The sequence below is a fragment of the Anser brachyrhynchus genome, assembly GCF_964034855.1.
Source record: "Anser brachyrhynchus genome assembly, chromosome: 3".
Taxonomy (NCBI): Eukaryota; Metazoa; Chordata; class Aves; order Anseriformes; family Anatidae; genus Anser; species Anser brachyrhynchus.
In genome coordinates, this window is record NC_137696.1 from 71,330,229 (window position 1) to 71,402,317 (window position 72,089).

At 39.0% G+C, this 72,089-nt stretch overlaps 1 protein-coding gene across 1 annotated transcript; it reads left to right on the top strand.

The window, feature by feature from the left end:
* Positions 1-2,079: 2,079 nt before the first annotated feature.
* Positions 2,080-56,293, top strand: LOC308193663 (uncharacterized protein; the record flags this gene model as incomplete). Its single annotated transcript, XM_080588596.1, has 6 exons — positions 2,080-2,177; positions 7,360-9,685; positions 10,677-10,836; positions 30,660-30,793; positions 33,446-33,522; positions 53,984-56,293. 2 exons carry the CDS (start codon positions 2,080-2,082, stop codon positions 8,312-8,314), a joined length of 1,053 nt encoding a protein of 350 aa, XP_080444722.1. The 3' UTR covers positions 8,315-9,685; positions 10,677-10,836; positions 30,660-30,793; positions 33,446-33,522; positions 53,984-56,293.
* Between the last annotated feature and the right edge of the window lie 15,796 nt (positions 56,294-72,089).

A 72,089-nucleotide genomic window follows, 5' to 3' on the forward strand; every position in this document is an offset into this window, starting at 1 on the left:
GAGATTGAGGAAATAGATCAGGAAACAATAATACAGGCCCCTTCAGCTGCAGTGATCAACTAGGCTGATTCAGTTTCTTGTGAGATCATAGCTTAAGTTGTAATTTTTGAGGACCCAGGCTGTGCACCCAGGCATTTTGTGTTGATATTTGGTATTTTGTGATAATTGGAGCCCTAAACCTACAGCGCCAAAAAGCAGGGCTGCATCAAGCAGAATAAAAATATAGCAGAAAGGTTTGGATGAGGTTTTGTGTGGCATCAATCATTGTTCCTTCATGTATAAGCCTTGTGAAAAGGGCATTCTTTAGGGCGCTTATTGTCTTATTTGTTCCTCAACAAGCAGATAACATTTACTCCAGGAATTAAAATATGGACCTTCTGAGTATAAGCATGTGAGAATCCACGATGATACTCCCAGATCTCTCCAGAGTCTATTCATTCTGACAGTCAGATGCCTTAAGCTCTCATTTGTAAGTGTGAGACCATTTATTTCTATTGATGAAGGGGGCACTCACTGGAGCATATTCTACATTCACATGTATTTCTTAATATTCAGACAACTTCTTGATTGCATTTTTATTTATATAATTTCCTGCTTAACGCAGTTCAAAGATTAGTATTATGATGATTAGCTCTGGTCAGTTGCAGAAAAATCCCAGCAGTCTTTGTTGTAAAGGTGCAGTTCTTAATAGTACTGAGTGCTCTGGACCCACTGGGGAGGAAAAAAAAATAATATATATATATATATATTAATTATTGGGCAAGTATTACTGTGTTTAACACATGTAAAATTGCTTCCTAAATAACTGACAGAAAAGCAGATGTGAGTCATACTTAGAAGCAATGTGTTGTCACCCTTGATGCAAAGTCTTTGTAATTTGTTTTCTTTTTCCTTTCCTGCTCCAGATCTGTGCTGGTGAATGCAGAAGGTTTTCTCTGTGTGTTGTATTTGGTATTTAACATTGAGAAATCTTAAGACACTAACCTCTCTATTACACTGTCACTGCTGTTGTTGCTGTCTTACATTCTTTGTTCTATCATGATTTTTCTTCATCCTTTACATGCATCTCCCTGGCATCAGCTGATCAACTTGCAGATTTTTATTCCTTTTTCCTTTATCCCAGACAATTTACTCAATCTTCATTTTAATTTCAACTGTTAGTTCACATTTAACTCAAACATCTATTGCTAGCTCCAATCAAAAGACAGAAAGGGCTAATTCTTTCTCAGGCCAGAACTCATAGACTTACAGGCCCCGTGACATTTTTGGTTTTCAGAGGTCAGGAGCAGCTAAAAAAAAATGCCTTAAAAACACATCAAACAATTTCCAGAACTAAAGGTAGCCATATGACAGGATTATCATCATAAGCTAACTGAATGTTCCAGTTACAGAACTACAGAGCTAGAAACAGGAGTCTTTATTCTGGGCTGTCTAAGACTTCCTCTTTTCCTTGCATTTTCCTTTAAAAACAAACAAACAAACAAACAAACATGGAATGCATGAAAGAAACAAAGAAAAAAACAAAAAACCACAATCCGTTTTCTTAAATTGCTGTCTCAGTGTGATAATTCATCCCACTACTACTTTATACTGACTTAATCAATAACCCACTGACTAGGAAAGATGAGGTACACACAACATTATTGAAAAGGAAGAAGGGGAGAAAAGGAAAAGAAAGAAAAGAAGAGAAAGTTACTAAATTACCTTCAGTAATACTTTCATAACACTGTATTTAGTCATAATACTCAACGATATTTGTTTCTCACCATCTTAGTTAATATTTTTCCCTGAAATATTCTGTCTAAAAGCTGATTAAAAACAGAAGAGGTTCATCTAGTATAGACACTTCTAAATGAAAGAAAAGAAAATGAAGGTTCTGCTTCACAACTACTCACCTTTACATCTGTGATAGAAAAGACATATTTCTTTTCAAAGTTTTCATCACTAATCTAAACTGACTATCTGTTCGTTTTACTGACAGTAGTTTATTAGGCATAAAATTTCCATAAACACAGTGGACTTAAATTCTACTAATTGCAGTAATATAAGCTGGGAAAATATTGTTTCCTTAAATGGACAATGTGTTCCTCTAGTAGAGAATCAGAGAAAGGATTCAGTCAAATCCCATCCTTCTTTCCTGAATGTGAGGGAAGCTCAAATCAGCCTCCAGATGTAAGGTTTGTAGTTTGTCCCTGTTTCCTTAATAGAACAAATGTGAATCTTGGCTCAAATTAGCCGTAACTCCACATTCTGATCCAACAATGTGTGGAAGCATATGCTTAATTTCAAACTTGTGAATAATCCCATAGATCCCATAGTTCAGGGGCTGAATGTGAAACACAGCTTTGTGGGTCAGGTGTATTCCCAAGCTGAATAACCAAAGTTCAAAGTCACTGTCAACTTTTCTTCTTAGATGTACTACATGAAATATATTGTCTAAGAGATTCTCACAGAGAAGCTGAAAGTCTGTCCCAAGATACCTAACAAAAATGTATTAACAGATAAAAATATATGTGTGGATGAAATGACTACAGGAGTTCACACAAAATGAAGAATTGTGTAATTTGCCCCACTTATGTGCCTGCTGTCAGAGGACTATACTTATATTTTTGTATTCAGCTTTCCTTAAGCAAGAAAGTGATCTGGCAAAATATACTTCCAAATAGATCTGTACTGGCAAGAGTCTGGAGTGAAGTCCTCTGAGAGAAGAGACAGTGCAGCCTGAGAATTTTGGTTCCCTTTCTGCTTTGGAGGCCTCCTTGCATTCCTTGTTTCCCACTCAGAACAAATTTTAAAGTTGCTGAGGCAGCTTCTCACAGTCCCTCTGCCTGAGAGGGAGAGAATGTGTTCTTGATTCCCAGCCCATTGGACTCAGAAGAAAATCACTTGCTGGCTTCAACAGTCCCATCAGATTTGACTTGTCCTCCTAAAATTAATAATTTATCTGCTAAAAAATCTGTTGCCTGAAAGTGAGAGAGATCCCTGATATTTAGTTTGAATTAGTTGTGGAAAAACACTGGGTCTAGTCCCCAATTACTCTGAACTCAGTAAAACAGTACTTCCAAAGCAAGCCCACGGTACCTAGGCTGCATTGGTGCATATCTGAATTTCCTGCTTTCAAGGAAAATTTGATTCTGTAAGCTAGGACATTTGAAAACTCAAAATGTGTCAATGAAAATAAATAAAATTTCAAAAGAGTTTAAATGTGGTTAATTGAACCCTTCCAATGGCTCGTTTTTTGGTGTTCAAAACTCTGCAATTCTGTATTTCATCTGCAACAAGAAATGGAGATTATTTGAAATGTAACAAGAAGAGGATGTTTATATGAGATTTCTAGAACGATACTGTGGATCCAGTAGATTACCATCCAAATCTTCAAGTGCGCATCTGAAACAACATGTCAGGATATAGGCCTACTAATTTTCAAGTACAAATTTCCCTTTTCCTTCTTTATCTATTTACGAAGTGTTGAGAACTGAACACCTGTTTTAAATTAATAACTTGACCATTGTTCTTAAGCCAGAGTATATAATGATTTTTCTTATTGGTTATTTTTTCCTATTCTCTGCATTTTGTCTTCCATTTTATAACTACAAGTTGTTCTGTGAACAGCAGAGTTAATGAAGTCCAGTTTCCTATGAAATGTGTTTTGTCCAATGGATACTCCTTGGTCAAAAACAGCACATGGAGTTATTCATATGTGGTCTAGTTGCTGGCAAATGTGTACAGTCTCTGGTCATGAAGCCGTAGCCAAATGGAATTAATTCTGCCTGCATTTCCTCAGTGGAGACGCTAATTTGGGTCTTTCTCCCTAACCCTGCTTTTAGTTTGTAGGAATTGTGAGACTTGCATGCCTTCTTTAAATCAATTGAAATTGGTCAAGAGGTTCCAAAAGCATTTGAAAACAGGGGTTGCAACTAGATATTAGCTAAATAATATGGTAACATTTCCGGAAAACAAATCTCTCTCTCCCAGGGAAAGGATAACTGATTTCAGTAGATTCCACAGGTATGAACCTCTCAGATTGGTACTGAGAACGGGCAAAGCAGTTTCAATGACAATCACAGGAAATCTCTTAGTTTCTTTCCAAGAGATAGGAAGGAAGTCATAAGGGGAAAAAATCTTCTTTATCTTTCTTCTTGTTGAAGTTAATTTATTTAAGCCTATACCAAATTTGTTGGTCTGCAAAATCAGCCTAAATTTGGGCTACTGATGTGTTTGCAGTTGAACTGAGCTGCTAGAGTAAGACTGGTATCAAGACAGAAAACATGGTAGATCATTCCTGTCAGAATATATATACTTACTTACCTCAGGTCTGTATTTCACATTGCACTCTACTGAAGATTTTAAATAAGAATATTTTGGAACTACACTTCAGTATGCTTCAGTATGTTGTGGCAACTAAAAAGTTTCTCCATCAAGTCCAGTTGTGGTGATTCCATCTCTGGAGTCAGATGACAATAAGGGGTTGATGTACATAAGGCTCAGGGCTTCCTGAAGAAAAACAACCTTTTCCCTCCCCTCCCCTCCCCTCCCCTCCCCTCCCCTCCCCTCCCCTCCCCTCCCCTCCCCTCCCCTCCCCTCCCCTCCCCTCCCCTCCCCTCCCCTCCCCTTCCCTTCCCTTCCCTTCCCTTCCCTTCCCTTCCCTTCCCTTCCCTTCCCTTCCCTTCCCTTCCCTTCCCTTCCCTTCCCTTCCCTTCCCTTCCCTTCCCTTCCCTTCCCTTCCCTTCCCTTCCCTTCCCTTCCCTTCCCTTCCCTTCCCTTCCCTTCCCTTCCCTTCCCTTCCCTTCCCTTCCCTTCCCTTCCCTTCCCTTCCCTTCCCTTCCCTTCATTTTTTATTCTTTTATTCTATTTTATGCTACTATGCATATTTAAGTCCATGAAGAACAAATACATTTCTTGTTTTCTGATTGAAGCCATCTTTGAATAACAGAAGAATTATTATGAATAAAGCTTGAAACTCAATTTAATTTCATATGTATTTCACTTTTAACCTTAATCTTTTTCAGTAGCTCCTTTTACTTCACCACGGTGAAGTTCTTCTCTAAGCTTCCTAATTAAACATACTCTAAGCTTAGCTGGTCTCACTGCAGCAGAGAGTACAGCGGCAGTATGTGTTGCTGAGATAAATGAGCAAGGCTGCCACTTCTCAAAAGAGACAGGACAACACTCTGATGGCTCTTTTGCTTTCAGTACCTGAACACTATCTATCTGTTGCACTGCTGACAATGGCTTAAATGTTAATAACATTTTGAAACTATGGGCTCTGGTTCTTTGATTTGTTCTGTTTTGTTTGTTTGTTTTTCTTCCCTAACAGACCTAAACCAGAAAAATTATTTCAGTGACTATAAGGAAGAAAATGGCCTTCAACAACAATGAAGGTATGCATCAGCTGAGAAATCTGGCTTCTGCAAATGAATTATTTTACTAGGTTAAGTCAGAGTTTCCATCAACGCAGCTGTATTTCTGACAGTCAATCACATATTTTCCCATTGATGATAGTCTGCAATTCGTTCAGAATTTGCTAAATAAATAATAGCAAGTCAAAAGAGAATGCCTCAGAATAACTTCATTTTAGTTTGTCCCCATGCCTCTAGTTTCCAATCTGCTTTTGGTTTCAGCATATTATTTGAGACCTAATTTGAGCATAACTTCTGACAAACAACAGCACGGGGCCATAGGCTTTCTGTGCCTCTGCACTAATACTTTTCGTTTTTTACCCATGTTGTAACATCTCTCTGAGCAGTGTAAACATACCCTAACTATCACGTTTCCACTTTTTTATTGTCATTAAGGAATAATTTTCAAGTGGAAATGAGCAATTCTGCCTGAGAAAGAAGGGAATCCAGCTCACATGCCCATACCATTGTCAGCTTTCGTGGCGTAACCCACACTGCAGCATGTCCTCTTGATCGCTTTATGCCCTAATACAGAGGCTGTGAGTCTACTAACATGGTGTGTCTTTTTTTAAATTAAAATAAGTCATATGAATATGACATTGAGGGGTTCTGACTAAAATTCTGTTATATCACTTAACATTTGTGCAAGAGGAATCAATGTTTTTAGAGGAATTGTCATTGCTTATACTACAGGGGTGCACGTGTGAAAACAAGGCAGAGAAAAGTCAATCTAAATAACGCAGCAGTTTATAAGATGGGAGCAGTGGGAAAAGAGAAATAAAATGGCAGCTTTTCATGAACCATAACTGAACACTCAGAGGACAAAATAGAAGGATTATTGTTTGCAGATGTGATTGTGGCAATAAAAGAAGGACATAATAAACTGAAAAACAAACCAACCACTCTTATTTAAAATTGCTACAGAATTCCTCAATAATCATCCCAAATACTTCAGTGTACAATTGTTGTATTGGTAGAGTAATTACTGTGACTCTTGTAGTAAAACCTTTTTGAGTAGCTATTCTTTGAGAGTATTATGGTAGAAAGTTTTAGACTGTTTTAATAGGGAATGAACCAAAGAAAAGTTGAATGGATTGACTGGGAAAGCAAATCGGTATAATAAAAAACAAATGCAAAAAATGTTGGAAGATAATCACGGATCGTTAAATAAGTCCACATTTTCTCTAGAGAAAAATATGAGTGTATGATAATGAAATAAAATGTGCTACACTAGAGCAAGTTAAACCAATACAATGGGTCAATTATAAAAATGAAGGTACGGTTGTACTATCTACTAACATACCTTGGTTAACCTTATCCAAGCTAGCTGATGCGATAATAGTAGTGGTAATGATAACTGTTCCGATAAAACAGAGTAAGCTGTAGCACATGCTTGTAACACAGCACATGCTTGTAGCACATGCTGAGTATGAGCTCCCTAGGAGCTCTAGGTCAGTGGCGTAGTTATCTTCACACACTCACCTCATGCTATGTCTTCTTCCCTGATATTCTTACCTGTGGGACCGAGATTAGGCTAGCTACGGCAGGCATGTGCTAGAGTCAACCTCCATTTTGCTGCACCAACATTGTTTCAGAGTGTAGTTCTTCTCACCCATGGTTAGCTGTCTGAAAACTAGGCATGTAAACAAGTTGTTTAGGTTCCCTCTTTAGTCAATGGAGAGGATGTGTCTTCCAGAGGGTGATTCATTTCATCCCAGAACAATTGTGCTTCTGGGGAAATGGTCCAGTTACCTAAATATAGGAGCTCAGTACCATTTGAGGTGCCCTACAGTATCCAAAACATAATTGTAGGGCTGGCAGGAATGACACAGGACTTATGAGAAACCCTGGGCTTCTGGGCAGTCAGTAGCTAGTGGCCAGGTTCCTATGGTGTGTAAAACAGCACTAGATGCCCATGTTTAGGCAAATAAAGTGAGCCTGGAACATGACTTTTCTTAAGCCAAAGACTAGTTAGCAGGAAGTTCTGTGCCAGTAGTACAGCACAATCTAGATACAATAGAGCTTTTTGTTTTCTAGGTGATGATGGAAGAGAGGTTTCTCTTTTCCTAGTTTTCTCTTTGTTAAAAGAAAAAGAAAAAGAAACAAGAGAAAAAGAAAAAGAAAAAAGAGAAAAAGAAAAAGAAAAGAAAAAGAAAAAGAAAAAGAAAAAGAAAAAGAAAAAGAAAAAGAAAAAGAAAAAGAAAAAGAAAAAGAAAAAGAAAAAGAAAAAGAAAAAGAAAAAGAAAAAGAAAAAGAAAAAGAAAAAGAAAAAGAAAAAGAAAAAGAAAAAGAAAAAGAAAAAGAAAAAGAAAAAGAAAAAGAAAAAGAAAGAAAAAGAAAAAGAAAAAAGAAAAAGAAAAAAAGAAAAAGAAAAAGAAAGAAAAAGAAAAAGAAAAAGAAAAAGAAAAAGAAAAAGAAAAAGAAAAAGAAAAAGAAAAAGAAAAAGAAAAAGAAAAAGAAAAAGAAAAAGAAAAAGAAAAAGAAAAAGAAAAAGAAAAAGAAAAAGAAAGAAAAAGAAAAAGAAAAAGAAAAAGAAAAAGAAAAAGAAAAAGAAAAAGAAAAAGAAAAAGAAAAAGAAAAAGAAAAAGAAAAAGAAAAAGAAAAAAAAGAAAAAGAAAAAGAAAAAAAAGAAAAAGAAAAAGAAAAAAAAGAAAAAGAAAAAGAAAAAGAAAAAGAAAAAGAAAGAAAAAGAAAAAGAAAAAGAAAAAGAAAAAGAAAAAGAAAAAGAAAAAGAAAAAGAAAAAGAAAAAGAAAAAGAAAAAGAAAAAGAAAAAGAAAAAGAAAAAGAAAAAGAAAAAGAAAAAGAAAAAGAGAAAGAAAAAGAAAAGAAAGAAAAAGAAAAATGTTTTGCCCACCTTCCTCAAGGGACAACCAAAAAAGAACTAACTGTTATTTTTACAAGTAATCTAGAATAAAAATGTCTGTGAGCATAAACACTTTACGAATTAATTGGAAACCTCCAAACAAGTGAGAATAAGAACTATATATATAAATATTTCTTTACTAGAACAAACTTCCTGTTTCATTGTCAAGATCATGTAGTTTTTAAAAAGGATAATATCAATCTGGAAATGAATAGCTTTCCCCAAGTGTGACAAACCCAGAACACAAAAGAGTTACTGACAAACCTTCCAGAACGGTGCAACTCCAGCTGCTTGGGAAAACTGGATGCACTACGACAGAGAAAGAGTTAAAAGCCAGTCTTCCCTGATGGAGAACAGTCAGTACTCCTCCAGCAAGGGGTAAGTGACAGCCCACAGCTTCAAGGGACTCAATAATACAGAATCACAGAATGGCTGACGTTGGAAGGGACCTCCAGAGATCATCTAGTCCACCCCCCCTGCTCAAGCAGGGTCACTTAGAGCATGTTACACAGGATCACATCCGGGCGGGTTTTGAATATCTCCAAAGAAGGGGACTCCACAACCTCTCTGGGCAGCCTGTTCCAGTGCTCTGTCACCCAAACCGTAAAGAAATTCTTCCTCATATGGTGATGGAACCTCCTGTGGTTCAATTTATACCCATTACCCCTTGTCCTATCACTGGCTACTACTGAGAAGAGTTTGGCCTCATCCTCTTTACATGGTATTTGTAATGACTGATGAGATCCCCTCTCAATCTCCTATTTTCTAGGCTAAATAGGCCCAGCTCACTTGGTAACCTAACAGAAGACAAATAAAAAGTAATTTTTAATTATAATATCTAATAGGATAATTAGCTTTGTAAATAGACAAAACTCAAAGTGATTAGGACAGATGTAACAGAAATATGAATGCTTATATCTAACTGTTCCAATACTTATTCTGCAAGCTTCCAGGCTTGTTTTTAATTCACTCTGTGACTTTCTGAGTCTCAGTAAACTCTTACCAGTCCCCTCTGGTCTGGTCTGGCCAGAGAACAGAACAAGGAACATCCAACCAGACCCTACAGCAGATGAAAAAAACAAAACCAACTCTGGGCACCAGAAGGGCCTGGGCAGAGTTTGCTGTGACTAAGAAAGTCACAGAGTGAACTAAAACCGTCTGTTCCCTGCTCTCACTGCAGTCCCACTGCCTCCCTCCATGAACAGCCGGCTCCTGCTCCCTGCTGAGATTCTTTCCCACTATTTCCTTTCCTCCAGCACATCCGCCTCTGGATGTTTTTCTTCTCCCCTGCTCCTTGCCTCCCTTCCCAAGCAGACCAAGTAATGCCACTTAAAGAGTAATCTCTGTTTCCCTCTGGGTCCACCTCGTCTCTTCCTGAAGAAATGTAACACAAACTGAGAGTCCAGGAGAGCACCTAAGAAGGTATTGTATGCTCTTGTCCTGTTCTTGAAGTCCTCCAGCAACTTTTGCATTTAGCCACTGTTTGGGTCAGGAAAATGAAACAGATCAATCTTTACTCTGACCCAGCACAATGAGTCTTGTACATGTTCCAGATAAACCCTCACATGTACTAATCAGGACAATATCTTAAACAGGACAGAGGAGGCATGAGGCATGTCAGCTTTTTCCTAGCCAGTGCACGGGTGAATGGCTCTAACGCTGCAGCTATAACAGCTATCCCAGTATACTTAGTCATTTCAGTGACCCACCTATGCTGAGCTTCCCCTACAAATGCTGCAAAATATCAATTAGCTTTAAACTGAGACATCAACAGCAACCTGCAGTGTGCAAAAATCATCACAACAGTGAGGTTCATTTTCTTGATTATTCATTAGCTCACTGTTTATCAGCATTATCTTTAGTGTGTACCCAAGTTCAATATTGGACTCTAACAAGGCTGGAATAGTAAACACAGAATTAAGAAATATACTTATGTCAACTAATATATATTTTCCTATGCTTAAATATCTATTTTCTTTCATAACCTAATAAAAGATCTGCCGCTTCTCTGATCACATCAGAGACAGTAGTGCAATAGTGTTTCTAAAAACAGACATCAGTTAAATACACCTCAGAATAATTAGAGATAAGATATTCAGTACAATATCTATTTTTGACATTGTTATATGAAACACATTTATTATAATATTGATTTTTGACATTGTAATATGAAACAAATAAAAAAGGGGGGAGTGGCATTCGGTGGTGTAGTGTTCTACACATTACTTTCAAAATCATTAAATGAAATTAAAGTTACACTGCAAGGTTGTATTTATTAAGGACAGAAAGAGAGATACAAGGAAAAAGTAAAAACATCCCTCATCTTATGAGAACTGCAGGCTGCTTGTTGCCACTGAGGACAATGTTTGAATTAGTCTGACTATAGTATTTATTTTTTCTTCTCCCATTCCAGTATTGTGTTACAGTGCTAGTGCTTTACACACCATGCATACGTATGGTGAGCCCGTACTCCAAGGACTTAAGAGCAACAGATGGACTTATGTGCCTACTTCTCACAGGAGGTATTACCTAAAAAGGGGGTTATGATGGTCTGGGCCTTCTATACTAAGTAGGTAAGTGAGACAAAACCCAGCCAAATGCAAGCTGGTCTCATGCTCCCCTCCCACTAACTGGGGTGGGGACTGGGGCGGTGGTGGTGGTGGGGTCTGCAACAAACTATTCTTTTGCTGGGTAGGAAGACATGTCAGCAGCACTAGGGTAGAGAGATGCTACTGTATAAAGCCACTAGCTGCCTTCAAAACTTGTTTTATTTTAAGAATGTGGTCTTGTCTCATTCCTTTCCATGCTCCTGCTGTTACAAAAAAGTCTTATTTTACAGAGCAAAAGGATCCAATATTCTGCCAAGTCAATGGTAGAGCCAGAAAACAAAGGCACAACTTTTGAATTGCCGTGTGATGCCTGAGAAAGAGAATGCTAAAGGATTATTATTATATTTTTTTTTCCTGTGTAGGTAGACAGCAAATTGATGAATAAAACAAAATTTATATGCCACGAGAGTACCTTCACTGTAATATTAATAACTTTTAAATGTGTTCATTAAAATACTAGGAGAATTTAAACAAAACCATACTTCAATGTATAAAACCAGTTTCACGTACATTGCAGTGTATAGATATGTGTGTGTGTGTGTGTGTGTGTGTGGTAGAACATATTTTAACTGGCAGGAAGCTCATAAAAAGAAAAGCTTTTGGGGTTGGCTCAAACTTGGAGTGCACTTTAACATGCTGGTGGTACTTTATGAAGAAATCTCAAATGTATCCCATGTGTTTCAAATGCTTAAGAATGGGCTCAAGATGAGCTTTTGTCTGCCTGAGCCATACGAGTATTTCAAAAATATCTTCCTTCAGCAGCACCAATATTTATTTTTGTATGTCATTTTTTGCAGTTTGAATGCTGGATTTGAGTTTCCATATTGCTGTCAAAGAAAGAAGTGAAAAAAAAACAAAAGCCTTAATAAATCTAACAGCAGAATCTGGTTTCAAGACTATTTTCCATGACTGAAACTTTTTTTTTTTGTCAGAATCATTTTTCTTAGAACAGCTGACATATCATTATTGTTTTTCTTGTTTTAGAATATTGGCTTTCCAAAAGTGTCCAATCCATCCTTGAACTAAAAACGGAATGCATCTTCAGAAGCCTGGCTTCTTTTTTAGTAAAGATAATGTTCTTTCCCCCTTTCCACCACCACTATTATATTAAGTGGCTGCAAGTTTCTGAAATGTGAATAGAAATGTACATAAAGGACTACCTTAACTACCTGATTGTTCTCCAGCCGTGTAGGATCAATATGCCTAGAAGTAACTTATGAGGTGAAGTCCCTTATTATTCTCAGCAGTCCAATTCCACTTGCATACTTCTACTCTGCTTTTAAAGCAATGATTTCTTTCAGCAGGATTTTCTTGTGTCATCCTTTCATCATTATCTGATGTCTTCTGTCTTCTCTGTCATATTCAGGGGAAATTTTTATTGATGCCTTCAGTATCATACCACATAATCTGTTAGTTTTTCTCAAGTCGCTTTAGAAATTGCTTTCAACTTAGACATGAATTTTCAGCCCCTTGATATCAATGGGAGTTTGAGAGTAACAAAATTTCACTCAAAGTGCAGGCATGAACTGAAGAGTTTAAATGATGTTTTTATGTTTCAATTAGTACTTGCTCGAATAGAAATTGGAAAAAAAAATCCTTCCAAATAGTTGCTTCTCCTGAGCAAAGAAGCATTCATATTTTTGGGGGTATTAGATTGGCTTCACTGGACAGTGTTATTTAACAGTAATGCTACACCTATCACAAACTCACAAATCAACAAACAGCTGTCCTCTACAGTACCATAGCAAGGTGTTTGGTTTCGTGGTAATGTGTAAATAAATAAATAAATAAATAGATAAATAAATCATATTGTGAAATAGAATTTATAGCTTACCACTTATATGGAAATCTTAGTAATATCTTGAAATAAAAACCCAAACAACCTCCCCACCCCCGTCTCCCTGCAAAGAAACAGTGAATAAAGCACAAAGACTTTAGAACTCCCACTTCATTTTTCAAATTTTGTTACTCGTGAAATCACAGGGAAAACTAACTGCACACTTTTTAATATTTCAGCAGCAGATGAACAACCTTTTGTTGACAAGAAGCCCAATTTTGTACATTCTAATTTTTTGATAGCTCCATAGATATCCCTAATTATTCTCTTTTACGTGAATTAGGGCTGAAAAAGAAACAAGAGACTGAGAGAAAAATCAGACTCGTATACAAGCTTCTGGTGCAACTTCAGGAACATGAACAGCATGTTTAAAAGGCTGTCACTGAATCTTCAAAAGATTTTGTAACTATTCAAAGACTTCTTCAGATAATCTGCAAAACAGCTCACTCCTAAAAGCAACTCAGTAGTGAAATAAAAGACAGAAGCATTCTGAACTAAAGAGATTTCATGATGGTTAAGAAACTCCCATGACAAAGGATTATGAACACAGAAATAGAAAGGTCATTTGGGTGTAGAATGTGAGCTAATGGCCAAATAGCAAGGACTAAGCATCGATGGTTTTAAGTCTTCCTTTTCATTGATACTATAATTCACAGTCTTAATGTAATGCTTCCATTTCTCTTGGAAAATAAGTAAAGATTTATGACAAAGAGTACAAGTGAAAAACTTGTGTGGCATTTGGCATTCATTTTGCCTTTTCTATTTATCTGAACTTAAGTAGGAACAGCGTCATCCATCTGGAGGTCTTCACTGCTTGTATAGGGAATATAGGTATTTACATTAGGACTGCCTCAGTAGATGTTTAAAATCTGAGCACAAAGTACTTAAGTTACAACTCATTTCATAAACTCAGCTCAAGACCTTGTGCTTGCTGATCTCTGCTGCTCTATTGTAGGTTTCCCAACAGACCTGGCAGTAATATTATAACACCTTACAGCTGTCCTTGCTCTACTGTTGCATGCCTATTTTAAAGGCATGGGGGAATATAGGCTGGCATCCCATATTGCCAATTATAAGATACAGCACCCTTTTACACATTCTAGCCTGTAAGCCTAAAGCACGGGTCTTAGTCATTGAGTTTTCATGCTGGATCTATTCATCTCTCTTTTTACATTTCCAGGAATTTGGTTGCCCTTAAGCACTATGGGATTTAAGTTGGATTCTTAATGATAGCAGTCTCTGTCGCTCTGCTGTGTTCATTTTCAGACCTTCCACTTACATAAGTATTATTGTTTAATTACCCATTCCCCAGTGTAGCACAATTTCTTAAATTAGGCTGACATTTTATGTTTCTTTTACAGCTCATCTCAGCTGTTAATGAGCCCTTTGCTAAGTGTCTTCAGTACTGATCATTATAGCTCTTTAGTACTGTCATTTGAAAGCTAATACTGATAAGCAGAAAAATTACTCAGCAGGAGGAAGGTGTTATCTTTCTAATTTTTAGCTTGCAAAGGTTAGGAACGATTCAGTAAAAGGAAGAATTTCCTTTAAGTTACGAGTAGCCAATGAGAAGTGATATGCTCAGATGGGCTGTAGGCGTCATTTGGGTGCCAGGCCTGTATCATTCCATCCCTGAAACACCTGTGTAGATAGAACTCAATAGGTATCCCTAAAATGCAGGCTAGTCTAGTCCTCTCCCTAGACTAAATTCCATAAGCAGACTTTCTTTTACTTCCTAGAGATCGCCTAAGTCCCATCAAGTGAAGAGGATCACACAGAAAAGGAGAGCCTAGACCTTGACAAAGGTTTGAGTCTGCACAGGTGCGTGTTGAGATATGAGGAGTGAGATCACCAACCAGAATGGGACTCCTTGTTTGAAAACTGGCAGTTAGGGAGTTCTTCTCATTTGCAAACTCTGTTTCTGAAATCAGGGGTTAAAAAAAAGGAGTTTCTCACTGAAGGATTTTTTTTTTTAATTATTATTATTTTTCTCACTTGCTTTTTTGCTTTCTTTCTTAATTTCATTCATGTAAGTACTTTTCCTTAGACACTCTGGAAGCCTAGATAACATTAGACCTGAGGACACAAACAAAGCTCTGACTGCTTTTTCCTGGGCTAACAACAGCTTCATAAGGGTGCAGGAGTAAGAGAGAAGTGATTGGCCTGCTAAGGCTGTGAGGAATGATTCATGATCTGAAGAGAATTGGGTGTTAACCAGTGAAAGATTGTGCAAGGACATTATGCAAATGTCTCATGTTAGTGATTATAAGTATTTTTCTTCATAGTATCTTTAAATATTGCTTTAGGCAACATAATTAGGCCCAGTCCAGTGCCAATCTGACTATGCAACCTATACCTCCAAGGCTGTGACCCTGCAATACTTGAGTCCTTCTGTCAAAGTTGGTATGAATAAAATAATATGATAAAATGCCTTTTGGTATGCAATGCAACAAGAGCATAACTTGAAAAAGGCATAATTCTGCAAGTTGCTAGTAAGCAATCTGTAAAAGACTGAAGACTCTGGTGGGATGGCTCTCCACTGATAGCCAGTAACCAAACTGTAGGATGAATGTGTAAAATTGTACATCAACCATAAGGCAAACACAGAAACATTAACACAACTGTAATTATGGAAAGTGCTGACTTGTGAGGTACTAAAAGTATAAAAAGACAGTATATTCAGGAGACAAAATATATAAATGATTATATGAATAAATATGTAAATTATTATATAAACAACCAACCTCATTGCCTTCTATGATGGCACCACCAGCTGGGTAGATGAGGGGAGAGCAGTGGATGTCATCTACCTTGACTTTAGCAAGGCTTTTGATACCGTCTCCCACAGCCTCTTGCTAGCAAAGCTGAGAAAGTGTGGGATAGATGAGTGGACAGTAACGTGGGTTGAGAACTGGCTGACTGGCTGAGCTCAGAGGGTGGTGATTGGCGGTGCAGAGTCCAGTTGGAGACCTGTGACTATCGGTGTTCCCCAGGGGTTGGAGCTGGGTCCAGTCTTGTTCAACATCTTTTTCGACGACCTTGATGAGGGAATAGTGTCCACCCTCAGCAAGTACGCCGATGATACAAAGCTGGGAGGAGTGGCCGACACGCCAGAAGGCTGTGCTGCCATTCAGCGAGACCTGGACCGGCTGGAGAGATGGGCAGGAAGAAACCAAATGAGGTTTAACAAGAGCAAGCTTAGAGTCCTGTACCTGGGAAGGAACAACCAGACGTATCAGTACAGGCTGGGGGATGACCTGCTGGAGAGGAGCTCTGAGAAGAAGGACCTGGGGGTCCTGGTGGACGACAGGTTGGCCATGAGCCAGCAGTGTGTCCTGGTGGCCAAGAAGGCCGATGGGATCCTGGCGTGCATTAAAAGGAGCGTGGCCAGCAGATTCTCCCCCTCTACTCTGCCCTGGTCAAGCCTCACCTGGAGTACTGTGTCCAGTTCTGGGCTCCCCGGTACAAAAAAGACAGGGATCTCCTGGAAAGAGTTCATAGGAGTGCCAAAAAGATGATACGGGGCCTGGAGCATCTTCCCTATGAGGCAAGGCTGAGAGACCTGGGTCTGTTCAGCCTGGAGAAAAGAAGACTGAGAAAGGATCTCATTAATGTTTACAAATATCTTAAGGGTGGGAGACAAAGGGATTTGGCTAACCTCTTTTCAGTGGTTTGTGGGGACAGGACAAGGGGCACTGGCCAAAAAATGGAGCACAGGAATTTCCACACCAATATGTGAAAGAATTTCTTCACGGTGAGGGTGACAGAGCACTGGAACAGGCTGCCCAGGGAAGTTGTGGAGTCTCCTTCCACAGGGAGGTTGTGGAGTCTCCTTCTCCTCTGGAGATGTTCAAGGCCTGTCTGGACACCTACCTGGGCAACCTGCTCTAGGGAACCTGCTTTGGCAGGGAGGTTGGACTAGATGATCTCTTGAGGTCCCTTCCAACCCCTACAATTCTGTGATTCTGTGATACTCTGATATGATACAAATCAATAGCTGAAGAAAGTGACTAGGCATAAAGTTGTGCTTTTTGCGAAGTAGCAGGTGAAAGAATTTACTATATGCATGCTCAAGAAATGGCCGTTTGGAATCAGAGTGTTTTATAGACCATGACTAAGTCTAAATCTGTATAATCCTCACAGTAACACTAAGAATTGTTATAAAGTTAAAAAGGAGTGATAAAAAGTCTCTCAATGTTCAAAGGGCTTATTAAGAAAAGTCACTAATAGAAAAGCTGACTGCCGTGGTACAGTACCAGAACTCTCCAGAGCAAGAATTTCTGCTACATTACCTTTGAAATAAAACAGGGTTTTAAAGTGTGAGGCCTATTATTGTCAAGGCCTGAATAATGTTTAAATAAAACAATGCTTGGAGTAGTACATGGTGCTGTGATTTTAAGAAAACAGATTTCTTTCACTGCAGAAAGCTGAAATGTTTGTAGCAATTACGATAATAAAAGTCACAGCTTTCCAATAAATAAAATAATATTGCATAGATTTGCAGAATATTCTGGTTAAAGGCATAATGGCAGTCCTGTTTTTAAACTATTAGATGTTCCTATCTGAAAACATGTGTTTGGGAACAATAGTACTGGCTCATCTGCCATTGATTTTAATGGTGTTAGTTATCCCCATTAAGCTGAATAGCTGGTTCTATTGATTTCAACAATCCTGGGAACATAACCAGCCATTCAAACCTTTAATGGCTCATCACAGATAAAATTGCTATATTTTGTAGGTGTATGCACAGCTAATGGGAAAGCTGATGCGATAATGAATGCTCAGATTCTAACAGTAATGGAATCACCAAACACCCACATTACATGAGTTCTGCACAGCATTAAAAAAGGGTGGGTTTATGGAGGACAAGAAACAAATTGGCTGATTCACAAGTAAATTTGCATCCTCTCCACCATAAACAACACATTAAGACCAAGTGATCATGCTACTTATTAAGTACTTTATTATAAATCTCATTGTCACATGAAACAAGCTAGGATATAATTCACAGCTCTGATACAATCTATTTTTTTAGACATAGAACTATTTAGCAAATATTACTAGAGATTCTTAAGGACAAGCAATAAAAAATTCCTAACAGCAGAAAGTGTGCATCAGTCCTTTGGAAGGAAAACGTTATATTAACAGAATCTTACAATTGTTCTTATGCATTGAAAATCCAAGAATGTGTTTAAAAAATAAAATTCAAACACTGAATAGTATGAAAATGCAGGGGAAATATACACAAACTTGTCTTTGTCCTGAAGTGACACCATGGTAGATAAAAATGAGAGAATAAGCCAAGAGCCCCTTCAAAGAAGCAGCTAATATGCCATTAAAAATCAACTTAATTTAATCCTAATAATTGTAAGGAGTTTCAATGCACTGGATTAATGACATATTTTACTTTCTGGAAAACATTACAGATTCTTTAGCTGTTTAAGCTATTGAGTAGTTTTCAGTTCTGTAGTAGAATTTTTGCTTGATTGTGGGTAAGATATTTTAATATTATTGCTCCCATGACAGAAACTTTAATAGAAAGAGAACTGAATCAGATGGCTGATTTGTAAGCAGGTGTAACACATGGGATCAGATCCTCCTCAGGAGTAAGCTGTCAGCCAGCTTCCTTGCTTTTAATGGGTTTACAGCAGCTGAAAAGTCAGCACATGATATGGAAGCACTACATATTTTCAGAGATTTCTGTGGAACACAAGTTGCCTATTACTAAAGGCTTAGAGGCTTTCAAGTGAAGGAATTGCTAGGAAAAGCAGCAAGCATGTAAAACTGAAACCATGGTTCCACTAATTCATACTTGATTAAAATAGGTGTAACTAAAGGTCAGAAAGGGATAAACCAGCATAAACTCAATTTGCCAATTCTAGTGCGTTCAAAATTTTGTTAAGAACCATCCTAACATAAATAGCTTCTGTGCTCGATCACATATCATCTGTTCAAGCTACTATGCCACTTCAGGTATTTGCTTTATTATGGCCAGCAAAAATAAATAAATAGATAAAAATGCTTAACAGTAACCTGAACTCTGTATCAGATTTGCTGTCTGATACATATATTCACATGCATCATATATATATATTATTTTTTTCATATGTAATTCATATATGAATTACACTGTCCAAGAAAAATGGGAAGAACAGACCTTTTATGGCAAGAAATACAATTACTATTGTTTTAATAGGTGGTCAGTGTTATCTGAGTGTTACCTGTTCTTCAAATTCAGATTAAGCAACTGAGCAAGAATCACTTGTAATTCAAAATGTTCTACCTTCCTAGTACTTTTCTTGAAAAGTGTCTTTCCATTTTAGGGTGGTAATGCCATATAATTAAAGAAATCAGAGCATCATCTGCTTTGGGAAATCAGGTTGTATGCAAAACACACAGTTACCTCCCAGGCCTGAAGAGGTTCCCTGGTTCAGTGTCAGTCAGTGGATTTAGGTAGATAGACTTCTGTCAGGCATTATGAATTTTATTGCCTTTCTAACTTTACCCAGTAAAGAGAGTAGTTTTAAAGAGAAAATTGTAATAAAATCTCTGTATCAGAGGATCTATAGTAATTCTTACACTGTACCTCAGCAGTGATAGATTTCCCACCCCAGGCAGCCCAGGAAATCTACCAGTTTGTTTCAACTTGGGCATTTTACAAAAGCCAAAGCATGGGAGAAAGAAGAAACTTGAAAACCAGGTCTCCAGACAGAATTTTATCTCCAAAGTCCTCCCTCCTCTCTGGGTTTCTGATGTTTTTACTGGCCTTTCTCTCATCCCTTGCTTTAAAAGCACAAATGATTTAGGACCTCAGACTACTGTTGTGTATGTTTTGGATTAACAAAAATTAAAATGGCTAGTGTTTTTGTAAATCTGACTCAAGCTTTCTTAAAAAGGAGCTGCTAAGGCGATCATTTTGGAGATACTGTTATCATATACCTTTCTTAGCTTTTCTAATTTCACACTCCAGAGGCACATAACTTTTAAAATAAAATTTTCTTTGGAAAAAATATAGGGAAGAGAACAAGAGCTTATGGTTCTATTGACTATAACACATTTTATAGATTCTGGTGAGTATATTTATCCAGTACAATGCAATACCTATTCAATTAGCTAAAGTCTATTAAATTATCTAAATCAAAGGTAGGTTCCCCTGTAAACTGCTGAAGTTGAGACGGAACAGAAAGTTGTTAAAATGAACAAACAAAAGAGATATAAATATCTCAGACAATGTGTAAATGTCAAGAATGGAGATTCGGGTCTGACCTTTACAGCCTCTCATCTCCTGGACAGCAAGGTTCCCTGGGTCTGCAGCCACATGGCGGCCAAGAGTGACAACCACACAGCAGAAAGCTGAGCAGTTTTTTAGAAGGACCTTCAGATATTTCAGCTGGTAAAACTGAAACTGTTTCCTGTCGAAGTTGTCTGATAATTGGAACAGAAGAGTAGAGCTCCATAGTAAGAAACATTTTCTTGACACATTTCCTTGAGGTTTTTAAAAGTGTTTAATGAAAGGCTTTTATCCACTTTTTGAAAGAAAAAGGAAGTGTAGAAATGAAAAACAGGGAAAGAAAACAAAATCAAAGTTCCTCTGTGAAAACCTCAAATGACACTTGCTTGAATTACTTGGACAGAAAAATCAAAACTCTGAGTCAATGGCTGAACCGGTTTGGAAGAGCAGCATTTGAGCAGTCTCACTGCTGAGTCTGGTTCCACTTTGTCTATAGAAAGGGGTCTTGGATAAGCCATACTAGGCATGGTCTGTCTGAGGCAATGCAACACTTTTTATCATCTCCCAGTCCCTGACGTGAGAGGATGTGATGAGCACTGCCTCCCATTGTCCCAGTACAAAACACCTTTGTTTTAGGCTTTTTTACTTCCCCTGCAGTGACAGGTGGGACTGGACAGATAAAGTGTTAAGGTCCACCTGTAGGTGTGAAGGTGTAACTCAAACACCAAGTGACACACTGCATATTGCTCTAGTGATTTGACACGTGATCTGCCTGTAGCAGCATAGCTCCTTAGTTCCTGCATGGCACAGCATGTTTTGCCTCAGACTGTGTCGCAGGGAGGTAATAATAGAGCATTTTTCCTGCAGTGTAGAAGCTACCAGAAAATAAAGCCCTGCTATTTATCAGCAGGCTGCCTCCACTGAGCTGACATAGAAGAAGAGGCGGTGGCCCCCTGGGGGTTCATGGCAGGAATACATCTCCTTCCCTTGCTGCCTGCCTGTCTCCCTTGCTAAATCCTGGGGTCTCAGTGAGACTGGCCAGGAAGGCAGCATCCAGCCAGGCACTTCCATTGTGCTTGTGCTGGGGTGCAAGGTGACAGGGAACAACTTCCCACCAGTGTCCCAGCCTTGCATCTATGGCACTAGCCCTTTGCTGAATGCACCGCCCCATGCCAGCCTTCAGTAACCTGGCAACACCCTTGTGCCAGGCCCTTTTCTTCAGGCCAGGAGTGCAGGAGTTTGGGTCCACAGCCATTCCCAACTCTTCCTTAGGGCCTGCCTGAACCACCATTACAGGGAGGCCTGCAGGGCTGTGGCTTACCAGGCTCTGTGGCAAGGTGAGCCCAGCTCCCCGGCTCCCCAGACACCCTGCCTGATGGCAGCAGTGTCACTACCACTGCCCAGCATGGCCCGGGGCTGGAAAAGGAGCAAAGAGACACTGCTGGCAGTCAGCAGATGTCCCGCCACTATTCTCTTGTCCCCAGGGTCTGCTCAGCCCACAGCCAGCTCCTTCTAGCCACCTCCAGGATCTCAGGGGTGGTGGAGACAAAGCCCATGGTGTGTGTGTGACCCTCCTAGGGGTGGCAAGGGGTGAAGGCTGGCCCCCGGGTGCAGGCAGCCCTGGGGTGCGGGTGGCAAGGTGGTGGCTCTGGGCGCTGCTGGGCCTGGGGTGCTGCCTGCGGCGGGTTGCCTTGCTGAATGAAAGTGTTGAACGGCATCCCGCAGAAAGTGTTGCAATGCATATTTGGTCCGCAGTCAAAAAAATGAAAACATAACAGAAAACAGAACCTATGAACAAGAGCATTAAATAAAACACGGGTCTAAGGCAATAGTCCAATACATATTTAACAGCAACCTGCCAAATGGTGTTTTCAATTATGATCATTTTGTTCTGTGTTAAAGTAGCACTAGAGGTCAAGTGATCCAGTCCAGCCTGATGATCCTTCCATGGCATTTGATGTTGTAGAAATGCACAGGACATTTCCTTGATGTATTTGCAGGCTAAGGTGAAATAAAATGCAGTCTGAAAGAAATACAGCTATCCCGGTGTTTAAGTCCACAGTTTGGCAGAATAGTCTGCATCAAACAGGGATCCACTGACAGGAAACAGCTTCCAAGTTCAGGACCAAGCTAAGCGATATCTCTGGAATACATTCACAGTGCTCATGGATTATTTCTTCATTTACGTTTCAGAGGAGTATTTGACTTTTACTGAGAAACCATAAATCACCATCATTCTTGGCATCTCAGATGTTTTCCTCAGTTAAACACAATGAGTTTCCTCCAAGGGAAGGAGGAACAGTGTAAATAGTGTTTAAAATGTGTTACTAATTTATTGAAAGGGGGTTCTGGATATAATTAATTCAAATGGTTTCATATATTCCAACAGGAGATATACATCTTTTAGTAATACCTGTACTTTGAGACCTCTACACAGTATGCATGTATCATAGACTGAATATTCTCGGCAGAGTTGGCAGAGGCATTTTAGCTGCAGTGGCTGTGAATAATGGCCCAGATTTTTGTTGTCCTTGTTCATTATATTGTTGGGAACTACTTGTTACTGAATGGAAAGCTAAGAGCTTTTCTTGCCCTTTTCTTTCACTGTAAATATATTCTAAAGCAAAATATAAGAAACATTTATAAGCAAAAATAACATTTGCAGTGACATAAATTGCTGTGGCAGACTATTTTTTTTTTGGTGGTAATTATAAAGAAATACTTTCTATACAGACTTGTTGCATTATTGCTTGTAAATATGATAGTTTTCTACTAGCGTGCATTACTAGAGCTAATAGCTTTGACAGTTCTTTGGCACATTTTGTGGGTAATTGTGTTAAAAATGAAAGATAACTACCTGGTTCTGTCCGATCCACATTAAAAATTGTCATCTATACTGTTCACTTAGTTGTGACAGACCCTGGAGTTTTGCCTAGCAGTACTTGTTCTGCTAGCTCTTATCCACATCACTACCTGTTACCTCTTGGGGTGGGCAATTCTGAAGGACTCCTTCAGATTTATCTTTGGTGCCAAGCAGACTTGCTGGTTTTGCAAGTACTTCATCAACTCAATTTCTCTTGATTTTAGAGCTATGGAGTGTGACTTCCATTCTGCTGTAAATTTATGGGTGTGATTTTATACTTCATAAAGACAGGAAAAGGGATCAGGAGCAGATTTTCCCTTCTGTGCTTGTATCAGGGTTAAAGAAAGTGTACACGTGGAAAGTGTTTTTACTAGAATAGCCTGACATAGTAGCAGTCTCTTTTTAGTTGGCAGGTTTTGAAACATTTGCAAAAGCCAACATATGATGAATTAATAGAAAAGCAACTTCTGCACAGCTTTCTATCATAATAAATATGCTGAAGGAAATGAAGGCTTAATAGCATCCTTATCTCACTCCATCTAACTAAAATGGAAAAGGACTGCTGAATATAATGTTTAAGAAAGGTGATCCAAGACTGGATGCTTTGGGCTGCCATGCCCTGCGTTTTACCAGACATCTACTCTTCTGCCCTTAAAATTTGAGCCAGCTGGTTATTTGGTATGTACATGTCATGGTTTCGAAATCCTAGTAGAGCATGAGCCAGTATTTTGTTTCTGTAAAAACAAAACAAAACAAAACAAACAACAACCACCAATAACAAAACAGGTGAAGCTTCCAGCTCAGCTAGCTGCAGTGGTCTATAAGAGTATCTGCAATAGTTGTCAGTTAATCTTTCAAAGTATGCAAAGGAAAGCGAGAAAGAAGTGGCAGTCAGACTATCTTAGTATTTAAAGCCAGCCAGCGGAAAATATAAAGTGAACTTCAAGATTTTGGGGGAGAATTAGGAGGACAAGAGTTTCTCAGAAGAAGATGGGATGCTTCTGGGTGCAAGTGGCTCTAGGTTTTGAGGTGCTGGCTTGCTATGTGGACAGACCCTCTTTCTTATTCTGGTACCTTGAGCAGAATTGTTATGCCATCTCAGCTAACTCCTCTCCTTCCGTTGTCTGTCACCTACCCTAGGGTTCTTCCTGTCCTTTGTACTGTTCTTCTTTGCGTTTGGAAATTGGATGAACTCTTTGATTATGGTTCTGTTCCTAATGTGGTTGAAAGTAAGAGAGACATTTAATATATTTGAATGACATTACTGAGTCTAATCACATGCAGTTCTGTCAAATGAAAGTTTTGGAGCTCACAGGATGTTTGTTAAGTGATTTTGGATACTTAGATAGGTGTGTTTTTTTTTCTATAAGTCATTATTTTTGTGTAAAAGTATCATGTATTTCATGTATAATTAATGCTAGTAAATCTCACTCTTCATAGTTCTTAGTTCTTGTGGTTTTTTTTTTTTGTTTTTTTTTTTTTTTTTAGAAATATATAAATCTATAGATTTTATAGTGAGTGTATGTATGTACACATATAATATTTTTAAAAGCTTTGAGCCAAAGAGAAGTTCAAAAAAGCTTTGGAAAATGTTGAAATGTTGCTATTCCCCATTAGAGTTCATATGTTCTTTGAAACTTTAATTTCATTAAAGATGGTATCTTTAATCTGAAAACCAAAGTGTGCATCTTAAGAGGGTGCTTTAATGTCAGTAGAAAGGGAGCTACTTCAGAATAAAACTTCAGCTAAACTTTACTCAGAATGCATTTTCATCAACAAGTGTTGAAAAGCATTGCATTTTCATTTGGTGTGCACATGTGTTTGGAACAAATCTGGCCTGTCCTTCAGGGTATCCAGTCATTAGCCTCTTTTGCACACTCATTCTCTGAAGCATTGAAGACACGGGTTTTAACTCTGACATTAAAGAACCATTTGAGGTCAGTATTCAGATGATAAAGTTTGCTTTTGCCAATATATTAAAAATCAAATAGTTTTATGGCATAGCTTATGAGGGCTTGAGTTGCACTACAAGTTTTCTGACATGTAGTAAACCACAAAACATCCATTTAATTTGTGAACACTGATGGGCTGGTGTAAACTGGCATTGCTCCTTTGATGTTTGTGGAGCTGTGCCAATTTACACCAGTTCAGGAATCTGTTCTATTGTTCCTGCAAACATCCTATGATATTTTAAATTATCAAGATCATCTTGCAAACATAGCCAAAAGTATTAGAATAACAGTTCCCTGCCAAATTCTCTAGGGAGACTTTACTTATTTAAAAAATAAATTACATGTGTTCTTTTTATATAAATAAAAATTTCTTTCATAAGAATGCATGCTTTACAAGGAGGCTGAAGCTGTGATTTCCTAGTTACGGATGTAACTTGGTGAATTGGAAAGGCAGACAATGCTCTCCCACATCTCAGTGAAGCAAGGGATATTTGCTTCTAGTGGGATATAAACAGTTCTAGTGTCCTCAGATAAAGGCATCTGCGAGCTAATCTTGTCTTCTTTGCCCTTTTTTAGGACATTCTCCCTGTCTTTTCCATCTTTTCCTTCTCTTGAAGAGTTCATGTAAAAACATGCCTGAGAACAAAAGAATAAAAGTATTTTGTTGTATATTTTCTATCTCTATCTTTACATATGCAAGCAATTTTTATCATGATGTCACGCTCATCTTGAAGCTGATTCCAAGTGATCCAACTGAAAATGGATATTTCATTTAGGGGAGTGGCAAAGGTATCAGGAGGTACTGAAATATTCTACAGAGTGTGATGTGTGAAGGTATCAATTGGGATATTTGCATATGAATATGCAAAGGTCTACAAATAAGATGATAATTGTCAGCAAAATTTTCTGTGTCAGATGTTGACTGGAGCCTCAGAAAAAAAGGAGTAATGAGGAGAGAACTGAATTTTAAAAGTATGGAGAAAGTAAAACTCATAACAAGCCAGCACAGAAGTACTCAAAGCCAGTGCTATATTCTCTATGAAAAAATAGTTTTGGATGATGGCAAAAGTGAGAAGCAGTAAGTATTCTGCCTGAGGAGACTTCACGTGGCCAAGGGGGGATACAGGAGCTGGAAGTAAAAGAGCTTCAAGAAAATCCATCAGCAATCTGAAGATATTGCAGACTCTGCCATGGATCTAACCTAACAGAGTTTAATGATCTGGTTAGGCAAAATTATTTTGGCAGGATTTGTTCACATCACAAAGGAAAAATCTATTTTATTTTATTTTTTTTTAATAATAAGGCTCTGTAAAAGGAAACAAAAAGGAGTAGAAAAAATAGCTAAATGATTAATGGATCCTTTCAAAAATAGCAGTATCTAGAGATACAGTTGTGTTTTGGGTATTGCTATATCAAAATGCTAAAGATCATGACAAGCTTATTTATCACGCCTTCAACTTTGGAGAAACTTTACTGTATGAGAGTATTAATCCCTCCTATGTACATTTATACCCATTTTGAGTTTATGCAGGTCCAAGCAAACCTAAAAGCCAAAATTATAACCTTGGAAATGAATTTGCACTGTTTCACTAATTGGATGGCTTCCTACTATCAGGGAAATATAATTTAGATAAATTCACTCATGTTTTCACTTCGACATTTCAGTAGAAAAAAAAGGTTGTCTTGAAAACACCAGAGATGAACATTTTTAGAATTCAGATCAGATAAATGTCATGCTGGATGAAGGAACAGTTAGCCAGCATAGTTCTGGGAAATTGGTGTTTTGCTAGAAATCAGTGGAAACAGTCATTCCATATCATGGAGAATTTTTGTTATTTTGAAATCATATTTCATCTCAGTATGTGATGAAAAGCAACAACTTAGAAATTCTCAGGTTTCAGATGTGGAGAATTATGTCCATGGCAGTCCATTGACCTGAGGTAATTATATATTGCAAACTGTCAGATGTTCATCAAATGCATTGTCTTTCAGCCTCAGAAATTGGACACTTGAGCTGCCAGAGATTGGCAGAGCTAAGTAGAAGATCATGAAAGTTTTGATGGGACCTCCTTTTCCTCTCCTCCTAAGCAGGGTTGTCTAGGAGAAAAAGAAATATCCTTATTTTAGAGGAAGATAATATTGAGAAGATGATATATAATGAATGTGTGAAAATTTAGAAGTAAACTGCTGAGAGTGTTGTATTATGAATGGAGACAGGTATATGATTTCATGATTTGTGTCTAATGGAATGAAATGGTATTATTCCAGAATTCCAAATAAATGTCATGTGCTTATGTTAATATGGAAAATAAACATATATTTAGACACAATATGTACTAGGGAGATCACAGAAGCTGTCTTGAATACAACATTTAGAAGCTCTTTCTGGCACCTTGCAATGAGCATCTAATTTGGGGAAAAGGCTTGAAAGAAAAAGCCAGCTGAGGCAGGAAAACTAGTGTCTTAGGAAACAGCTGAATGATTATCTTGCAGACTGAGACACCTGCCAGGTGGAAATTGTTAAACCAGAAAGCTGCAATAGTTGTTTTGTGTTTAAGAGAACTGGATATTGCTTACTGTTCCTAAGGCCATTCAGCACATACTTGGTGTTTGGGGATGATGCTCAGCCTACTGAAGTTTAAAGGGATTAGTGCTTTACTTCTCACCCTGTGTCTGCATTTTGAAGCCAGTTCTGTGTTCTGTTCTATAGGCACCGCTTTATAGCACATAAAAAAATTGCTAAGGTTTTGGGTATAATTATTTAATTTTATGAAGCAACTTCCTTTGTGAGGTAAGAGAAAGTGTTAGCTTATCACAAGAAGTCCTTTGTAGCATTGACATCTACCAACTAAAACAGTGGCTTCCAATCCGGATCACAGTTCATTAATGTAGTATAACTGCAAGTATTATAACGCCGGTGTGAAACTTCATTTCTCTCAATATCATAGCTTTACTTAAAAGTGCTGTAATACCTCCTTTGGTAGTGTACATTGACTCATTCTCAACATGTGCAAAACAAAAAATATGGCAAAGCGGTTTCCATTATAAGCCTGCTTAAGGTAGCAATCTGTAAAGAAATGAAATCTCTTGTGTTAAGTCTTGAGGTACAGTTAGGTGGGATGAATGTGAATTACTTCTGAACTAAACAAACTAACAAAAACACCTGAAGTGTAGTAATTTCTAATAAGCAAAATTCTGTGATAAAGCTTTTTTTTTTTTAATATATAAAAAGTGGAGGCATATTCAGAAAAAGTAAATATGATGCTGTTATATATATCCTTAAGTTTCTAGATTTCCGGTAGAAATTGAATTGTACTGTTTGAGCACCCATGTTCTTGGAGTGATTAAATGTATTTACTTGTTAAATAGGATTTCTCTGCCCTCTTCACAACCTCCACTGCTGAGTCAATATTGTGACTCACAGGATTCTAGAATCATAGGAACATCATTTAATGCAAGCCCCCACACTCAAATCAGGGCTTACTTCGAAGTTAAGCTTTTAACAGGCTTCTCTGGGAGATATTGGCACTCCCTGTGCTGCATGACAGAATTCTGCGGTGCAGGTGCTGATTACACATAGTAGCCAACATGGTCTTTGAAAACATCTCTGATTCAATGGGTTCCTTATTTAACAGGCCTTAGTAATCAAGAAGCAATTTGTAGTATAATGAGAAAAAAATGAATGCAAACCATACAGTGTTTTTGGCCTAGGACTTAGATTATGTCAAATCAAGTTTTGAAGAAAACTGTGCTGGGAGATACGAAGAATGTCAGGAAACTTAATGGTCCCTGTTTTAAGTCCTCAAGGAAATTTTTGGAGAGTGTGTGCTCTAATACCTCTGTGTGTAGGTCAGCAAAGCCAATTATATGGACTTCAGGGGACTGGTGATGTATGTGACCACTTTCTGCTGAAAGCCCTGCTGACCCAAGGGGCCACTCCAGCAAGCAGTTTAGCTCTAAGAAAGAAACTTTAAGCATAAATTGCTAACCTTGAGCGAACAGCAAAACACTCCAGCAATAAAATCTAGCTATAAACGCGGGGAAAGGCCACATCTTTGATAGCTTCCTGAACTATTGCAGGTTTCATTTTATGTCTTCCTCTCACTTAAACGTCTTGGAAGGTTAAGGTGTAGGTTACTGTGACTTTTACTTTTTAAATGTTTACCCATATGACTCTTGTATTGCTAGGTTTATTTACTCCTTCTTTTCCTCACCTCTTCATATGCTTTCTCCCTTGTTCATATGCTTGGTTACACCAGCTCTACTATTCCCTCACAAAGAGAAGCCACCATGAAGCTTATGTGATTTTTAATTCAATATAAATTTTTCATCATGGACTCAGGAGGATATTATGTAAGTCATTAGTTTTATTCATTGATGGGAGATTACTTTCCTATATTAATTTTATATTCCTTGTCTTCTTTCATTCATTCACACATTTCACCCCTCCTAATTCCTTTTTTTGCCTGAAAAGATGGGGCTGATGTCTTTTATGCCTTTTCCGTATGAGTGTCTATATCAGATCATTTGCTAAAGGAAAAATGTTTGGCTAAACAAGAATAAATGTTGTAATAAGGGTGGAGTACATTTCTTGTTTTTAAAAGTTCCTTCCAAGATTTTCATCTTCATTTTTACTCCAAATGTTTAGCCAAAGAAACAAAATAAACAGAATGTCCCAAAGGGTAAAATTGGTGTAAAACACCAGCAATATTTTTTGTCTTTGCTAGATACAGACTGTTTCTTAACTGAATTAAAAAACAAAACAAAACAAAACAGGTCTCTTCAGTCTCCACTATTTATAATCCTTTCTTGCTTTTTTCATTAAGATTTAAGACCACAGTGATTGTGGGAGAAACACAAATCCAAAGCAGGAAAAATCCTTCAGCGCTTTGTGTCTTCCTTATACCACATTCATTCTCTGTGTCTACATCAGTAATTACATATGACCTTAAGGTCACTCTAAAGCCTGGTGTCACTAAAAATCTGTAATGCAAACCCCATATAACCAACTCTTCCTCAACAGCCCATGTGTACCTGCAGGCTCTGTGGCAATCAGGCAGGAACACATTTGCATTCAGTCTCTTTGGAAAGCATCCATACAAGTATAGGCCTGGTGTGTTGCAAGTCCATCAACAGCAAACCCACCTCAATCTTGCTATTATTTGTGTTCCTGTAAACACATAAGCCTAGACAGACAGACAGACAGACCCACCGTTTCCTAGGAGGCCTGAATAAGTGAATCTTGAGATATCTCATTGCCATGCCCTAAGCACAAGAATCAGTAAGTGTTTGGTCTTGGTAAAATGTGGGGATTTAACTGGGAAAGGAAGCTGTAGTTGGTCTAATTACCCTGAGTTCAACCTTGTTAGTAGTTCTCAGTGGCAAAAAAAAATCTGGACCTGACAGTCTCTTTAATGTTCAGAGAAGACTTATTCTGCTGCCAAGACCAAAATTCCACAGTCCGTGTGCCATTTCTTTTCCATCTGCAGTATATAAATGAAAAGGAGAAGGAATTGGTTGAACAGGGACCCTGCTGGAGTCATCTCTGAAATATGCTAGTGTGTGACTTTAAACATTGGCCTCATGTGGCCATTGTTAGTTGGGGATCTTTTCTCAGGAATGTTTACTGAAAAAAACACATTTTAAACAAATAGGAAGGAATACTTGCCAAGTGGAAGCATTCTTATCCATATCTTGTGACTAATGCATCCAATCAAAACAGTTCAATTTTCCAGTCTTGGATAATGAAAACAGATGCTCTTGAATAAACTACAGAATTATTGCAAAACAATTTTCCTGTTTAATTAAAATGATAAACATTCTCTATTAATACAAAATTTACCAACAAGAGAAGAGGTGGAATTTGGCTGCTGAATTATTTATGAAACTTTTGCTCAATTTCAGGTTGTAAAGTGATCATTTGTGATACTACTGTGTTATTTTGGAACCAACAGAAAAGATTTACTGAAGATAAAAGCTAAGCACAAATGGAACATCTGTCTTCCTACACTGCCTGACAATTTAACTGACAGACTTAGGTAACATATTGCATCCACATTGTTCAAATTATTTTTCAAATGCCAAATAGTAAACCTGAAAGAATTTTGTCTTTTAAAAAGAAACAACAATGAGAAATGTTGTGAGAATTTCTGAGATAAAAGCAATTGTCGTGTTTTGTGTATAACTTTCATAAGTATATCTAAGAAGATTAAATTTACCTAAATCTTTTTTTTTTTTTTTTATACCATAATTTGGTACTAGCAGCGTACATAATGTTTAATAAGCTTTCTTCTAAGTCCATTAATATAGTTAAACAAATTCTTTCTGAGTTGATACACAATTCTAGAAGTTTGCTTGATTGTTTATGTGTGGTGTATCATATGTTAATAAACAGAAGTCATGTGTTTGTATTTTGTTGAATGTCAAATGCAGAGAGTTTAATTTCCTTTTAACATTATGCAACAGAAGAAGGGGAATATGAAATAGCCCATCCATTTCCAACTGGTCTAGTAGGTTTCCTGTTGATGGTTACTTTGATGAGTAAGAAAATATTTAACTGAATGAATTAGTCTTTCTTGCAGCCTATAGTCAAACTGTAAATATTTTAAAATCACATATAAATTTATTTGATAATGCTTTTACATACTTTGCTTTCATTCAATAGCTTGGTCAGTTTGGTAATTGAAGGCGAAAGGGTATGAGGCTTTTAGGTATGAATTGACACCTAAGATAAATGCTACTCTCTGTTTCCTGGTTGAATCACTATACCTCCTCAAGAGGTGGTCTTGAAAAAGGACTAAAATCATTTAAAGAATTACATATTGCAGTACATCACTTGTAGGTGTCTACAACAGAATATGCAGCCTTCTGTTTGACACATAACCTTCTTGTACCATCAACTCTTAATCCCTCTAGACAATTTTCTTCCACTTTTTATTCTCTTCAAATTTGTGCCCTGTTCTCCATCTGGCACCACAATTAATCCATATTGTTTAGCCCCAGTTCTTTACTCCCCTCCTTCCAAATCCTTGGGAATTAGGATTGAGAAAAAATGTCCCTTATTCTGTTTTATGCCACTTTCCCCTAAACATGCACAAATATGTCTGCTCCCCTCATACCTATCTAATTATCTTCATACCACTTCACTGAGTAACTGCTTTGCTGCAACCCTAGATGGAACCCTCCTTCCTAAAAAGAAACACTACCCCTTCCCATGGTATTTGTGCAGTTACCATGACACATCCTTGTGACTCATCTTGGCTTGGTATTGCATAAAAGAAGCAGAGTGAATTCCAGCAGGACTTGGATATGTAACATACCGGGCCTTATAGGACTGAGATGCTTCTGGCTAGACAAAGAAGAGAGGAGTTCCTCCCTTAGTACTAAGGAGGACCTACAAGGTAAAGTGAAAAAGGTTGAGTCTTAGATTTTAACTTAGTTGTGGATATTCTACCAAAGTCCCACTTTGGAACTGAGGATGGAAATTTGGGGATTAGTTAAGGTAAGTGATTAAAAAAGATTGTCTATTTCATTTTAAGCCAGTATGTTCTTCACACATTGCTGTTAATAAATATCAGACCTGTAAGCACCACTAGCCCACAAATACTCATGTAACATTACTGTCCTCCAAATCTGTATGGAAGATGTGGTATGGTAGAGAAATGTTTAAATAACTGTAGAGGTCACTTCTTCTGTTCCTGGAGTCTGACCTACAGAGAAAGTTAGTCAAGAGGCAATGGAGAATTGCCAGCTGGTCACTGGTCCAATTTTCATACAGCAGTAGACAGCCATCTTCAGACACACACAGGGATGGATATAAATCACATTGTTTACATTTGCCTGGAGATACCTGCTTTGGATTTGAAACACCTAAAAAAAATCTCTTGAGTACAAAAAACTGTGAATCAGAACTGATATGTGAACCTTTCTGATTCATTAATTTTTGGAAATTATGCTTTTTATAGCATTCATAATTTATGTACAGATGGTTTAATCCAAATCAAGATGAAAGACTACTATGCATTTTTTATTTTTTTTTCATTTTTATTTATTTATTTTTTATTTTTATTTTTTGTCTTAGAAACCAGTCATCTGCCTCACTAAGAGCCTCATTTTAATATTCGGGAGGTGGAGGATATGAAATCTGGAGTCTGATGATCTTTTACAACATCTGCAGCATTTCTGTGTGTAAAGAAAAGTCAGCTGAACATATCTGAACTTCATTTGAAAAATAAAAGCCATGCTTAAAAGGTCTGAGAAGTGCAGAGTCTGGTGGCAAAACTAAAAGACAGGCAGACTCAAAGAGATGCTGTTCATTTAAGAAAACTAAAACAGGCTTACAGTCAGCTTGTGGTTACCCCAGAATATAACACTCCATCTATCTCTCACTCCCTGTCATTAAGCGGTAGTTCTTCCCCCCCCCCCCCCCCCCCATTCCAGTCATGCCATAGTTAAGTTCAGCAGCCATTTCCAGCTTGCAATTTTCTGGTAAGGAGTTAACAACATTGCTGACAAGGAACACTTGAAAATCAGGAAAATTTATAACAAATTAAGGGAGTCAGTGCAGCCAGTGAAAATCATCATTTCATTTTAAGATGCAGTCACTGATTTCTTGTGAAAGAGATGATAGATATTGGTATGAAGTTCTTTCCTCAGAGTTAGGTAGCAGCAAAATCTCTTTTCTCTTACAGTTTCTCAGCCTCAGAACTGATGAGAAGGCCTTTTGAAAATCCGCAAAGTTCTTAAAAGAGTACCTGCACCTTACTAGGTAAGCTACTGGTGTTACTGGAAAATGATTCACAATGTATCAGGATAAAAATGGAAGCTGTAGCTTTGTAGCAACAAAGTTCATATTCTGGAAATGTCCTAAAGGATATGCTATGGGACAGGTTGCTTCATATGAATAGTGACAATTTTCAAGATGATTGAAGGCAGAAGTGAATTTCACATGACCTAAAGTAATGAAATTAAAATCAGCAATGGAAGCAGCAGTGAAGAACAATGCAACGATTTGCACTTAGAGCAGAAAACAAACTGGCTTAGTAAACAAAATATAAAGCATGCTGGAAGAGTTGCAAGCTTACAGAAGATATTTCCGCTCTCTAAAATCTAGTTCAGTTTAGGTGAGCATGTATATTTTAATTGGCCTTGTGTCGGAAATGCCTCAAGATGGGGCATTCAGCCAAAAACGCAAAGCAGCCTGTCAATCATCTTCTCAAACCAAAGAGGTAGAGTCCTGAAGAGATTGGGAAAAGGAAAGAGGAGAGCACTCTCTTATCTTGGGGGAAGACATATATGCCTGAAAGGAAAGGAAGTAGAACCTTGCCAGGTAGTGACACAGACAAATAATTAGGCATCCAAGATGTGAAAGATGTGAAGACAGATTTCAGTTACATGGTTATGTATCAGTATACATGGAGCATACACATACATACATGCATATATACATATCATAGAATCATAAAATCATAAAATCATAAAATGGTTTAGTTTGGAAGGGACCTTAAGGACCATCTAATTTCATCCCCCTGCCATGGGCAGGGACACCTCCCGCCAGACCAGGTTGCTTGAAGCCCCATCCAGCCTTGCCTTGAACACTTCCTGGGATGGGGCATCCACAGCTTCTCTGGGCAGTGCCCTACCACGCTCACAGTAAAGATTTTCCTCCTTATATCTAATCTAAATCTCCTCTCTTTTAGTTTAAAGACATTATGCCTTGTCCTATCACCACACTCCCTGACAAAGAGTCCCTCCCCAGCTTTTCTGTAGGCCCCCTTTAGGTACTGGAAGGCTGCTATAAGGTCTCCCCAAGGCCTTTTCTTCTCCAGGCTGAACAAACTCAACTCCCTCAGCCTGTCTTCACAGGAGAGGTGCTTCAGCCCCTTGACCATTTTTGTGGCCCTCCTCTGGACTCATTCTAATACATCCATGTCCTTCTTGTTCTGGGGGCCCCAGAGCTGAACACAGTGCTCCAGGTGGGGGCTCACAAGAACAGAACAGAGGGGGAGAATCACCTCCCTCAACCTGCTGGCCACGCTTCTTTTGATATAGTCCAGGATATGGTTGGCTTTCTGGACATTGGTAGCTCATGTTGAGCTTCTCATCAACAAAAACCCCTGGTCCTTCTCCTCAGGGCTGCTCTCAATCTATTCTCCACCCAGCCTGTATCTGTGCTTGGAATTGCCCTGACCCAGATGCAGGACCTTGCACTTGGCCTTCTTGAACCTCATGAGGTTTGTACAGTCACACCTCTCAAGCCCATCCAGGTCCCTCTGGATGGCATTCCTTCCCTCCAGCATGTCGGCTGCACCACACAGCTTGGTGTCATTGGCAAACTTGCTGAGGGTGCACTCAATTCCACTGTCCATGTCACCAACAAAGAGGTTAAACAGCTCTGGTTCCAGTACTGACCCCTGAGGAACACCACTCATTACTGATCTCCACCTGGACCTTGAGCTGTTAACCATAACTCTTTGAGTGCGACCATCCAGCTAGTTCCATACCCACAGAGTGGTCCATCCATCAAATCCATGTCTCTCCAATTTAGAGACAAAGATATCATGGAGGACAGCGTGAAATGCTTTGCACAAGTCCAGGTAGCTGATGTCAGTTGTTTTCCCTATCCACCAGTGCTGTAACTCCATGGTTGAAAGCCACAAGATTTGTCAGGCACAATCTGCCTTTATTGAAGCCATGTTGGCTGTCACCAATCACCTCCTTATTTTCCTTGTGCATTAGCACAGTTTCCAGGAGGATCTGCTGCATGATCTTGCCAGGCACAGAGGTGAGACTGACTGGCCTGTAGAATATATGTGTATTTATATGTGTGTATATATATATATATTTCCATGTATTATGGCTGTGCACAACAAGGCTGATCCTGGTCACAACTGTAATATAGACAAAAAATTTAAAAAAACTAACTAAAATAAATGCTAAAATATAAAAATCAACATATATAATCCCCCCCCGCCCCCAAATAATAATAATAAAAATCCAGACTCTTATGTAATCCTTGTGTCCTAGGATCTAATGTGAATCTGTTGAGCAAAAGGTTGCTCATAAGAATTAAAACTGAAACTGGGACAAACCTTCAAATTAGATTCTACCACACACTGAAGTCCCAGATGCACATAATACTGTTGTTGAAAAGGGTTAAGGAGTCTGAAAGATTTATATCTAGGCCAAAACATATCAGTACAAAATAGGTTCATCCTCAGAAGCCTGAGGTTAAATTAGAAAGTCTAGATAGGCCAACATCATTTCACCAGCATAATATTCCAAATGAACCTCTTCTGTCATTAATCCAGACAAAACTATCCACATCTGAAGGGGCTATACAAAAGCTAGTTATTAATGTTTCTGCATTAGATAAATATATTCTACCTACAGACTTGCCAATGAAGTTAGTTGGAAGATGATTGGAAAAAAGATATGTTTTAGACATTCACAAAGGTTTATATTGATGTAGTAAGTTGTCAAACGAACCATTACCACCTTCCACCATTTTCCTGAAAGGTGATTTAGCAAGTGCTGATTGTATCTTCATCTCATGCAGAGGTAATTCGGATAAACTAAGGAGGGTACTTCAAGTACTTAAGTGTTGAGGCTTTATGTAAAAAAAACACATGCTAAAACTTCAAATGTGGATCTGGGTGGCAACAGAACAGGCAAAGAAGGAGTTTGTCTTTCAGAAGATATACAAAGAACAGTAAAAGAATTCGGATTTCTAGAACATAACACCTATAAGCCTGTGTGTATTTATTTAGCATTTATCAGCATTTTTTCTCCAGTGCTTTAGCGCCTTCATATCATTTACATTGTTTGCTAACGGCAAGAGATATCCTGGTATTGAGAGAAAAACAAAAGTTTAGGAGCTTCCCAGGCCCTCCATACTACTTATTTATTTTGAGCAAAAATTTCTCTGTAATGTAAGGGAAGGGACAATTCTGACCAGTAATGTGACAGGCACTGAGGAATAACCAACTGGCAGGATAGAATTACTGCTGGTTGGAGACAGAAAGTCTAACTGTTATCTTTGGACTTAAAAGTGCTTCAATAATTGCATGGGAAGTCTCTTTACCCTTTGGACAGATCACAAACCACTTGTGGGTTTTGCGAGTGGAAGTCAGTCCCAGCCATTGCAGCTGTCTGGCTATGGCACTGGGCTTTGACTGTAACCTTCAAGAAGTTTGTTAGAGTGCCATCAGCAACCCCAGCTACCGCAGCAATATGGGAATTTGGAGTGCCTATGTTATTTATGAAATATCTGAAGTAAATGCCGATGAATGTTTTCCAAATAAGGAAGGCTTCCTGAAGAAACCTTGAAGGTGGCCCTTCATTTTGAGGAAAGATCATGCTATCTCCTGGATTAGAGTACATAATCTAAAAATATTCCAAGTGGAATGAATTTGGGAGAATTAAGAACAAAGGACTGGAAGAAATACTGTGAGTGGATACATAGTGTAACACAACTGTCACTATATCCATCAAGAAAGAAATAAAATCCCGATAAGAGTTATCTTTGCATAAATCCTTGGCTTGAGTCTGTATTTAGTGGCTAAGCAGAAATGGTGTTGTGTGGTCGTAAATGGACACTGAGACATCACCATGGTTATTGGTGAAAAGCAGAAATAAATATTGTTTATACACAGGTTAGCTCAAGGATACTGGCTCAACTTTTAAAATGACAAGTTTAAATTTATAGGCTTTCACACACATTGCCCTAGTGCAGCTGATCATCTATTACAGCCTGTGCAGAAGGGACAAAAGATGCAATTTATGGGAGGTTAGAATATCTGGCTGATATTTTTTTTTTCTGAAATGCAGAAGATGGGAAGCAAGATTAAAAAGCAACAACATTTGTCCTTAATGCAGCCAGCATGGGCACTGTGATTCCACTAAGAACTGCAAAAAACAAAGCTGCAAGTATCATGCCAAAGACAGAACTGGGCTAAAAGGCCTTGTTTATACCAACATTTCCAGTCTCCAGCAGCAGATTTCAGCTATTATCTTAAATCAAATGTAAACGTTGTTATTTAGAAGTATACATCGGTGTCATAAATAAAAAAGTAGCTGGATGAATTTAAGTGCTCAAAATGGTGTTATCTGGGCTACTCAAAGTATTCCGAGTAAAGATATTTTCCATCTCTTCTTTTTGTCTTGTTTATTTTGTAGGAATTTTTCTCCCCATCCTTGTTTGAAATAAAGTGGCCAGGTCCAACATGAGCTACTGCAAATAGATAGTGACCCTTATGTTTCTAGCACTGTTTTTCAAGCTGAGAGATCTGGTTTGCTCAGATAAGGCTGGGACGAGCATTAAGTCCCTGATGGTCCTAAACAAACCTTCAAGCCACTTGAGATTTTGTGCATCATTAAGTATGCTCCATTTTCCATTTATAAAGTATTGCTTGATCTTCTCATCCATGTTTTGCGGGAGAATAGAAATCACACATCTGTATGTGTGTGCATGCACATAACTTTCTTGCCTTTTCCTGAATGTGTAAGAGCTAGATCACAAATCCTCAAGGACCCTGGAGGTGACTGCATGCCTCACAGGAACCTCCAAGAGCCTGCTTAAATTCCGTCTTCTCAGATCTGCTGGACAGAAGCACACAGGCAGCCACTGTTTTGGAGCTTTTTTGTTGTTATCCCATTGATCATAGGCCTGCATGTACATTGGAAAGGAGTTAAGAAACTAGTGACGGGATAAGAAACTTCCTAGAAGAAAAAAAGTTGGCTGCTTAACTTTTGAGAAGAGGGGAGTGTAGAATAGATCAGTTTTAAAAATAAATAATGGCCTAGGTCTTTGAAGACTTTTAAAGATATATATATATTTGTGTTCATTCTCTTCATTAATAAGACAAGTGAACACCAGAATATGTTGCTTTCATGGATCTGCTTGACTTTCTTCAGGTTGGACTTGATGATCCTTGTGGGTTCCTTCCAACTCAGGATATTCTGTGATTCTATGATTATTTTTCATTTTGTGTTCCTAGGCCTTGAGCTGCTAATAAACTTCCCACGGGCAAGAAACCTGTAAGTTAACATTACTGCAAAAACAGTGAAGCTCTGCAGATAAGCATAGAGAGGCCTGTTTTCCTAAGCCACGGATTCTGTATCTGCTACATAGCAGAGCTTTCAGAAAGAAATTTGGCTCTTATGTGTGTATGTGTGTGCATGTTGTGTATGTGCAAGAGGGAGACATTGCTTTGCAAGCCCCCCCTCGCACTGCTGGCAGTATGACCGTAATGTCACTAGCCACTCGTTTGGCTGCAGTATGTGACCCACAGCCACCTCTGGACACATGCAGGATGTGCGTGGCAGCTGGAGGATACTCAGCTGTCAACTTCCAGGCTGATCTCTGGCAGCAGCAGCACATGGGCTTGCTGCTAGGTCCCTTGCTGGCCTCTCACATGGCACGTTGCCCATTTCCTGAGGGTTGTCTGCAGCTGCCTAGCACAGGCTCAGGCTGGAGGCACCTCCCTTCTTTCTGGATGATGAGATCCTTAGATTCCCTTTGGACTTGAAGAAAATTTCATCCTCAATTTCTGTGGTTGTTGTTGGAATAAAATAACCTACAGCCATTTATACAAATGGTTGGAGAGATGGAGCTGCTTTCCCATGTGCTCACTTATTTAGGTGCTGATTAGCACCTGTATAGACACCTCACAATGTGTCCTTAATACTGACTGTCACTGAATTTCTTTTTTTTTCTCTAGTTCATAACATCTTTATTTAGTGGAGTTACTTATTTAGTTATCCATATTAAACTTATGAAGCCAAGTCCTTGATGGATCGAAGGGGGCTCCAAATTTCTTTATACCAGTGGTCCAGTGTAGTAAATAGAGGATGCCTGATGGAGGCTTCATCAGGCCCAGGCTGCATTCATATTATTCTTAAGGCACGACTGTATGAAACTGAAAGTACTAAAGCAGTTCACATTAACCCACTGTCCACTCAAGTCAACAGAAAACATTAAATCAAGTCCATTTTGGATCAGGCCTCAAATGCAAGGGATTGTGACTCTTACTCTTCTTTGAGTTCCCCACTTTAGAGGCTTTTAACATCTGGCTGACCTGATGTTCATGTAATAAGCCACTAAGATGATTACCTTCCTCGTCTAACAGTCTCTGTGGTTTATGTTTAAAGAGCTCTAGAAACAACAGCATTGATTTTTATTTTTATTTTTTTTTAACTACCCACTGCTTAGCAATGTCTCAGAAAGCTTTCAATTGAAAATGGAGAGGCATAAGGAACTTTTATGTCCCTGTTTAAATACATTCAGACATTTTTCCCTTAAAAACTGGTTAGACAAGCCAAAGTAAACTAAAGCACCAAAGCAAAGGACAAGTTTCTTATTACTGTTTTTTCCCATGAAGTTATTTATTCATGATATCTTCAGCAGGAAAAATAATTTAGAAATGTCTTCTCTCCTAGCTTTGTTACAAACATCATGGATAACACTGTAGCCTTTCATTAAAAGAAAGCTGTCCTTTCAGCTTTTTGCTCTGCTCATTTTTTGCTGTATGCTAAAACCTGTCTGTAAGACCCCCTCTGGGACTGGGAAAAAAGTATCCTTTGTAGGCAGGTGGTCTTTCCTAGAGCATTTTGTGATTAGAAACACATGTTCATGAGTGTGTGGAGGCTTCTGTAATGGCAGAGTAAAACAGAGGCCAAGGAACTGGTTGTGCTGCATAAGCAAATGCAGTTAAAGTAGATCAAGTTTGTACTAGGGCTACTTTGCACCCATCGATATGTTTATTTTTAATATGATCTGTTGCAGTTCTCTGCTAAATACTGCAAGCTGTATTGAGTGTTGATGTTTTCTGAACTGGCCAAAGTGCATCCCGTCACCCTGAAACACCCTGAAACAGGGCTATTGTTCTGGGGGCTGGGTGGGGACTTCCATGGTGTGTGTCAGCAAGGTGAACAGGTGCTCCAGGAGCTAATGCTTTTCTCTTTGGTTTCCTGAATCTCAGTGGCTAACTCAGTGTGGTTGTCCCATATGCATGTATACTTTCTTCAGCAGGAAACACATTTTCTTGGAGAGGACAAAGCTTCCTCATAATAAGAAATGAGTAGGAACAGATTTAAGAAAGCTTCTCCTCAGCGAACAGGGCAACCCCTTCAATGCCAAGATTCTCTCAAAGCACCACGGTGCAGGGTGGTGTTGAAGGAGACCTGTCAACAGCATCACACACCAGGGGAATGTGAGAAGGGGCAGATGAGCCTGTGTCTCTTCCTGCACTGCTACCGCTGTCACCTGCTGCTCTTCATCACCTTCATGCTCTGAACAGCCTCTTCTTGCTCACAGCCATCATCACTAGTACAGCACTTACTAAGTGTGGCTAAGAGAAGCTGGAAGGAGCTGTAAGTAGTGGGGAGAGAGAACACCATTGAAGTGGCCAGAGACAGCTGTGAGGAGCAGGTGGAAAACACTCAGGGGCTAAAGGGTGGTGAGTGGAAGTAGGCAGTAATGAAGAGCATGCTGTAGAGGGATTGCAGTTTACGGCTCTAAAGTCTGCACTGAAACAATGTGAGTTCTTGGCACTTCTCCCCCATTCAGACTTACTTACTTCAACACTCAGGTTAAAACATCTGAGTAGTTCCAGTCCTCCAGTGCCTTCTCTCTATTTCCTCTGTGTGTTACAGACACAAGCTTTTCTGTAGCTCATCAGGAAAGGATCTGAGATCACCCTCACTCCCTGTTGCTTAGAAAATTAGGGGACGTTCCCTGAGAAGTCAGGGGGACACGTGGATATGTAAAACATTGGTGGGATGCATTCAAAAGGCATTTGCTGTTAATACTGTGGCCTCTGTTCATATTGATGTAATGGTGGTCAAATACAGGAGCCAAAAACTCAGCTAAAGACAGAGAACTTCATAGCTTTGTGCTTTGTGTTGCTGCAGTGCTGACTATGAGATGTAGAGACCTTGAAGGACTGCTCTGTTACCACCTGACAATGTTTCTCAGGGCCATTTAGAAACTAAAAGTCAGTGGAACCTCCTGTATTTTGGCTGTGGACCCTATTATCCTGGGTGTCATGTTTGGGAGACGCGAGTTATTTTTTCTCTTACCCCAGCTGAGGAGTCCTCTTTGGCAGATGAACTGTTAATTGTCACTAATGTGCCAATATCTGTCTTATCTCCGTTACCAGGACTGCACAGAGTACATAGTTCAGGAGAGAAAATGTATCCCAATGTCAAAGACATAAATTTTGAGTGACGAATAATCAAATATAAATAAACCAAATAATCATAATAAAACATGGCATATGCTATTCATGAAAGTGACATATTCATTAAGTTCACATGAGGATAAGGTGCTTTGTTGTATTCAGTAGCAAAACTCCCATTTACTTCAGTGGGAACAGAGTAAAACTCCTTGCATGCGCCATCAGACAGTTACAGACATTCATTATTAAAGTCCACATGCAGCTGGGATGATGACACATTTTTGTTGCATTGCCTGGAATAAAGTAATAATAAGCTAAGAAAATTTGACTTTGGATTCTCAAATCGAACGGGCTTTTTCATTTTGTTTTGTTATGTGTTTGCAGGGTGTACTCACTGATAAAGAGATTAGTTTCCATTCCATCACACAGCAAAATATAATAAAAGATTGACAGACTCTTGGTGAGTCATGAAATTTCAGTGGAGCTGACCAAAATGTTCCTCATAAAACAGCACAAGCTTTAATAGCACCTGCTAAAACCAAACTTACAGTTACACAAAAAATCCAATGGAACGCATTTAAGAATGTGCCAGATTTTACATGGCTGATTTCACTCTGAAGAAAAGCTTTAAAAATCTCTTTCAACATAATCTATTTGTTTATTTAAGGGCAGTCTGGAGAAGGTATTTAGGCATTTAATGATGCAAATAGATGCTCTGGTGAGATTTTGTAAAATGCACAGCTATTCTAATGGAGGATACTCAAAATGTACTTTAACTACTTTCCTTCAAAGTTTGGAAAAACGGTCCTGGCTTTCTGAGTATCTCTGGCAATTGTGAGGCCAAACCACCTTTCCAAGCCAAACAGCATCTTTTGTGGAAACCTAGCGGCCACCTTAGTGCTGGAAAGGATTTACTAACATAAACAGTAACTTGGAGATATTTCCGGTAAATGAAAAAGCAGATATGTCAGCTTGACTTTCAAATGATATATCTACACTACTTTATGTATTTACTTATTTGAAACACCGTTTTGTTGTTTTTGTTGTTGTTTTTGTTTTTACATACAGTTATTGACATTATTCTTCAGTGAAGATACATACATCACACATAGTAAGAAAAGGCATGCTCAAAAATTGCAGTGATTGCAAATTTTGTGTTTCAAAGATGCGGTTAATTACTCGAACACAGGAATTAAGCTGAAACAGGAAAATCCAGTCTGCATTTGCAGGCATTTTCTTTAATCATGTGATATTTTGCATTTATTGCAAAGAATCAAGCAACAGCTTGTGTAGCTTCACTGGACCCCACAAGCTTTTCTGGATCTAGATATTAATTTGTACTATCAAAAAAGCAGGTGTTTAATTTGCAAACACTAAACAGATGGTTTATGCATTTATAAACACAGACCTCCTGCAAGAGGTGCATGGAGACTGAGGTTTGGTTTGTATGCATCCCATAATTTATGCCCTTGCATCAAGGAAAATATAAACAGGATCTTCTTCTCCCACCACGATCAACATCACTGCCAGATACAGACAGTTTTGGATGGTGTTTCTGGATAATCTTTAAATTCCATCTGCCTGCATGAGGACTTCCTGACCTGCAGGGTGAATTTTATTAACACTGAGTTCTTATGAAAACAACAACCAAAAACAACCCACCCCAAAGCAAAACACAAATGCCTCCCTGTCTGCAAGACAGGTGGAATTGTAAGTATACGAGTTTAACATAATGAAGATGTTAAAATGCAGCTAGCAAATAAGAAATAATGCTGTACCTACAGGTAGGAGCTGAGCATCATTTTCCAATTTCCCTGAATTAGAAAGCCTTGCTGTAAGCATTATTACAATAACATTATAATTAACAACAGTTAATATGACAACAATGAGGGCAGTAAACAATTAATGTTCCTGAGAGCCCTCTGAGGCAAATAGGTGAGTTTTTCATGAGAAAACTTACCCAGGAGAAAAGGCTCTCCCTCCCTGAAGATCCAATTAGCACCATCCTCTGCAGCACGTAACGCATGGCACATGAGTGTGGGTGGCTGTTCTATGCAACTCTCTACTCTATCATCATTGTGGCTGCCTCTGGGCCCTAGCATTATCTTAAAGATAAAAATTGTGCATTTTTGCTTGCACAAAGCTAGAAAGAGCTTTCTCACCAGTCATTCCCAATTTTAAGTCTATCATAGGAGACACATTGTGGGCACCAGGACAAGGTCCACGGAATTCAATATAGAGCTTCCTTCTAGTTATAATAAACCTTGAATTAAGACCTATCGTGGTTTAAGAATGAGCTTATTTAGTGGCAGAGATCCGAATAAACCAAAGCCTTTGACTTCAACGTCTTGTCCATTGGACTGCCCAGGAGACTTCAGTTTCTATCAAACCACATTCCGGGTAAAAGACATTTGGCCTAGAAATGAAATGTGACAACTACCCTCTGTAGTGAAAGATAAACAATGACAGCAGTTAATGTATCCAACATACAGAATACTTTAACAACAACTGGTACCTATGCTCTCAAATGTGAGCAAGGGTATATATAGCTTAGTCCAGTACTTTATTATTTTAATTAGTATTTTGTTTGTATTTAAAAAGACATAAAACAAATTAACAGGTAACTAGTATATAAAGTTAATTAGGAATGATATTGCTTGCTTCTTAATAAATGACCCTCTCTATTTCCTACTTAAAATACTAAAAAACATCAAAATCTGATTACACCAGGATCTGGTAACACTGTAATGAGAAAAATATTAAAAACATGGCAGAAAAAGGAAGCTCCTGTAGTAAGTTTGCTACCATGACAGTGAACAACAGAATCATAGAATAATCTGTTCTGTCTGCAGGGGCTGTCTGGAGGGCATCTGTTCCCACCCCTTGCTCAGAGCAGGGCTAGCTTTGAAGTTGCCTTGGCTTGCTCAGTGCTTTGGCCAGCCGAGTGTGGAGGACCTCCAAGGATGGAGATTCCACCCTGTTCCTGGACACCTGTTCCAACAATGCATACATGTTTCCTTGTAAACACAGTAAGCTCACAAGTGAACATAATTTCAGTGAAAACTCTTCAAAAACAGTTGGAAGCTCAGAAATAAAGCTAACACTGCTAATATTAGTGATTTCTTATGGTGATGGAAAAGTCTTTAAACACTGCCAGTGGTATGACTCAGTAGAAAAGAAAAAAAATCCCGTATTCAGGATTTCACTGCTGATGTGACTAGAGGTTGCTGCAGCTGGAAAATCAACTATCTGCTTCCTCCCCTGCTCCTTCTCCCTTAGGAAGTGCAGCGGTTGGAATTTAGTTGGAAATGGTTAGTGTTTTGTTGGGTCTTTCAAAGGAAGAACCTGTGCCAGTTTTTAACTGTCTTAGGCTTTACTATAAATGGCCCAATTTGCCATTTACAAAAACAAACAAACAAAAACACACAACAAAAAGCTACTGAGCACTCACAGATCACAATGATTTGGGAGAGGCAGATACTCAGCCCATTCGAAAGTCTGGCATTACTTTTACTTGAATGACTTCACCCAAATTCAACAGGTTAGCTTCAAAACACAACAGATAGAAATTGCGGGTCAAAGGCGTGGGATTTTTTTCTCTCAGTAGGGGATAAAATAATATTTGGAAAAGTACTTCTGGTTGTAGTGACCCAAGGATTATTACTCAGTGTAATAACAAATCAGAAGGTGAAGTGTTCTTCAGAACAGGAGGATGAAAGAGTCTAAGTCTTTAGATGCCATGGTGGAAGCATGCAGATATTCTCTTTATTCAACCAATTCATGATTAACAGCAAGTAGTGCTGTAACACTGCAGCAAAAGATTTTCAGAAATGCCTAGATATAATAATAATAATTATTTTTTTAATAAATCATCAGATCAATATACAGCAACAAATATACGATCTATACAGAGATGCAATGATTCTGTTACATTTGACATACATAGTGTAGCATACACTCTTTGTCGTTCCAGAAGAGTGGGTTGAAACTCAACCTACATCTTTTGTTGAAATCACTAACCACAAAAACAAAGACAGAAGTACTCTTAGTCTAGATATTATACTGTAGCAAATGGCAAAGTAATGATTTCTGGGGAATGTTTATTCCAAATATTTTGGAAAACATATAAGTATAAAAATATAAAAAATATAAACACAAATATAAATATTTGTAAAAATTATATAAATTGGTGAAAATGTTCAATTTAAGTCTGATAGTGCAAATGCACTGACAGACAAGATATTAATCTTGAAATATGCAGAACATGGAAATATATGAATATATAATCAAAGTATGAAAAACAAGTCTGAATCACAGCTAACAGTAAAATACTGTAAAATATAGAAAGTCCAGTAAAAACTGTGGTTATGCTTCTAATTTGTACATGAAAATGTATTTCTCATCTTCACTCTTTCCTTGATTTGCCTATAAAGGGAAACTGAAGTGAATAAATGCTTATCCACAGAAATTGTAGACCACAGAAAACAAATATTTTCCTTGAAAGCTCTTTGGTGGCCATGTGGAAACTTATTCCTATTTGCAGGGTGGAAAAATAAGAAAGAAACCTTGGCTTGTGTGTATGAAGACATTTTTGAAGGATTTTTAAAAATAACTCCTCCTTTCTAATGTCACTTCTTTAAAGTATGTCCACGTTTCTCTTTTCAGCTCATGTCTGTGAACTATGAGAAGCTGACAATTAAGATATCTAAAATAAGGCACATTTGAACCTCCTGCTCCAACTCTGAATGTTGTTATTAACTTTGTACTTGGCTCCTGTCTCTTTAAAAAAAAAAAAAATAATCACATACTTGAAGTCTCCTTCTAGTTATGTAAACTTGTCTGTGGGTGAGGACACAGGGCAATACAAAATTTCAAACAACTTAATAAGAACAAAACATTTACAGAATATAAAACATCGTCGCTTTTTGACTCCATAAATAAAAAAAATAAAAATTTCAAATGTCAAAATTCAAATATTAAACAAAAGTCTGTGTAAACTGGCATTATAATTCATACAGCAGTATTATCTAACTACCGTGGATCATAACTTTATGCTTGTTGTCTGAAGTACAGCAATAGTACTGAAATATAGGAGCGTCAATTTTATTCTTGAAAACTGTTGCATTCTTGCTCATGAATTCCAGAAGAAGTACAGCCTTACCTGACACTGACGTGCTTGCTAAATGGGAGAGTGGTGCCTGTAAGTTTTTATGCTTGCTGTCTCATAGTCTATATCTGACCATTTACTTCATTAAATAAAAAGCTAATAATCTAAGGGAGGGGGCTGTAACCAAGACACTTCTCTCTGTCACCAGCATCCTCCTGGGGGCCTCCAGCCCCGGGAAGATCCTCCAGAGCTGCCCCTATCCTGGCCTGACACCAGCCTGCTGGCTGGCAAGGAGTCTCTGACAGGGCACGCCACTTTCCTCAGGCTGCTTGTGAGCTCTCCATCACTGGGGGAAGCCGGGCACACAACCTGCCTGAGCAGCCCAGCCACGTGAGGGCAAAACAACATTACACTGTTTTTACATTACCCTTCCTCCTAATATTTCAGGGAGATGGAGACCAGCCCCTGTTCAGTTCTCCCTGTGCAGCCTGCAGTACTGCTCTTTGGATTGCTTGCTGCATAGGAACAGGGAAGAGGGCAGTGGCATTTCAAACCTTGTCAGTGTATTGGTCACGCAAAGCAGCAGAAACTGCTTTCATTGTACCTTGTTTTCTAAATCCGTGATCAGAAATAATTCCCAAAAGGAAAATAAATAAATAAACAAAAAGATGCAGAACTTCTTTTTCCTCCTGGATGGAGAAAGGGTGGGACTGGGATGAGATCAGCCCCTGAGGATGCGGCTCCGAACTATGCACGTCCCACCTTGTTCTCTGGATGTTGTTAAATGCCTGCACTCCCTCCGCACCTGAAACTTTGAACTGCAGCATGTTATAATCTCCTCATTAATACAAAGAAAGGACTGTGCCATTCCACTTTTCCACCTGCATGCCTCATTTGAAATGGCAGCATACTGATGATTAATTTGAGCAGAGTGTATTTTAAAGTGGCTGATATGTTCTCTAATGATAGGCCAAGCATCTACTTTTTATCATCTATCTGTATCTATCTGCAGCTCATTTAAATTCTCATGTACAATGCTTTCTTTACTAGGAAATATATTCTTATCTCTTTTATCGCTGTGTAAATATCTTGCCTTTGTGCCAAGTTACGTTTAATAGCTCACAGCAAATCTTTACCTCACCTATGCTGTGGTAAAATCTTCCTTTCTAATAAAATAAAAAAAATAATAGCATGTTTGTCTTCAAATTTATTTTAACAGGGATAACATCCAAGGCAGAGCTAGTTACATAGCTCTCCAAAATGCAAGTCTATAAATTAATCATAGTTTAGCCCGGCCTTGTTTGTACTATTTCCAAGCCACTACTACTATTTTTATTCCAATAGGTGGTGCTGTGTTGAAACCTAAATAATTTTCAAAATTTATGCTGATCTATATGTCTTCATTGAAGATATTACGAAATTATTATTCCAACAAATTCTTACATGTTATCTGAAGGAAATGTTCCTATTTTCAATAATAATAAAAATACCCATTGTTAGAGGACAGTTGTAGGCAGCTCAATGTTTTCTTTTTTTTTTTGTTTTCTTTTTTTTTTCTTTTTCTTTCTGTTTTCTTTCATTTTTTCCAGCAGTTGTTGTAATTGTGTTTTTAATACCAAGCAGCACAAACTCCCAGGACTGGAACATTCTGTGTCAATGAAGCCTATCCCTTGTTATTGCTTGTGGCTTTGTCATGCAATCCTTGCACAAATTTATAACGACTAATCTTAAAACAAGTTGTTCCAAAAACCTAGTCCTGCAAGGATAAGAAATCTTAATCGCCATCCTAAATTGATTCATGGCTAGTTTTTCTCTCAATAGTGTTTATTAAAAAATGCCTAGGCTTTAGGTTTGCTAGACCAAACAATGCAAAATTCTTTAAATCTTTTTTTTTTTTTCCTATTCTCAGCAGTCTTTGATTAACCCTTCAGTGTGCTGGCTCTCGTTCAAGCTCATCTTTCTTAAACACAGAATTGAACACCTTTTCATACTACGCCAGTAGCTTATGAAGGAATTGCGCAAGGGAATGGCCTTGCATGTCTTAATATCACATTTCTTTCTTTTTTTTTTTTTTTTTAATGGATGCATCATTCTGCAAGTCCATTGTCATCCTGCCATCAACCTGTAGACACAGATCTTTTCATCTCATTGCTTGTTTCCAGTCAATGAGCTCCTCAATTACAGGACAAGTATGTGGTGGTGGCTTCCCACACTTGCTCTGTCAAACCTTTATGTCAAGTGCACAAGTTCTTCCTGTTTGCTTCTCTGGTGTTTCCTAAATTAGCGTCCTTAGCAGATTTCATCAGAAAGTTTCATCAGCACACTTCTTCGTATTATGTCAGGGACAAAAAGATATTAATCCCTGCTCCCAATTCCAAAATAAAGATAATTCCAGCTGTAATTCTTGCAATAGAATCCTTTCTTCTTTTTTTTTTTTTTTCAGATCAAGTTCCCCATACATATTATTCATGGTTGTGTCCCTTTTAGCAATTATTCAATTACTATTCTTCAAAACTAAAATGCTCTTGACTTAATTAAACTGTATGTTAAAGGTGGAGCAGAAAGATAGAAGAGAGGGCCACAAAGCTCTTAGCAGGATGCTTTTCTGAGTTTTTTAAAAATGTAATTTAGAAAACAAAACAAAACACAAACACCTTACCAACGTATAGACTTGATCTGTTTTTCCTGGAAGTTGATGAAGGTTTTGCCATTGATTTTGATTGTACATTAGGGTCTGATGCTGTCTCCAAGGAAATAAACAACAATGCCCAAATAACTGTTATGGAAACAGGACAGGCTTCAGTGATCAGAGTTTCAAATTTACTTTGGCATCTAAAGATATATCAAAGTTTAATGATATTTCCTATGCAGTTATGAACACAGAGGACATCAGATCCTTAACTTCTCTTGAGTTAAATTAAAAAAAAAAATCATTTAGTACCTATTTGCATTTCAAGGAAAATAGGTACACTCCTGTTCCCCCTCCCCCCCAGGTTTTGAAAAACAGATCTGAAGAACCTATCTTGTGCAATTAGGTAATGAAATACATCTCCTAACTTGGTAGTAGATTTATGTACAGTATCAAATCCATGCTTTTCTTTCTTTTGATCCATGTTTTAATATTATTTGTAGTTTACAGTGACATCAACATTTCCAAATGTAACTGCTTTGGCTTAAAACCCATGTCCACTTTTATTTTTTGAATTTTCAGTTACTGAGAACTGCTTGTGTTTCTTCCTCTGAAAAAAACAGATTTTTTGTATTAAGCCTATAAGTGGCCAGTGGCTTTGGAACTTAAAAGATCTGGATAGCTCAAAATATACTCCGTTTTTGAACTATTGAAACTGTATCTAAAAATAAATAAATAAATAAATAAATATGGCGACAAGCAAGTTGCTCTGAACTATCCTAATACAAGTTCCTATTTATGGACCAAAATTTCATTTGAAGATGCTGCCTCACTAAATACCATGTGCCATCATCATTTAGTGTCTCTGACCTAGTTTATGGTGCCTAGTTTATGGTGCCAAAACAGCTGCTCTGCTGTTTTGTCTTTGTTTCTGCAAAGACATAACATTTTCTCTTCCACAAGATATTGGAGTTACTGTGTTGTTAGCACAGTTTGGACTCTCCTGAAATTTTCAATATAGGAAAAAAGACATACCTGTAGTTCTAGTAGGAACAGAAGAGCATTTAAAGTTTCTTGGCAAAGCAAAAAATATAAAATTATGATTTAATGGAAAAATAATAACTTTGGATATGTGAACAGTGAATATATACTAAGAAATCTGTGGGCTTCAGTGCATTACTCCTGACTGATATAAAGATGGGAAATTAAATAGGCCTAGAAGCTTTCAGTCTCACTTCTATCCATTCACAATGAATGACCCAAAGGCCTTTCCTCTTTGTGCATGCTGCATAGGTGGATTGCTGCAGCACTGCATGGATTGTCACTGACTCTGGAGAAGGACTTAGGGAACATTTTCCTCATCTGTACCAGGAGGGGAAAGAGGCCAAGAGCACTGGCAGGAAAGGGAGTGCATTGATGGGCAAGGATGAGAGAGCTTTCACATTCAACTGTATAGGTTTTCCGCTCTGGAAGGTTCTTGGGTACCCAAATCTTCTAAAATAATTCAAAATTAGTTTCTTAAATATCTTTAGTTTCTCAATCAGTATCTATGGGAACATCTGCTAGATTTCCAGACATCCGAGAATTTGTTCCTGCCAACAGATAGCACAAAAAGTACCACAGTTTGGTCCTTTCCACTACTACAATCTGACATCTGGATCTTTGGTCTCAAGGACAAAAGCTGGCTAAAATACAAAAATTTGAATGACAGGAAAATTTTTTTTTCATTTGGTTTTGATCTGAGCTCACCAAAAGCTAACATAAAGAAAGAAAAAAAAAAAAGAAAAAAAAAAGAAAAAAAAAAGGTTTCTCACTGCTAGCTGATTTTCATAGAACAAAAGCAGGAAGCTCCTAAGGGTCTGCAAGCTGAGGCAGAACAGTTCCTCACCCAACTGTGGATGTTGTCATTTGCAATGCACATTAGGTTTCCAGCATGTAACACTGCCTGGTCCTACCCTGGTTGCATCATTTCTGGTGTAGGGAAGGGGAAGGAGACTTCACTAACCACCATTCCAGAAGAAAGTTGTCAGCATTCCCAAAATGTGTTTATGAGCATTATTAGTATTAACTTTAATGAATCACTAACCAGAACTGTGTGAGCAAAAGGGTGAGGCTTCAAGAGATCCTGGAGGTCAGATGAATCAGAAGTTGGCTTCACATGGGCTTTCTGCTTCCACAGACATGAAAGATACAGCAGTGCAATTGTTCCTCCACAGTCCTTTGGACTAGTTTGATTCTGTATGCTGAAAACCCCTAAATCAGGACTGAGTTCTGGCAGATGCCCAAACAGAGGTAAACAGCACTCCTAGATAAGTCTGTGCATAAGCAGACAAAACCACTATCAACTTTCCCTTGTGCTTGCATATCCATGCTGCTTTGTATCCTTTCTCACAGTCTTTGCAGCTCATGAAGGGTGGCACAAACTAGCTGGAATAACTGGAATGGATAAATACCATCCAGCTTGCTAGGACAAGTACAAGCTCATGCCTCCCAAGAAGGGCTGCAGGGAGCTGGAATGCAGAGCTTCCTTCCAGATATGAAAAGAGCATTTCCAGAGAGAAAATCCACAGAGACCCTCAAATATTAATAAATAACACATTTAAGATAATTGTGGTCAGATTTTTTAATTTTAACAATATGGTCTGTTTTATCTGCTCAGAGAAAAGAAAGAAATAAAAATGAAATGACGGTTTGAACTTTATTTTCACTTGAAAATTCTTTAGACTTCTTGTATATTACATAGATCTCAGATAATGCCATCAATGCTTTGCTCTAATAAGGTATTAGTTAATGGATGTTAATGATAACTTTCTGACATGTTTTTCTGATTTATCAGACATACATGCATGTTTTAGCATTACTGAGCATTTCTTCTGGTTTTGCTTCTCCCCCCCCCCCCAAGTGATTGATCTATAATTTTTTTTTAACAATGTCCTTATGTAAAGTTCTCCTATACTGTATATTCATCTACAGCTAGCTTTAATTAAGGTAGTTTGAATACAGGAAGCAATTGACTGCTGGCAGAAAAAGCAGCTCCATTCATATTAACCTACCATGTCGGGGGGGGGGGGGGGGGGGGGGTGGGGAGCAAAAGTATAATTTTCCCCTAACATCCTTCATTTATCAGCTGAAACTAAGAAATAGACATCAGAGAAACCTACATATTTGGAATATTCCTACAGTTATGTGGTGCAGGATCTGAGATTAATTGGGATTTAAGCAATGCCTCGGCCATTTACTTTTCCTCTGCAGAGGGTGAATTTAGCTTGCATGAAATATAAGAAAGATTAAGCATACTGAGTGGTATAATAATGATTTGCTGGCAATGCTGGCAACTGTTTGTGGTTTTTAGTGCCACTTTCGCAGTTTAATCATAAATATATCCTTCTGGGATATAACATTGTGCAGAAAGAACATAGGTTTAAATGCAAACTAATGTGAACAAAAATCAACAAGAAAAAAACATTTTTTCCTCCCACTGCCATGTGTAGTATTTGTATTTTTGCATCTCTGTGATAAATCAGTTACAAGAAACAACAATTTAGCAGACAAGTACAGACAAAGAGCTTAAAGTGATAGTGACAATGTTTAAGTAAACCGTTTTCATTTAATAAGATAATCATCAGTTTTCTGTTATACTCATTGTGACATGCACTAAAAAAAAGCTAAAAACACAGGTTAAAAGTCCTTGAGAAAAAAAGTATGCTCTTCAGTTTAATGAAAGAACTTATATTAAGGTTTCTAACTGCCTTATTTTTTTCTTTCTAAAAAATAAACAAGAAATTAAACAGAAAGCCCCAAAGTCAATTTATAAATGCATGTTTTTCAAAATTAAGGAACTGTTATTTACTTGAGCCTGACAAATTTTGAATATTTGAATAAATGTGATTTAAAAAGTCACATTTTGTAAACCTTCATGTCAAAGAGGGAACTGGTTGGAGATTTTTTAACACAAAGGTTTCTTGACAGAAACTGAATATTTGTGTTTGGAAAAGAATTAATTATACTGCAGGTGAAGTCACTTGATTTCACTGTGGGTTCCCTTGAGGAAGTTACGTTGATGTAGTTGTGGTTTATTACGCTGCTATAATTCTGTTGGTTTATTTGTCTACACAGGCAAACAGTAAGGAAAAGTAATACTCTGAAACTGCTTTAAAATTAATTCAAAGATGAATGACTAAGGACCTGAGCCGTGGGACTTACGGCACATAGTACATTAAACAAGCGAGACCTGGGCCTGAAACCTGGATAATATTTTAAAGTATCCTGCTCCTGGATCCTCATGTGTCTGTTTTGTTTTTTTTGTTTCTAACAGCCAAGTGGATTTGTGGATTTCTTTCAAATGCTGACTGCTCACAACAGACTGAGTTGTAAAAGGACTTGCTGTAAATCACATCAGACCCTCTTGCCATCATCAGCTATTTAAATCTGAGGTACCTCTGGGAAAACTTTGTTTAAATAGCCTGTAGCTTATGGAAAACTGAGCTTTGCCAGTAGAATGGGAGCCTGTCATTTGAAACAAAACAAGAGAAAAAAAAAGAGAGAAAAAAAGAAAAAAGCCCAGCAGTGCTGAACACTGAGTATCTCCTCCTGTACTGAGACCAGACACATCAAAGTCGACATGCCCCCCCTCAATGATCCCCATTTCCCATACATACTGTATGATATGTCCAGCCAGAGGTGCACAGAGAACTGTATGAGGAAGATATCTCTGGGCCATAACCTTGGCAGGCCACTGCCCTGCATGATGAAATCCTGTCTCGCAGACAGGAATAGAGCAGGGTCTCCTCGGGCAAGATGGGTCTCCTCAGGCCACTCTGGGGACAGTGGTGATAAATTAGCCATGAGGGAGACCTGGGAAGCTCCTGGGAATCAGCACCAACGACTAGAGACCTCCTGAGGCGGGTGGCTGTTCACATGCAGCTGCGGAGCTAGAAGCGAGGAGAAAATAGAGACCTCTCAGAATGAATCGGAAGGATGTCCTGCTGCAGGAATGGCTGGCCTGGCTGCAGCTCTGCACCCATGCCACAATGGGAAGCACCAGCAGTGGGAGACACTGCCACTTGTAAATCCCAAGCCAGCACATCCAGCTCGCTCTGAGCCCTGAGGAACCTTGTCACATCCCTCTCAGGGACAAGCACATGATTGAAAGTAAGGCGGGACTGCTCAGATGGAAGTTTCCTTGTGTTCCTTCCCTAAGAGTGGAGACCACTATACATCCTACAGATTACTAAGCAGCCATTGCATTTATACCACAGTGGGGACTGGAATTTGTCCTCAGTGACCTAAGGGAGAGCAAAAAGCCCCATTTCGTAACTGCCAGGCATCAAGCGATCTTTTTCCTATTTTTTTTCCCATTTTTTTGGCAGATAAAATGACAGAGTATTTTCATTCAAAAAGTTCAAAATGCTTGTGCTCCTATGGCAGGAAGGGTTTGAACAGCTCTAATTATGAGAAGAATCATTCCAAAGCTTATGGCTAGAGTGCAGGGAAAGGTTATTGAGAACAAATCCATTTCTCAAACTGGAATTTTGCATATTTATAATTGTGGATTAACTCAAGATACTGTAATTGAAATTAATATTGAAAAATCAATTGAAGAGAGTACATAGAGCTCTACTGCTTTCAAACACTGCAGTTGAAATAAAGATCAACATGTACAAGATTGTATGAATGATTTTTTAAATAACTTTTACAGCTGAGCACTTTCAATATGCTAGCGCTACAGACTGGTATATGAATATAAAACACATTGGAGACTCTACTACTGCATGTAAATTCATAATTAAGTACAGTAAGTGTTGCAGCTCTAGGAACAGGGTGCTCTTTTTTCTGCTGGAAGGTCAGATGAATCATAGGAGTAATGGCTTCATTGTTTGTGGTTTGAACTTTTAGACTCAAATCCGGTACCACTGAGATCAGAAGAAGCTTTGTGCACGTCTTTGGGAGAATAAAACATCTGAAAGATTTTTTAAAAAGATATCTGCAATCCTTATTTGCTCTCCAATATGTTATAGAGTGATTTTTTTTTTAATTTTTATTTTTTTTTAAGTTACAACGCTTTCACAAAAACAGTGGCCAGCAAAGAGGAATACAATTCTATTCTTCTCATGCATCTTTCCTGCAGATTGTAAAAGTTTGGTTTTGTTTTCCCGACGTGCCTCGGCACTTCTGGCTCCATCTGGAACCGGACATCAAAGCAGAACAATCCCACAAGCAAGCTAGCATTTCTTTCTTGAACTGAACCAGGAAGCACTGGAAGGCTTACAAAGGCACATATCGTCCCAGGCCTGCCTCCAGAGCTCCACAGAAATTCATCACTTCAACTTACTTCGAGGGGCGTTAGATCACGTTTTTAAGGACTGATGGTTAGAAATGCTGCATGAACCTACCTGGACAGCTTATTGCCTTGTTTTACACTTCATTGTAACATGTGTGTCTTAGAAGGGAGGGCCTCTTTTCAAGCACGGTATTATAGTAATCAGACAGAAAGCAGAGGAGAAGCTCATTCATGTTAACTGGCAACATGCTGTGCACATTATGAGACCTCACTTTCAGTAGACTCATAAATTCCACAGTATTATGAATGGGGCTGTGTTGAAGAACAAAGCAAAATGGGCTGCCTTTAAACATGATTCCCTTTCTGCATTTCCCTTTTCTGAAGGTTGGTAACTTCTGAATTAGAGTAATTACTATAGCTTCTGGTTTGCAGCAATTAGTCTCCTTCCTGCTTCAACATACAGAGTATTGAAAAGGTCAGATCAGAAACAGAGAGGTTCCCTCCCAGTATGTAGCTGCCTACATCACCCTGAGTGTCTATAATATATTTATTAATATATATATATATTTGTCCTTATACAAGTGATCAAATGTGAATATCCCTTTGATGTTTTTAGAGAATCCTTCAGATTATTTTTTACAGGTATATTTAGCTGAAGTTCCACCTTATTTTGTTTAAAGAATACAGACTGCATAAAGCCACCATTACTGTTCAGAATGATCCTTTTTCAGAGGTATAAAGAAGCATAAGATATGAAAACAAAATTATATTCCAAGAGTGAAACTCTCACTTACCTAACCAGGTAATTTAAATTCCTTTGCTAGAGATGCAAAAATAAAAGGCAGAAAGTTTCATCTGACAGGGAAAGGCAGAACTGTGTGAAAAACAGCCATTTTGGTTCACTTAAGGTTTGGTTTCAAGTTGTACCTGCGAGCTGCATTAATGGTTGGCCACTGCCAAAAGGGGGAAGCCTCATTCTCCACACCCTTCCCAGCACCTCCGTTCCTCCAGGCTCCTTCCTCTCTTTAGCCACAGTTCAGCCACCACTTCAGCTAGTGCTGGCATTCCTCTGAACACGAGAGAAACCAGATAATTCCCTGGCCAAAAATAAATAAATAAATAAATTGAATAATCTTGTTCTTTTGGGAAGGGGTGGGGATTGGTGTGTGTTTTTTTTTTCTTTTTTCTCTTTTTTTTTTTCTTTTGGACATTTTAGTGACTCAAATGAGCTTCTGTCATCACACAGGCTAGTGCTAGAACTGGCTCCTGACCAGAAGGAAGCAGGGAAGATAGGGACAAACAGCTTGGATGGATGGCTGGGGGGAGCAGGGCCTCCTCCCTTCTGTGGTGCAGAACCATCAGTTCAGCTCCAGCTGTTTTAAGAAATCATATCCTTACAACATGAAAGAATCAGAATAGTTTGGTTTTAGTGGATCCGAAACCCAATTTTTGATTACATATGGGTTTTGCAACTAGCCAAATTATTAAAAAAAAAAAAAAACTATCTCAAAATATTTATTTTTACAAAAAAAAAATACATTTTTTTTTTCAAATGGTTTTTAGGTCTTTACCTTAGGATGAAATGAATACAGAGTTTCAGATGAATTGTCATCTAGAATCTTAACATAGGAACACTTGTTTTGAGTCTCAGAAGAAAAGGTTTTCCCTTAAATTTCATTTAAAAGAGTTTGGCAGATTTGATACAAATTCAGGAAATCAGATGACTTGGCTGAATTTTTTTGGCTCCTTCAAGAAAAAATTACTTGAAAAATATAACTGAGATCAAATGTGTCTTCTGGCACATGCATATGTGAGGCTACTAAGAACTTGTGAAGAGGTGCAGGGGCTTTCAGCATCTTTGTAACATTTATCTCCCTCTCCTTTGTTGTTCTCTCTCCTCTGATTTATTTGAAGCTCTTGGAAATTTAGCTAGTATCAAGATGAGTATGGGTCCTGGATAAGGGTTAGCTAATGAAGTCCAACTAAGAGGTAGTCTATCCAGATAAAACAGAGATTAAGTACCTGCTGATCTTGATTGCCTGTATAAATAAGAAATGACTCCACTGAAATCAGTCAGATATGATTTGACTTCTGTCTGTAGTATAATAATGCTGATCAGAACTGGTCTCCCTCTGTACTGGATGTGGTACAAATACGTAGTGATAGGCATGCAAACTCATGACTGCTTTGCTGTGAATTTTGGCTGCATGCAGTGAATATCTGAACTCCAAAAAAAATTGGATTAAAAAAAAATATATTAATCCCATCTCCAGACTTACCTGTAGCCTAATACAAAAAGAACAAATCTGATCTGTCTGAAGTGGGGCATGCTGTATTAACTTCAAATTGGTGTTTGCCTGAGACCTTCTGGCCCTGAGCTCTGGCAAAGAGAAATGGCACCGAGCAGTGAGATTGTAGCCTGTGATCAGACAGGATCTTCGTAAAGGTCTTGGGGGAAGAAGGAAGCACAGATGTGGGACTAAAAAAATTTTACATTATTTTGAAACTGAAGTGAGGTGATTACTGTTTTTCCATGAGTCATCTGGCATTACTATATTACACGAAGTTTTGCGTAGCACTTTGATCTTCAGTTTACCCCTTCTTCCTCTTCCATACAAAATATTCAGTTCTTAAGAAAGATGGGTCATTTTACTCAAAAAAGGGGTATTACCAAGATGTGGAGCCCTTCCAGGCCCCACATCTACACCTGGTATCTTTTCTTAGTGAAAGGCATGTCTGAAAGCACATGCTAGGAGAAGAAGGTTTATAGTTTTCCCTTACAGCAATGGTTTACCTCAGAGTTCACAAGTGGTATCTGGCTTTGCAGAAAGCAGGGAGCTGCCTATAACATAGCAAATCTCCACCACCGCTGCTGGTGGTGATGGTTGCTCCTGCCTGCATTGCTGTGCCAGTGACAACACCAGGCAAAGCAGTGTGGGTACTCCTTCTTATTGCTTTATTCTCCACCGCTGCTGACAATGGGACTTTTTCTGGCTCACTATGGACATATTGCATTCCCTAGTTTGGATGCCCTCAGGATCTCTCCCTTTCCTCTTTTTGTCTGCATCTCTCTCTCTCTCTTTCCAGGCTGGTTGTTCAGGTGCTCGAGCACTGCATTGCTGAAGTCACTGCTCGAGCACATTGCTGAAATCTTGTGAACATGCAGCCTCCCTTGCAGGGAAAGGGTTTTAGCAGGTCTCTCCTGAGTTATACCATCTCCTTTTCTTTTTCCCAGGGCATGAAAATTATTTTCTTTCCCACTCTCTGACCAGAATTTTACATTTACTGAGCTGTGACTGGTCAGTCCTGGCTTCTGCTGTCCCAGAGCTAGAGAACCCCACTAGGGAGAAGCCTCTAGCACTTGATCCAGAAGAGGTTTCTGGTTTCTTCCTAATTTTGGCCTGCTAAGGATAATGCCCAGGGGCTCTGGTAACCATCTTAGTGATCACTTTAGATCCTACAACTTGAAAAAAAGATGAGGCATTGTAGGAAATGTAATGAGGCAAGAGACTGCAGTGCTTTCATTCAGTCCAAGCACATTCAGATGAGGTTGTGCAGAGCTCACATGTTAGCAGGAGATTTAGTCCAGTCTGTCAATTTATAGACGATAAGTAAAGGAGCAGTGTTGTTGAGGTCCCAATGGACTAAGTATATAATGGAGAATTTAAGTTCTGTAGAAAAAGGTTGTATTTTATATTAAAACAACAGATATAATTGGAAAGGACAAGTGTTTCTTAAATGTTTTTGATCATATCAGTCCCCTTGATTGAAGGGAATCTTACATTACTCTTGGTACGTGGGTCATAGCAGTAACCAGATGTTTCCATCCGAGCTGGTGTACTGCTTGTGGCTGGGATGGAGTTAATTTTCCTCATAGCACCCCGCATAGTGCTGTCCTTCGGATTTGTGACCAAAACAATGTTGATAACACACCCAGGGTTTAGCTACTGCTGAACAGTTCTTGCGTAGCATCAAAGCTTTCTCTGTTTCCCTCTGTTTCCCTGTTCCCTGCCCTGCAGCAAGCAGGCTGGAGGTGCTGGCTGGGAGGAAATACAGCCACGACAGCTGATCCTAGCTGACCAAAGGGATATCCCATACCATATACTGTCATGCTCAGCAGTAAATCTTGGGGGCAGATTACCATTGCTCAGGGACTGTCTGAGCACTGGTCAGCTGGTGGTGAGCAATTGATTTTTCATCACTTATTTTTCTTTGCTTTGTTTTGTCTTTTTTTTTTTTTCTCTGTTACCCATTAAACTGCCTTTATCTCAATGTAGGTGTTTTCTCATTTTTACCTTTCTAATTCTCTCCCTCAGCCCAGGAAGCAGCTGGATGGGGATTGGCTGCCCTCTAGGATTAACCCACAACAATTGGGCAGTGAGTTTTTCTTTTGAATATAACACTCTCCACAATATCTTTGACTTTACACAGAGATAAGACTTTGGCATGGCTTCACCAAGGACAGAGATATAATGGTGGGAGCATACCTGAAGTATGTGTGGAAACAGTTCAAAGTCATCCAAAACTTTGGTTGAACAGATTTTCACCTTCCACTACATGAAGTAAAATGGAACCCTCTGATGGAAGAAAAGGCAAGCCACATACCCCTTTCCCTGTGGGCATATCAAAGCAAGGCAAAACAAAGTAATGCAGGGTTTCTCTGAAGAGCTATAGTGTAGCCTGTAAATTTCTGAATGAAGACTTCAGAGTTAAAGGTAGTGCAAGACCCACCAGTGTTTTAGTGCCTGGAGAAAACAAATCTGATGCCTGTTTGATTGCACAACTGAGATCTAATATATCTGTACATTTGCTATATACAGTACAAGTGATCATGCAGAAAAACAAGCTTCAAAATATTTCTTCGCAAAGTGACCGTCTGAGGCATGGAGCTGTGGTAGGTTCTCCAGCATACGATCTTCTCCTTTCCCGATCAACATGGCCATTTGCTAGGAACTGAATGCAGAGAAGTGACTGCAGACAATTCATCCCTTAGGTGTACCCAGACTCACCAATTAACTTCCCCAGCAGTTTTCTGCCACTCCTGAGCATGGAAAATAAATCGTTTCTTCATTTAAGCAATGCTTAGAGAGCACTCTCTGCTGATGATTCCACCTGCCAGGGAGTGACTTCTGTATGTCCGGGAACAAAAAGAGACCACAGAAATTTTGGAGCTTCTGTAAAGCTGTTTCTCTCTTTTATGACAAGCTCCTGTTCCTCCCATCTGCATTCTCTGCACAGTCGCTTCTCGGAACCAAGCCCCCAACAAGGTATTGTTTGAAAAGGATAAACATAGCAGGGCTGGATTGTTAAACATTTGACAAGTGTTTGTGATATTTCACAGCTGGCATATAAAATACCTTTTGTAGAAGGACCAGGCTTAAAGCTTGTTAGCAGCGCTCCATGGAGCAAAACCCCGTTTGCTGTGAGTTTGGCTTATTTTTTTTGTTGTTCAGGATGGTACTCCCAGACACTCAGGGAAAGTAACTTGCCATTTTTCTTCTCCTTCTCCTGCTGTCTTTTTGAACACTTGACCTCTTCCTACAATACACAGCCCTCATTCTTCAGCATCTCTCTTTCACTTCTGCTCTCTCTCTGCCTCAGAAAAGGGCTCAAGACCACATTAAGGCACACACCAATGCAACTGTAGTGCAAATACATCTGTCACCTGCTCTCCGTCATTCTCTGCAGAGCTGGGGGCATGCTCCAGAGCTGACTTGTAGATGCAGATAAGGCCTTATTTTGAATTGTCTAATTTTTCTTTAACTTCAGCACTGGCAGGTACATACAATGTTTGGTCTCATGTTGGCTTTTGCTTGCCACCTTTCTCTCACTTTAATTATATATCAATTCACAGTACATCTCTTCAAAGCCTGTTTATTAACAAAGTGTAGAGGACAAATGCTATCACTACCATATATTAATGTCTCCTAACTCAAATTGTTTTGCTCTCTCTCCTTTTCCTGCATGCTGGGGTGTAACCAAATTCCCCATAAACTGAGCAGCCTATCTCCTCCTGGCTTCAGTGCTCATACTCTCAGCTCCAAATTGCACATTGCAAGCTGGCAGGTGTTGCCAAACCTTTTGATCTTTTACAAGGATTGGATTTACTGATCAGCCAGAAGGTTCCCTGCTCTTACTCTAGCTTCTGTGGGCCAGGAACAATCTGTCCCTCAGTCCTCTCCTGTGTTTATGATTTGATAAGATAGAATAGTAGATGGTCAAAAAAGGAAGTTTCCAATGTGCCCATATTTCCAAATAACTGGCACATGGCAGGCCTTCTGCCAAAGTGTGCCTACTAGCCTGCTAACGAAATGAATCATGAATGTGGGTGACTTGAGAGTCAAATATTTATGGTGGATCTGAAACAAAAATGTCCAGGCTTGTTGCCATGCAGAAAAAGTGTACAGCTTTTTTTTTTTTTTTTCTTTTTTTTTAAGTTTTCATGAGGGAAGGCTTAGTGACATACAGTAATTTAATACTTGGGATTTGGAGTGAGGTCATGAGCACCATGAAGGTTTGTCCTTAGTTTCATTAGGAGCAGGAATGCTGCAGAGTGAGTGGTTTCCTTGTTCTCAGCATGCTTGCTATTGAAGCCCATAAAGTCTCTGAAATGACTGTAAGGAGATAAACCTAAAAAACAATTTTGTTTCCTCCTACTCTTCCATTTCTCAGGCTGGGCAGGAATCCCGAGGTATTTTCAGTGGAAATACTGAGAGACAAGTGCTTACAGAGGCATTTCCATCAGCCACACCAGGACAGGAACATTGCTTTGGCTATTTATCAACAGAGAAAATAAATTCTGATGTCCATGCCAGTCAGAGCACTTGGCGCAGGGCTAGATTAATCTGAGGATCTGCATTTGAGGGGGCTGGAACCAACACAAGATGGATTTGCTCATTATCATTAGCACTATGTTTGCTATTCTTGACAGCACAAAGAAGGCAGGGGTTATGTACATAAAAAATCCAAATTGCTGCTCATTTGGACTGCGCAAGCTTCCCTCCCTCATTCAGCAAAGCCAGCTTTCTTCTTGCTGCACCAGTGCTCGCTGGCAGAGCATCACGGTGGCTGTGATAGGCCTCGGGCAGCTGCAGGCAGAGGCACAGGCCCTGCGAGGGCACCGTACACCTTACCCTCCTCTTCAGAAGAGACAACAAAAGCCAGGACTCAAGCTCCTACCCGATGTGCATCTTGAAGAGAAGAGGACCAATGGCAACAAGTACCATATCAATGGACATATTGTTGTCCGTTAGCAACAGGAAAGTGGGACGACTGGGAATTGTTCTACCATGAAGAAGAATTTTGGGAATTGTTTATTGTTGTCTTTTTCCACACAATACTTTGGTATCTTGGAAATGTATGAAACAAATGAAAACTTGTTTCCTTGTCTCCTTTGGCTTGTTGCTTAAGATATACTCCCTCTCTACCTTGGGCTTTAGGGCTGGACAAAGCGTTTGCAAACTGCTTGCATCATTTTAACAGGTAACTCACTTTCCATGAGATTTACTTAGAGGAAATCCCAAGGAATACAGTCTTTGAACAGGATAATACTGGAGGAAAAGCTACTTTCTAAAGGGAATTTATAGCTTTCCAAATGGCCCCAATTTAAAAGAAATGAAACAAGAGTATGGTCTGTTGGCTACGGCACGAAACTGATGCCAAGGAAATCCTTTGATAAGGGCCTATATATCTTTGACTTAGGTTGGGCTTAGCTTTCTGTCGATGCTGTCTATTTGTCAGCATCCTGTAAGGATTACAAGATATATGAGACCGAAAACTTGGAGGAAATTTTGGAGTCAGGGTATGTGCTCATCACCTTTGTCTGCCAATGCTTGCTTCTGTGAGCAATGTAGTCAGTGCTGCATGAGAGTCATCTATACATTTTTGTCTACAGTAGGTTTTCTTGTGTCTAATAAGGTAACAGCTTTGGCTAAAAGCTTTCCAGCTGTTGAAGTGCTCTGAATGTCTGCTACCATTTGCGGATTTACTGGTGTTCAAAAACAGCTGAGTTTTTACAGTAACATTTGCCCCAATCATTTGCTGATTTTTTTTTAATTTTATTTTTTTATTTTTTATTTTATTTTATTTTATTTTATTTTATTTTATTTTATTTTATTTTTATCCCCCCCCCCAGCAGGGCTTCAATATTTCAGGACCCTTACTTAGAATTATGTCAACTCTGAAACTTCTAATGCCCTCCTGATTCAGCCCAGAGAATTAAAAAGTATTGAGGGAGAAGGGAAAACCGACAGACTAAAACACTTTGGTACACAGAGAGATGCATAATGTATATACACATGGAGCACAATTATATAATATTATTATATATCATAGATTATATACAATTAAATATTTCTTAAGCAAATGAGACTAGAAAGTGCTGTATCTATATTTGGTATAATTCTATAGATGGCAATGCACTTCCAGCTTCCTGTACTAATGGCAAAATTAGTACTATCCTAATTATTATTTTTTTAAGTCTGCATTTCTCTCTTCCTCTCCCCCAAGTCTTCATTTCTTATTTCATTTAATAATAATAATAATAAAATCTGTTCACCATCCACTTATAAACCTGGCAGTGATTTGAAAGAAAACATTTTTTTCTTACCTTTTAATTTTTCCCAACTTTCTTGCACAAAAAATTCCATTGGTTGAAGGGAAGTTACCCTAAGCAGAGTCTATATCCCCCTCTCCCCATCCCCCCCCACGAAAAAAAAAAAAAAAGAAAAAAAAAAAGGGAAAAAGGGGAAATGTCCGTTTTTGTTAAGAAAGCATCCAAAACATGTTAATTCTGCCTGGAGTATCTTGGTCATATGACATCTGGATAAAATGGACAGAGTTCCCAGACAGTGGAGATCTAGCAAACATAAATCCACTTGGCTTTGGCAGATAAACTCAGCTGTGTGACAACCCTTCTGGTTCTCCCGGGTCAGTACCAGTGATATTAAGTTATGATGTTCTATTCCCTGTTTTGAAAAAACTTTTTGAGTTTGGAAAGATATCCCTAGTTCTCTTCTGCCACTGTAGTCTATCAGCATAGGTATCTGGAGTGCTATTCCTGTATTTAACAGGAAAAGAAGTGTCTGTTACTGGAAGCTCGGTTATTTCTGTCATGCAGTGTAGCAACAGTTTAACAGGGAAAAGTGGCAAAATAGTTTGCCATGAATGGAGCTACAGTGAGCTTATATGAGCTGAAATGCTGCTCCTTCAGAAACAAAACATCACAAATTGTAGTTCCAGCTACTGAAAGGGGAAAACAGAGGAGCACTGTTTGCTCTTTTTCCCCCAAAGTTCCCTACTCGGTCTTACTGCATTTCTTGGGAGGGAGTATAGTAACCAGGCAGTCCTGAGTGAATTAGTCGGTGGTTTAAAAGTTCAACAGAAGAGCTCACTGTCTCTTCGTTAATCCTTAAATTCAGCAGTTTTTCGTGCAGAAGTTGTGAACAACACACCCAAAGCAATTGGGGAGGGAACAGCATGGCTGTTACCAGGACTCTAAATTTGGAGACAAAATTTGTTTTAAACAATATTTTGTATTAGCAAGGGAAAAAGTGTTTCTGGTCTGAAATTTTATATAGCAACTTTCACCTCAAGATAATGAAAACAATCTGAGCTATAAACTCTTCAAAACTGGGGTTTATGGAAAGGCTGACAAATCCTTTACTGGAGCTATGTGGCCAGGAGCACTTTAAAAGATTCCCAGGGAGCATTATTGATCATGATTGCACACTTCCAAGGACTGGGGCTGGGAGGCTGTAGGCAGAAGGCCCTCTGTTTCCAATTAGCGTGCTGGCCCAGAGGCATGCCCAGCAGACGGTGCTTTGTTAGTGGCCAGCCCTCTGCTCCCCAGGGCCACGGGGGAGCACAAGGGCTGTGCACTTCCCTCCTCATCCCCTGGCCACGCTGTGGTATGTGGAGTCCTGTGATGGACTGCGTCACTTCTAGCACAGGCTATTAGTGCTATTTCTGTGAGCTGTGAGAATCAGAGGGAAAACAAAACAAAACAAAACAAAACAAACAACAACAGCAAAACAAAACAACAACAAAAAATTACCAACATGGGGTTTTCCCCATCTTTTCACTGGAATTAAGCATCACACATGGATCATGTAAAAGGAATCAGCTTTTAGTGGGAGGGTACGGCCTCATTTTCCAGCCTCTTTACTTTGGGTTTCGGAGCAAAGCCATCTGATGTTGGAAGCACCAGCAAGAGCCCATGAGTAGATGTCAGGAAATTCACAGTGGTGTTTTTGTGTTGCTTAATGAGCAACACTGCTGCTTGTAAAGACCTGAGGTAAAATCCTGGCCCCACTGAAGTCCCTGGCAAACCTCCTGCAGCCTTCAGTGGGGCCAGGATTTTACCCCGAGTCCTGCAAGCCATTAGTCATTTGAGGTTTTAATGGATCCACTCCCATACAGACAGACTGCTCTTGTAGGAAAGGGTTAGCTAGATTGGCTCAGATACTACACAATTTAAACCTTAAAGGAAAGCAATTTCATAGTGAAATTAAGGGACTATAAAAGGAATTTGGCTTTAGACAACTTGCTTCTGTTTGGATTTGGATTAGACTGCAATCTCCTTGTCTGTTTTTAGAGTACATGTCCCTGCCAGCATCAATAATCTATTTTCCTTAGTGCAAGTGAAAGGCTGTAATGGCTCAGAGGTGTAGTCTGGTATCCAGTGCTGCTCTGGATTTCTTCTTTGGTTTAGGAATCAGTCTACAAATAGTCAGACTGCAAGCTGCTCCTTAACGTTTATGTGCTGCCAACAGTCGATTCATTGACACGTGGGCCGACACACTCCTTCTCTCCTGTTGCTCTGCTTCCAGTTATTTCTATATTTTTCCTGACCCCCTGAGCTAATCCAACTCCCCAAGCTCTTTCTCTGCCCATGTAGTCCCTCCCACCCCAATCTCAGCATTCACTTGCGCTTGGCCTGATTGCATTTCCGTTGGCAAAACTCCTTTTATCCTGTCCAGCAATGTATTAATCCTCAAGCACTTCCTCGAACTTTTCAGGTTCCCCCAAATACCTCTCCTTCCCCCACCTACTCCAAGGTAAATAAATCAGGACTTTAGATAGTGCACATCAAATATATCATTTTGCCTCAGGTTGCAGTGTCACCTGCAAGTTAAGCTCATCAGGGTTAGAGGCTGGAGGTGAAGACTACAGAGAAAGCCTGGAGGAGGAATGTGCAGGGGTAGCCATTGCTCGTGATGAGCCCATAAAAGATCCATTGGTAACATTAGGAGAGTTTGCGCTTGGGGGAGCCCAGCTCCTACTGGCATCTGCTGCTGCCTCGGGGGTCTATGTGCTGCATCCTGCCAAGCCATGGCTCAGCTCGCGCTCTCCAAGCAGCTCAATGCTGAAAATTTCTTTCCTCTGAAGTTGTCTCCTCCTCCATCCTGTCTGAAATGTACATTATTTTTTTTTTTTTTTTTAGTTCTTGTAGTTCTTGGGCACGCGAGGGGCTGCATAGAAACTATGCTTGTCCTTGGCTCATGTGCTGAGTGTAAAGCTGGAAACACTTCCTGAGCCTCCCTGAGCCTATGTTCGTGAGAAGGCTAAGCCAAATCCAGCAAGCAGTTGCCTCTGGTACTCTGACATGGCATTAAGGACACTGTGCTGCTCAGAGGCTGCCTTGCAGAAGATGCCTAAAAGCAGAGCCCCAACAGCCTGTGACAGTCAAAGATCCTGCCAGTGTCACACAAAGCAGTTCCTCACAAAGTGTTGCCAGCTCTATTCTGCTTTATTTAAACAGTCAGTTCTAAGAGGAAGGAGGGTTTCTACTATGAAGTCACTGCTGAGAAATGGGGTGAAAGGAATGTTTCCCTGGTAAATTTAATTGATTATAAACAGTCAGATCCTACTGTAATGGGAAAGAACCATCAGCTACTTCATCTTTGTTAAAAGTACATAAATGAGGGACTTTTTTTTTTTTTTGGTGAAATCCCAGAAGTTGCATCTTTTTCAATATGGATAAGCATAATTATTCAATTTGGCCTTGTCTGAAACAGCCATCTGTCTCCTTTAACATTCCCAGTGTTACTAAAGCCACTAATGCTTGTGGCTAAGTATGATGGAAAGTCCCCCTGTGCAGGAAGAATGGGTTGGGAGAGAGAAAGCTGCAAACTGTACTTCTGCCAGTGCAGCTAGAAGATGTGGGAGAGAGGAAAGGAAAGGTGAGGCTTCATCTATGGGATCTTTCATGTTTAAAAGTTGAGATTTAATTACCACTCAACAGTTTTTGTTATGGGAGAGTAAGCCATCCTGCTGTAATATCCTCGCAGAGATACGCCTTTGTAATTTTGCTGTCATGGAGACTGACTGAGTCAAACATAAGCAGAGACTATGGCAGTGAATTTACAGAGCTGACTTGGTACAAATGACAGGTGCTTTATCTCTACTAAGATTTTGTAACATGATGCTTATTGCATGCTGATTTATTACCTCCCACCTTTTGGCAGTGAAGGAACATAAGGAAAAAAAATCTAAAGCCAAACAGAATAATTGCCCTAACTTGTACAGCAAAAAACTGGGGAGGGAACAACCTACTGAACATGCAAAGTGTTGCCATTTAAGCACAAAGAAAGTTTACCTTTTGTGAATGCCTCCCTGCTATACATTTGACCCCAGCTCCAGAAAAGATGGGCAGTATCACAGAATTCCTGGACATTTATAATGAAGTTCAAAAAGCATCCAAGTACTTCTGGAGACCAAAATATGCAAAATGTACAATAACATCAGGTCACAGCTTCTTCAAGATTGATTTCAAATGCATTAGCACCCTGTTGTCTGTACAGTAACTCTTCCCAAACAACCCAGAGTACTTGACATCTAATATGGTCTTCCTGCATAGCTATTTGAACCTTGGCAAATCAAAACAAAGTAGCAAATAATTTGTAGTTTGCACTGATGGGGAGTAGTGTATGAAGATTAAGGAGAAGTAGGGGGAGTTAACTTCTACTCCAGCGTTTAAGAGAGGAAAGAAAGAATACTATATGCAATTTGACCTACTATAACATGCAAGAAACTTTCTGTGGTCTTCTTTTTTATTATTTTTTTTTAATGATGATTAATCCATTTTGGAATGTGTTCACTATGTGCCTTATCTTAATGTTCTTCCTTGTGGTGACAATATTTTTCCTAGTGATTTCAAATGAAAGGGAATCAGGACCTCAGCAAATGTTACTGCCACCAGCAGACAAAGGACCACGCAGAAACACAAGTATCGCAAGCCTCCTCATTCTCCCCATTTGGTCAAGAACTTTCCATCACTGCTGTTTCCCAGTCCTCCATGGTAAATTGGAGGAAAAATTAATGAGAAGATTATTGTCCTGGCTGACTCTACAGCTGACTGCTCTGTTTCAATTGCACTTCATACTTGTACTGTCTGCTGTACTGTAGTTATATAGATTATATGACAAGTCAAATCTGGGTTGAATGGAGTGCTGCCATCTCTTGGTTATTTTAGGCAGATACACTTACAAATTCATTTTTCTGCCACTCAAGAATGGTATGAGGTATGATAGAAAAACAGCTATTCTAGATTAAAACGTTTAGGCACTTAGGAGGCATAATTGTGGTTTTAATGTATTCAAGCATGGAGAACAGAGTACATTTGCTTGTGTATTGGATCTCTGTGTAACTTCTATTAAGGGTTTTTTAGCTATAAACTATAAAACATGAACAGTTGGAACAGTTTGTATATAATGTGAACACCACAAAGAAAAAGAAGTGGTGTTTTTTATAGATAATTATAAGCAATGAAGACATTAAAATGCATGCATTAAGGAGTACTGGACAAGTAAGAAATGCTTATCTGATACTATGCAATTTCACAGTAACGAGAGGTCCAATTACTCATACTCAAGGTTTGTCAAATAATTTATTTGAAAATGCTTTTGCCATTATAAATGAAATTTTCCTTCCTTCTCCCTCCTAACTGCCACTGGAGCCAAAAGACTTACTAAAAGTACTTTTGTGGTAGGAATCCAGAGCTACCTTCCTCCTGGGCCTTTCCAGAGCTGGAGACACTCCCCTTCTCCAGCAGCAGCAGGAGCCAAAAGTTTGTTGGGTTTTCCTTTTCTAATTGAAAGCTGAAATAAGGGGGTTGGGGGAGAGGGGGAGGAGGGGTGGGAACTCTATCCAGAATAAAAGACAAACACCAGAAACCTTCAGTGCTCCAACCTCTCCCCGCCCCTCATTGCAAAGAAAACAGTATATGACAAGGATTTTAGAATTAGCGATACAGCACATTACTCACATATGTAAGTGGAGATATGTCCATTATGAATAACAACTAACATTAAAAGAAGAGGGGATTATGTTTATGACTGATGTACTCTACATAAGGATTATGGCTCCTCAGGGCCATGCTGTGGCTTCCTCAGAGCAGAGCTCTCAGAGGCTGCCTGCCTGCCCCCTTCCTATGCTGAAGCTAGGGTACTCCTCAGAGGACCAGAGGGCCCATGTTCTTACTCAGTCTGATCCTTGATGCATGCTAGGGATGGAATTTAAAAACCATTCACTTTCTCTTCAGCAAACTATATCGCCTCTGTACCTGTCTTCCCTTCTAAGATGAGAACACAAATCTGGTAGCAGAGGCTTGACAGATTACTGCCTCATCACTGCCATGTGCAGGACAGAAAAGCATTGGCTCTTGTGCAAGCACAGAGCACATGGTGTCTGAGACCTGGAAAGGCTTCCTGGCAAGGGTGTTCTTGAATGAGCTGCTGTTATTGTCTGCCTTTGCTCCTGCTCATCCCTGTGCTGCAGCCTGTCCTAGCTCTCTAGCAGTCCTGTGCAAGGAGCGCATGAGTTCTTTGTAATGTCAAAGACTGGAGCTACTGGAGCTACTGGAGCTACCTTTGTTACCTTGTTTATGCCTTCTGACACATCTGACAGAGGTACCCTAATGTTTAGCAGCCGTCTAGAAGAGTGGCGTTAAACATCTCTAAACAAATGATCCTAGCTGCTGTCAAAAAATGCTGTTTGATGAGTCTGAGTGCAATGGAGGAAATCCCACTTTGCCTTGTCTAAACTTGGAAATGATAATCTGAGCAGCAAAATAAAGTGCTTAATACAGGATAACTGTACTAGACATGTTCCAGTACTCATCACCATTTCTTCCTCTTCTGTCCTGAAGGGACAGAGAGAGGGGACGATGCCATTCATTCCCTACCCTTCCTGCTCCCCCAGGAGCATTGAGGTACCTGTTTTCCCTTAAAATGAAAAGAAACAAAATCTCTTCTGAATGAACAAATCTCTGGTTCTCTCAGGAGCTTAAGAGGTGCCAAGTGTCTCATTTAACAGTGTAAGCAGGGCCATAAATCTGCCTGCTAAGAAGCTGCTCAGCAGAGGCCACAGCTATGGCATTGCTGTAGCTCCCTGAGCTGACAGCTCCCTGAGCAGCTAGTGTCATCTTCATAGCAGGTGCATGAAGCTTGTGTGCTTCATGCAAACTTTATGAACTCTACCACAAAAAACTTCACCTCCAAGCCAACCTAAAGAATATGGTAACTTAAGAGTCAGATCTTAAAAAAGCATGTATGATTCACCTAGCTCCTGCATTGCCACCTCATTTTAAGCCCCTTGATTATTCCTCCCTTTCTCGTCAGGCTGATATTTGTGGGTTTTGCTTGTTTTTTTTTTGTTGTTGTTTTGTTTTGCTTTGCTTTGTTTCCTTTTTATTTTTTTTTTTTTTTTTTGGAAGTGATCACTTCTGTCTCTAGCCTGATAACTCTCTCTTGCTAAAGACAGATAATCTACAAGGGTTATAACGGTATTGTGTTTAGGGTGTTTGGACACAGCTTAGTCTGTTTTCTGAAAAAGTAAGCTTTTTTTTATTTTATTTTTTTATAGGTTTCACCGTACTAATCATAGAATGAAAAATAACTGATTACTGAGCTAAGTCCTAGAGTCATTCCTAGTTGTAGGCAAACCACTTGCTTTTCAAACAGACATTTCTTAACAAGTTCTACACAAATATTAAGATTTCAACTATAAGGAAGGGCCTCAGTGTCTTATATAGTAACAGGCAGTGTGGGATGGGTTCCTGTGAGGCAGATATAGTGAGGCAGCCACAGAAATCCTAATGAAGGCTACTTCTGCCAGTTTCTCTTTAAATGAACTTTCTTCA